Here is a 72089-nt window from a genome sequence, read left to right as displayed (position 1 = left end):
GTGCATAATAAATTTAATCTACACAATATTGTGTATAATATCTGTCCTGAAGTGCTAACCTCTAAACCTCAATAATAAAATGCAAAAGACTGCCAACTGTAATTAATATACTAGTGAAGGGAAATGTTCCACATGCATGCGCTGGTATAGCAGCAATTTACATAATACTAAAATGAAGGATCAATGAATCATGAGTAAACATCAATAAGGAGCTTAAATGTGTATGTATAGTTTGCTTTTTGAAGCAAGATTATAACATAGCTCACAGTTTAATCTTTCCTTGATGAGAAATGCACAGCCATTATTCCTGGATTATATTTTCCAAGAATGTGAATATAATAATTAATACTTTATTGATGGCCAGAGTGTTAATGCACAGAATGCATCGTTTATTCATCATAACTATACCTAGAAAACGATGGACCACAGAATCTGCAAATGGGATTCCTCAGTTAAAAATAATAATATATTATATACAAACTTGCTAGCTAAAAGGGAGAATGGAATTATTGAGGGTTAGTATTTATGACTTTGAGCATGAAAGCATAGCTCCATTTTAGCAGTCCAGGTTAAAAAAGACCTCATAATAAAAGAAATGATTGTTTTTTCGTCAAGTACATGGTTAAAATTGTTAAAAACCTTAAATATGCTTATTTGCATATATTTTTGTAGATACTGCAGATAGTGAACATGAAAATGTAAACACAAGGTGATATTACCCGATACTCTGATATTAAAGGGATATTGGTTTGATTAGACGGTTATCACATTGGTTTTGTGGTATAAGCCACATGGACCCACATGGAGTTTGGAAGCCTGCAGGCTTTACAGAGAAGTCTACTGTAACATAGTAACATAGTAACATAGTTTGTAAGGTTGAAAAACGACCTAAGTCCATCAAGTTCAACCCTTCTACCTAACCTTCCTATTCTTGATCCAAAAGAAGGCAAAAAAAAAAAACCCTAATTAAGCTACTTCGAATTCTGCCATCAGGGGGAAAAATTCCTTCTTGACTCCAAGAGGCAATCGGATTTCTCCTTGGATCAAGAAGCTCTTAAATATTAATGTTATTCTATTTATATCCCTGTATGTCATGCCTTTCTAAGAAAATATTGAGGCCCCTTTTGAAGGTATCTAATGTATTGGATAACACCACCTCCCTTGGAAGTGAATTCCATACCTTTATTGTCCTCACTGTAAAGAATCCCTTCCTTTGTCGTCTATGAAACCTGCGCTCTTCCAGTCTCAGAGGGTGATCTCTTGTTCTTTGTATATTTCTGTTAATGAACAGGTCACTGAAGAGGTCTTTATATTGGCCCTGCATATATTTATATATTGTTATCATATCCCCTCTGAGACACCGTTTTTCTAGCGTATATAATTTTAACTTTTTTTGTCTCGCTGTGACTTCACTCACTGGAGTGTGATGTCAGCATGCACACAGTATGGGTCATGGATAGGGTTAACTATCTCTGCAGACAACTGAGGCAGCTACCATAGGCCTAAGAGCCAGCAGAGAATATCTGCTACTTCTGACCTGGCCATTTATCACAGGGAGATAGAAACTGAAGGAAAAAAATATGAAGAATGTAATGGGTTAAATGTATAGATGATTGCAAACTCCAAGCGATTGTAGCTTTGAGGACTTAAAATGAAGCTTGCTGTATGCTCTGTGGACCTGTAGTTAAGGATTGCCCAGGTTCACAGTGACGTTGTTGTCCTGACAGTGGCAAGTGTGTCAACATTGTAATTCATGTTAGTAATTACATTTTGTGTTGGCAGTCAGAGGACTACAGTGAACAGTGAAGAATAAATATAGTGGAGCTGATCAATCATCTCACTCTTTAGTAAATGTTTATTTTAACAGCTGTTGCAATAGAACCGTGGAATAGTCATCTAAATGAGCATTCACCTTCCATGTCCAGGTTCACAAGTAAGAGACAAGAATCATGCTACATTTTACTTTTATAAATGCTGTTATTAAAGTAAGAGATAATTATATAGTACATGTTGGTTTTGTTGGGCAGCACAATGTAGAATTCATTAATGAAAGGTATATAGGGAGCTTATTACAGTTTCTTCGTTTGTTATCGTCCAAGTAAGTCATTATTTGAGCCAGGATGCTGTGTTGCCTCTAGGTGGCTTCCTTTCCATATGTGAAAGTGAGTTAGCTTTTATAGTTCTTTAAACTATGGAGGGTATAATACAGCGAAGAGGCCTGTGAAAGGCTAACACATACAGGGTTGCATTGGGAATAGAGAGGGGTATGGTAACAAGGATGTAACAGAGATGTAACTAAACTAACAAGAACGTTACAAACTATAGAGGGAGACACAAAACTCTTATAGGGATAATGACATCACACATTTACAAAGACATGATTTTGTGTAATGTTTTACAAGACTGTAATCGTATTTAAAAAGGCTCCACAGTCTTTCCTGGTGACATTTTAAATATTGTACAGATGCAACTGGCCAAATATGAGGTCAGTTCACTTTAACCCTTTCTATACCTACAGTGGGGCAAAAAAGTATTTAGTCAGCCACCATAGAAAACCTTTGGAGGGAGTTGAAAGTCCGTGTTGCCCAGCGACAGCCCCAAAACATCACTGCTCTAGAGGAGATCTGCATGGAGCAATGGTCTAAAATACCAGCAACAGTGTGTGAAAACCTTGTGAAGACTTACAGAAAACGTTTGACCTCTGTCATTGCCAAAAAGGGTATATAACAAAGTATTGATATGAACTTTTGTTATTGACCAAATACTTATTTTCCACCATAATTTGCAAATACATTCTTTAAAAATCCTACAATGTGATTTCCTGTATTCTTTCCCCCATTCTGTCTCTCATAGGTGAAGTGTACCTATGGTGAAAATTACAGGCCTCTCTCATCTTTTTAAGTGGGAGAACTTGCACAATTGGTGGCTGACTAAATACTTTTTTGCCCCACTGTATAATGACTGTAATATTATATCTTTTTAATATTCCCAAGGTACAAGACTACATCCACAACCTGGACTGACTTTGTTATACACTATGAAGCATCAAACCCAGTGAGCTTCTCCTGCAAGATGAGCATAGTTGGCCCTGTATGGTGTATATTTATATTTCTTGATTGTTAGCTCACAAATGTATTTGTGTATTATTCCGAACCAACACACTCCTTCCTGCAGGAGAAATTTGCAAGAGTTGGCCATTCGTAATGTACAATGAAGTCAGTGAGATAAAACCACAACTCACCTGCTTTGGTGAATAAACATCTTCAGCCCGCCACACTACAATAGGTTTAAGTCACAAAAGCCACAGTTTTCCATTAAAACATAATAACAAAAGTCGTGCTTAAAAGGGAGAAAACTGCATTTTCTTTGCTTATCTGTTACTGTGCGGACTTATGCAGATGGGCACTGTAATCTGAGAACACAGACAGGGAAACTGCTGTTTGCTAAGACAGGGATAATTTGAGCAGCTGGATGCTGGGACTGATCCTTATAAAGATAATGGCCAACAGAGGAAAAGAAACATATAGTACTGTTCTAATGGTAGATCAAAGGAAGTAGCAGTAGCAATGTTTTAATCAAATCAGAGACAGTGTATGTTGGCTCTTAGTTTACAAGTGTTTTGGAAAGCACTAGAAGATACAGTGAGTGGTTTTCCAACAGAGCACAAAGTGTCTCTTCAGAGCCACCATACCACTAATAAGTGAATGCTTCTTAATTGCTGAAGACTGGAAATGTCAGCTGTACCACAGAAAATGAACAATTGAAATCTAGAATAATATTGTCTGGCAATCTTTCATGACAATTGGGTCAGGTGGGATGAAGTAAAAAAAGACACACACACAGATATAGTTCCAAGTAACACCATCATTCTATGGTACAGCCTTATAGGGCCCAAAATGTCCCATAGTCACCTGACAGGAGCCATAGAAAAAACTGTGCTAAGCCACTATCTTTTCACAAAGCCATAATGGTGGGTCATTATGGGATTTTATATATATAGACATGCAATAAAGGATCTGTTTTCTGTAGGGCTTATGTTTATTTGATACGATTAAAAAATACTTTCTTAGATGTTACATTTCATTTAAAGAGAACACGCAGACTGTGTAGCAATATTACAATGTGGAGAAATAACAAATTAAAAATAAAATTTAAAATTGCAAGTCTACACATTATACCCACTGGCACATCTATTCGGTAAGGTGGATTAAGACAGAAGGTACAGACTGCTGGGTATGGATAATTATATATATTCTACAGAAGCTAATAAAAAACCTAGTAAATAGATTCTATTTGTCCTGAGTTTAGAATTGCCCGATGGTTTTATGTTTTTTTTTTTCAAGTTATAGGGCAGTAAGTACAAGTAGCACACTACTATTTCAAAATCATCTTTTTTAAAATTTAGTCATACTGCACCCATGTCCTATTTGGGACATCAAACCATATATTTTTGAAATCTAGATACCACAGAGTATTTCATATGGTAGCATTTTAACTCTTTTCATGCACTAATTCTACCACCAGCCTTTATCAATATTTGTGGTAGTATTTTTTTCACAGACATTGTACTCCAGGAGGAAATTCACAGCTCCTGGTATATATGTCACTGCCAGACAACTTTCCAATACGTGTTCAGCATCATCACAGTGATACCACCCATGCATATGTTTATAGGGTTGTTTAGGAAAATAAGCAATTCAGGTTTACAAACTAGAATTTTGACATTTGGTTATCCGGCCCTCTGTGTCCACATTTGAAACATGAGCAATTCAGGTTTACAAATTTTGACATTTATTATCCTGCCCCGATGTCCTATTTGGAGCATTTTGTAAACCTGGCAAATTCAATTTCCCCCGTCAAACCATATAGTTTTTAAAAGTAGGCACCTTGGGGTATTTCAAATGGTTGCCTTTGCCACAGTTTGTGGTAGTATTTTTTGTCTCCGGAGCGACCAGACTGTGTTGTGGGATAGGTTTTTGGTGTCGCTCAATGCCTTGATATTGAAGCATTTCAGCAACACCATTTGAACTTTCTTAAAGCAGGTGGACGCTGACATATTGGATATGATGAACATTGACAATCCGGGGAGTAATCACAATGGCCCCTGCAGCAGTTTTCTGTGTTACCGAAAGCCTCATTAATTTCAAGAAGAAACGTGAAGGGGTTAACAATAAGTGATTTTGAGCTACGATAGTCATTTACAACATTAACAATGTCTGCAGTATATTTCTGATTCATTTGATGGTATTTTAATGGGCAAAATGTCCTCTTTAAAAAACAATGATATTTCTATGTGTGTGTGTCTATCTATCTATCTATGGAAAGATACACACATAGAAAGGTTATATATATGAGTCCACTGTTAAGGGTGCTGTAAGTTAGGGTTAGAGGTTTACATTTTATTTTAGAGGATATTGGGAGCCAGTGGAGGGATTGGCACAGCCACGCAACAGGTGAAGAATTTGTCTGGCATTCAGAATGGATTGGGATGGTGAAAGACTGTGCCTCGGGTGAGGAAAGGATGAATCAGAGAGATATTTTGTTGGTGAAGACAGCAGGATTTGGTAAGCAATGTGAGGGTTTATCAGGGTTTGTATATCAGTGAGAGGTTTAATTCTGGTCAAATACATTTTTGCTGCACAGTAGAGGTTATGTATGAAAGGTGATTATATTGCACAGTTCCTAACAGTCATTTTACAAGGCTATTATTTCAGGTGCTGTATGGGTATTGTATTGGTCTTGATTTGCATTCTAGGCACCCTTAGCACAATAACAACCCCACCTGTATAGAATATGTATTCTAGAGGAGACCAGCATTTCTCAGTACTCTAGTATCTCTTAATTCATCAGAATCCAAAAGAAGCGAGTTATACTGTGAAGCTAGAGCATCCGTGGGTGTTCTTTCTGCCCCGTCGCCTTCTATATTGATTGCGGGGAAACCACAATTTTGTTTTACTAATTGTACTGGACAAAACTATTGGAAAATGAGCACAGCAGAATCGTAAAGGCTACTGATGTCCTAATATGATCCCTATAACAATTACTTTTAACATAGCCTATTAGTTGCCAGCCTTCCTCTTTGTTACTGAATCCAAGATAGTGATAACTATCCTATCATTATAAGTGTGTGACATTAGGTATTAACCTTTTTGTTTTCAATAAAAGCCATTTTTGCAGTATGTATTATGATTGTTCATTACATGCGCTCTGCAGGAAACAATGGCTGGGCTAGGAATATGAAGGACGCTTTTCAACAAGCTTTTTACTAAATTGCCCCTGCAGCTGGAACGTGGAATACAAGATACTTTCCATTCAAGGCTCTGTTTGTATAAGTGGTATAGATTGCTGTACTGTGGCTGACCTGCGCTAAACCCGTCAGTGTTGACAGTTGCCCATTGTATTGAAACCAGCTAGCAAACAGACATGGTTTATTCGCTAGTTTTTTTCCCTATTGTATGACATGTCTGATTTTAGGACAGATAGGAATCAGTTGAAAGGTATCATCTTTTACGTATGAAAATTAAATACAATTCTTACGTAATTTATTTCTAAAGCATTAGGATTCAAAACATACTAATCTTTACTGCTTGGCATTGTTATGTTTACATGAAATTGTGTCTGATGTAAGTTAATTTATGATACTGTTTCTTAATAAAGTAATTTAGTACCAACATCTTTGTTCTCAACATACCTGGGAGTTGTTGGCATTGGAAATAACTACGCCAGCCTATCCCGAAAATAATTTTGTCTAGAATCACTTTGTGGTAGATGATGATGTTCCATGTTCAGCTTTAAATGTTTGTTCTCTGTTGAAATATTAAATTAATTGTATTCTTATGAAAATAAGGCTAAATCTGTATACTTGATTTGGAGAAATTGGTATAAAAAAAAGAATTGTGCTTAGACTCCATAGCATTGCATTCACTCTATAGCATTGATTCTAGAGGACTTGGCAACAGCAACCCTCTTTCCAAAAATGAGGTTTAGCCAAACTATGCAAAAGGATGTTTTACATTCCGTTCTCAATATTCAAAAATTGCTATGTAAGTTACAGATGCCAAACAGAGTTATGATGAATCCGACATTGTACTAGCTGCTTATCTTATAATTTGCCAGAACCACCCAAGGATTAGACACTTTCCAGTTATCATCTCTTCAGTTTATTTTGTTTGGCACTTCATATAAGTATGTGTTATTGGAGATTATTACACACCAAAAAATAAGAAATACTACTAGCATGCCAATAATATGTATATATTGTGTTTATCTCCTTCATTAAAAAAAAGTGGGTGAAAGTGCTGTGGAGCATTCTATATGGTTACATTATTAATACATCTCTAAAACATGTTTGTTAAGGTCAGTTAAGTTAGGAGAATCCTATGGAGCTGTGTTTATAAATATGAAACACAGATGGTAGATATCTGCTAATTAAATTGAGATTTTCAGAGAGACTAGGAAAATATTTTGATTTTAGAGACTTTTTTTTGGCTCGGAGCAGCACCAGCTGTATGAAGTAAAACACAGAAGCAGGTATCAAGCTTGCTTCTCTGTGGTGAGGGAGGTGCATTTTGGTTGTATTGTGGAAACTGCATAGAAAAACTTTAATGCGTATTATAGCTGCAAGGTCTCGTTAAATATTTGTGTTGCAGAATCCCTACATGCATTTGCCCCTTTTCCAACCGTTAGCTAAACACTCTGCAGGAGATGTACTCAGCCTAACGCACTCCTTGCACATAATATACGGTACTCCCCTCCAGCGATGGCTGTGTGAATGCCACGGGTGGAAGTCTGTTCAAACCCCTCTGCTCATGTCTGGAAAGTGTGCCTATGGATTTCAATGGGCCAATCACTGACAAGAATAATCTGACCATGAAGGAGGAGGGCAGCTGCTGCAGCAGGCAGCCATCTTGTGTGTCTGGTAAGCAATTTTTTTATGTATGCTTTGGAAGAATGCATATTAAAAGTATTCACATAGTACTTTAATATGCATGCCTCTATAGTTGGGGACATTAAACTGTCCCTTTAAAAGAACATTAGATAAAATGAAGAAATTAGAAACTATCACCTTCATAGCTTATGAAAATTGCCTATAGTTTGTCTTTTGTTTTGTGTATAAATGTTTCATAGATATTTTGTTTTAAATTAATTACCTTAGGGATGCTGAGGTTTTTTTTGGCAAAAAGTAGTAGATTCCTGTTCTGATGTTATCTCCCCCTTTCGCTCCCCAATTGTTATAAGGTGACAGACTCAAACAGCTCTCGTCGCCCGGATTCCCCCCCCCCCCGAGCTATCCATCGGCACCCCTGGATCTCCGCCGCTCATTCGGAATTACCCCGAGAATGGCGGCTTAAGTCATCCTGCAACTAATGTATCGGTTTGTCTTAGTCTGTCAATTCTCGTCTTGTCATACCCCTTGAATATATGTATTGTGTTAAGCGTTGCATAAATTGTTGGCACTATATAAATAAAAGATAATAATAATAATAATAATACGGGCATTACGAGGCTTGGAATTTCCATGTGCCAGAGAGCCAATTGACTAATGTTAGGTTTCCAGATCAGCTATTTCAGGGCAGAACTGTCTAGTTCAACCAAAAATGAACCTACTGAAGGGTTTATGAAGAGGCATCAGGGGCATTTACCAAGTAACTTAAGTATGTAACCCCTCAGATGTGTCTGAGGTCTAATTTTTGAGTTTTCATTTAAAAGTAACTGTAGTATAATCCTTGCCTTCTCTGTTGTTTTTGTCTGCCTCTTCTTGCATTTCTCATTAAAAAATCACTCTTTAAAATACACGTGGAATGCCAATTTTAAATGTTTAGAATTAGTTACCTAACTCATATACCGGCTAAATAAGCTGTGTAGAAGCAATTGAATCAATAAGTGAGGTGCAAATAGACAATGAACGACCTGTAAATCCTCAAAATAACAACAAAGCAAAATGCATAAAGTTTATTAATCAAAGCACATGATGCCAAATTTTCCCCCACAAAGGTTGTTCATCAAGGCAAAAAAAAAACCAGACCTGCTACTTTCTTGTTTGCTCTGATATAAGACCCTGGCACCAGAAATTTGTCAAGAATTCCTGCTTGTATATATCCCCATGGCTGTTTCTTGTCTTGCGCGCATGCTCGGGCAAAGGAGCATGCCATCATGTATTTTGTCCTAGTAACTGTGTTCCAAATCTGTCTGTCGGAGGCCACAGGGACTTCATGTTTTAAAAATATGGTACAGATATGATAAAAATAAATAAATACCACTGTTCAATGTCAGTTACGTCTGTCAATGCCCATTTGGGATGAGGATTTTGGAATGTTAAATAAACAGAACACGCATTTCATTTTTAAAGAAGTACACTTTATTAGAAAGCATAATTTCATTCATTTTCATATGGACCCTGTAAGCGGGCCCCGATTTCTCCCCTATTTTTGACTCTGAGCTCTCGTGAGCGCTGTGGATGACATTTGTTTGGGCTGTTAGTAAGGCACAGCAGGAAACGGGTTACCGTCAGCCGTTAAACAACAGGTCTTGGATGGAAGCCAAGTGGTAACCTCACTCCTGAAGCAAACAATGTCCCAGAAGTCAGAGAAGGTAGGGATTACAATAGAGTGGAGGCTTAGTGGCATATTTAACCCTTTGCCTGCTAGGCCAGTGAGAAATGCAATACTCCCCACTCAAGCACATCAAATGGTTAAACCACACAAAGTCTTCTATTTTCAATAATATATTTCAAGTTTGGGTTAACAATTATTTTACCCACTAAAAACAATCAATCATGCTACGCTGTATAATGAGACCAAGCATCTTTTCATGTGAACACACTTTCAGTTCCTGTATCCAGAACATTCTTCCTTACAGTCAACTGCATTGGTATAACAGATTTAGGGCATTGCTGAGTAGATGCATTTAAGGCAGAGGCTGATGTTGGACCAAAACTGCCAAGATCCTCATACCGTCAGATGGGTGAGGGTAATGGGAATTGTTGCCCAACAACAGTCTGAAACCATGGTTTAAAAAGGGGGTAACCAGAAAAAGTCATTTAGCAACCGCACAGACATCAGGGTTCAGCAAGGCAGAACAGAAAGACTGTAGAAGTACTCCATGTACTTAACATAATGTCTCAGAGTTGCTCAACTATCTCCTTAGGAGAAATCAACTCTATGTGATTTTAAGATAGACTGAATTACCAAGCACACTATAGTAAGATGTCACATGTTTCTGTATTACTAGTAATAATAAGTTGGCTAGGGTCTAGCCACCAACACTTCTATAATCAAAAACGTATACATGGAATCGTTTGCACATATTGTACGGATCATTATCATCTGGAGATATCCCAAATGGAGAACTCAATTTTATAAAATAGATCTTAAGTGTTTTTGAAGACTATCCAGCTTGTAAAACGTTTTAGTCTATTTGAATGCCCTACGCACTGATGTCCCTTCTGGAATTTAAATAGTGAAACGTGTGAGGAGTATGTTATACAGGTGGCAAGTAACAAAAAAGCAGCATATTTAATATCTTATCTGTCAGAGGGTCCTTGATCTCATTGAACAGGTCCGTTCTACAAATAAGAGGGCTAAAATAAAATTGACATTGAGCTTGGAGAACAATGTCATTACATAGCAGCAGCATCACGTTTAACCCTTGGGAGTGTATTCACTAACCTCACAAAGAGTTCAATGTTTCAAATCCCAGTCCTAGCATAGATTTGAAAAGTTGAACTCTCCTGCAAGCTCCTGGGTTAGTGAGTGCACCCTTTGGGGGCCACAGGGGTATGAGCAGAGTATTGCACAATGCCTTGTACACCCCAAGGGTTAAAAGAGATCCAACTGTCTCTACAAAGATAAATAAACAATTTATCAAATATATACATTAAAAGAGGAAAAATTATTTTAAAGTGTATATAAAGTAAAAACCATTCATTAAAAACGTGACAAGTCTTTCATTGAAGAATGAAGAACATCTTGAAAATCTTACTCTCAAGTGTGCACTTTGAACATATAATGGGATCATAGAAATTTGGTTCTTTTTTTGTCAAATAACATCAAGAGGATTGGTGGATTGTATTTTCCTGTCTATGGTCCTGAAAACTTGTTCTACCTGTTGACAGGTAGCTTTGTTTTAGTGGCCACTAATTTCTCTATGAAACCCCTACATGTATTGTTAGAACATTTACTTCCTTTAGCGCTCATTGGTTTGTCTTACACCCTGTAACCTAATCATGGTGAATACGACGGTGAAAGCCACTTTTATATTCTGCTGGCTCTATTTACACAGAACAAAGTTGATTAAATGATCATACCTCTGACCAGTTGTTCTGAGCCAAGAAATGCCACATTGCCCTATAGCATTTGATATCAGTGTCAATGAAGGGATACTGTAGCATCAATCCCCACAAGTCTGAAGGAGCCCCCTGTACTCATTTTTGGTGTTCTAACAGACAGAAGACATTTGTGCCTTGGAGAGTTTAGATCTTTGTTTTTCTGCTTCCTTGTACGTTTACAGCAAGAGCACCAAGTATCTTATCCTGTAATATTCCAGTGCTCATGGAACTGCTACAGAGGAGCAAGTTAAGGGAGCAAGCAAAAAAAGAGACTGCTAACTACTATAAGAACCCTCCTAAGATTGTGTACACCACCGTATTCCTGCCAGAGCAGGAGTTGAATAGTGGAAGGGAGAACAACAATAAGCAACAATCTGATGACAATGTGGTGCATCAACACAATACTCTTAACTTTTCTTTCATGTGCCTATTAAAACGGGAAAAGGACCTCAGAGATGTTTGAAACAATTTAGGCCCATGTAATATATCATTGTTATTGGAAAATAAACAGCTGGGTAGAAATTAAGAATCCTCTTGTGTGCATACGGACAAACACTTCTAATACTGGATGGAACATCAGACAGATTTTTCCCACTATCAGTAGCTCTGGTTATCTTCTGTGGCACAACATCCAGATAGACAGAAATCAATATATTAAAAATTAAATAATGCTCGAGTCCACCACAAAGGAGTTATTGTTCCATGTAAACAATATCTGTTGATTTGCATTATTTCCTTTTCCTTTCAATGTTCTCCGCTGAGGCTTATTGGAAGTGGAACAAGTCACTGGTATTGTAAATAGTTCTTCAACGATTGAGGCAAAGGTAAAGACTCAATTTGGTGCAAACGTTCTCTTCCGATAGCAAAGCGAACCGATCTTCGACATAGGTCCATTAAAGGCAATGGCTCAGCTAGAAAGGAAAACAGAAAAGAAAATGTTATTTTTCAGGCTAAGCATTCATCAAAACAGTTTGGGTTTTCAGTACAGCCATTAAAAAGATCTAGATTGTATTAATCCAGAAAAGCTATTGGAATCCATATTGGTTGCTGTAGCTGGGCTTTTATTGCTAAACCATGTTGGAGGTAAACTTGGGGAAAGAGAACAGCCATATCTTCCCAATATACACAACCTCCTTTTTGTTCTATGAGACTTTAAGCACACACAAATCAATGCTAGATTGGGAACTGCGCAAGTCTCAATTTCGGCTTTTTTGGGCTGTTTCTGTTTCTGTATCTGTATTTGTTCTAATATGCTGGAGTGTAATACACAAAGAACAGGTGATGATAAACAAGGATATTTTGGTGGTAGGCATAATTGAAAAAATAAAGCCCTGAGAGATAAGGAAGTCATACATACACAGTACTCATTATGCCGTGATGTTTGTAAGAAGACATAATATAGAAGAGGCAAATATACAAACATTCCCAGAGCCCCCTTATCAATACAAATCTCCCAGATGGGAAAGGGTGGGGTAGAGGAACAAGGAAGGATGAGGAAATATGAACCCCTGATTTCCCTGGCCTCTCCTCCCCGTTTCTCTAGCAGAGCTTTCATTGTCAGTGATGACAAAAGAATATGGAGTCATATGCCAATGCTGCCAGCAGGTAAAAGATCTACAAGAGGCACAAATGTTTAGCTGAATCCTGCTATACCCCAGAGACAGGCAGAACCACCAGGATCTCTTGAGACGATAGACATGGCTGTCCTCTGTAACCTACAGATAGGTTACTAAAAGCAGAAAGCTCAATCAGTGTTTACCATTTGTCTGCCCACAATCTTTGTCTCAACTAAGAGCCGAAGTACTATGAAGCATAGAAGAGCGGTGAACCAGCTGAAAAACGTCCCCTACTATGCAATAAGCTTAATGGGCAAATTTATGTTTTTTCTTATTTATGGATATATTACAGATGATTATAAAGATGGATAACATATTTATAACGTGAGTCGCTTTATCAGTCAATTGAAGTCCTTGAAAATGTTACACAGTGCTTATTAGTGTTTTCCTTTGGAAAATTTGTATCAAACCTGCATTCCTATATCCATCTCCTACCCTTGGCATTTTTGCTAGATTTCTGCATATTTGCGTGGGAGACATGCCAGAATAAAATCCTGCTTTAAGGTCAACTCTCCAATCTCACATAACGGCTTGAGAGGCTCTGCCAAGTAAGTGTGGCAGAAAGCATTAAAGGATTTGGAAAGAGCTCCATTAGGCTCTTATGTTCTGGGCTGAACATGCCGCAGACGTTGCAGTGCGGGGTGGATTTTTTTTCTCTCTCTCCACAGGAAACCATAGGTTTCCTTATAGGCTATGAAAATACTAGTCATGCTGATTTTTACAGTAACATACTGTATGGCGCACAACTGTTTTTATAGTGTCTGCTCTTACTTGTTTCTACTACCAAAAAAGGAGACGCTGTGTACAAGCTACACATGTACTTAGGTCCCATCATCATAGGGACATAAAGGGTTAAATCACACCATTTAAAGAGGTCTATGGAGGATCCGCACAAAGCGTACCTGGTGCTGTCACAGATACACTAGCTGACAATGTACACACACAAACTAAAACATTTGCAACTCAAGTCTTAGGTTTCACTCATACAGCCAAACAATTTGGCATGCAAACATATTTTTAATGCCATTTTCAGCTTATCATTTTTACAGTATGATACACGATGTTTCTGGAGACCATTTACTAGCTTCCTTGAAAGTCAATTTAATATAATTATTTTGCAATTTCTTAAGAGATTATTCTCTATCTTATGGAAAATGAATATTTAATGGGATGCACATAGTTTATTTTGCCACAGTAGAACAAAATTCTTACAATTCCCTTGATCTATACATATACACACACACACACATATATATATATATATATATATATATATATATATATATATATATATATATATTAGAATAAGAATAAGCAGGTCCTAATTTACCAGGGGAACTAGCTGACTACTACAGTTGTATGGGTAGAAACTTCTTATAAAGCAATCACCGCAGTGAGGTTTGTAAGCAGTACCATAATACACATGAAAATCTATAAAAGGTGAGATCTAGCTCTCTGAAAACCCCAAGAAACAACAGTCTCCTCTTCCATGCTGCACTTATGATGTGTCTCGCTCTTTCCTCATGGGATCTACAGATTTTGAGCAGTGGAGCTACACTCCCTCTTGGATGTCTTAAGGTTAAACTCTAGAAGATAAGATTTCGGGGACACTGGTTTACTGTGACGCCGATGGTACAGCTTGAGTTTATAGCCAATACTTTGAAAATTAAAATAACATCCCATCAACCCAGCTAGCTGTGTTATTCATTCATCTTTACATTTCCTGAGGAATAGCTCAGAACCTTTGCAGACTAAACAATCCTTCGGTCACAACAGAAGTGGAAAATGCAGTCTCTGCAGCTAATGTACCAGCAGATAACTGTTAGGGAAAACGGAAAACCACATAAGTGGGTTTACTAAACGTCCAAAAAACTGTGTAAGAAAAATTAAGAGAATTCATGGACGCTGACCTTGTGACTAGTTCTTTGCCTTTTACCCGGTGTAACAGGTTCTCTTCGCTCTTTAGATACACCTTCTACCTCTGTTTAAAATTGAAATTGTCTGTACATATCATTGCAAAGCTCCACAGAATCTATCAGAGCTACATTAATAAAATATAAAGTAGTATTTACAGAACATTATAATTAGTTCAAATTGTACACTTTTGGTGTTGCTTCATTAATCCTTTAAATATACTTTGATGAACTCATTTTTCAGGTCATTTCTCAAGACGACTTTTGCAAATTAATGATTTTGCACATTTCTTTAGCGAAGACGAGAAATACGGCCTTGAATTTAAAACCAATTCAAATAATACTCGGTGTTAATGGGCCAAGGAAATGCATTCATGAAATGTTCTCAGAGTTAAAGGTGTGTGACCTCATGGGTACATAGAATATTATTGATGTTTAATGTTGCCAAGCTATGTTATGATGGTAAGCGGAGCAAAAACATTTGGCTGTCAAGACCAAAGAGGTGGACTTGCTTTCCGTTTACGGCAATGCCAAGGTTGGGGGTAAAGAACGAATAATAATTAAAGTACTTACAAAAGCTATGGGCAATGGATGTGGATAAAATGTAGCTATGCAGTTGTTTTACATAGCGCCGTCATATTCCACAGTGTTGTACATAACTATATATTTGAAAGAGAGAATGCTTCTAAATGGAATTTCTTATGCTACAGAACGGACCGTTTTGGTCTTTTCATGGGAAACCGTTGTATGTTTTTCCAGCACTAAAATAAGGGCTATGTCATGAATTTAAATCTTTTGATTAAGGACTGTTTAGCTTTCACTCTGCAGTGCAGTTCATCAAATTTTTTCCATGGGCCGAGTCAGTAGTTAAAATGTTGGCATTTTCATGCTTCACCTCTTCAGCAGACTAAACAATTCATGGGTCGCTGAGCACAAGGGGAAACCTTATTTCAAAATGCCGATTTCCTTCTGTAAAAGTGCACACTCTTTGACCTTCCATTTCCTGTACCTGACCTTGAGGATACAAACGCCTCTTTCCGTCAGCTTTAGATTAAGTATATAGCAACACCCTGTATGACTGAACGGAAAGGTGGGATGCCATATTTATAGTATTATTTATTGATTTATATGGGACCATCATTTTTCACAGAGCTGCACATAACAATTTGGACTGATAGACATAAAAGGTGAGGGGGCCCTGCTCAAACAAGCTTATAATCTATAAGAGACTGTTTTGTCCCACCACTTCAATCTTTTTACCTCCATTTGAACCAGGTCTATCCTATCACTAACAGAGTTCCAAGTCTTCGCCTTCCTTAAACCTTTCCTTCCATCCCTGGCTAAAAGACCAACAGGAGGGCCAGATCCCCCCAAAAAACGGGAAACCACTGAAGTAATACATTAAAAGTGCAATTAAGACAACTCTTCAGTAGCCATGGCTCGTATTTTTTAGATCTTGTTTCTAGATTTGTCTGTCTGGCTCCTAACGTCTACATAAAATCGTTAAACCCTCGACTGAAGGATCCAGGTGCATAATGGGGCATTTCATCAATGTATCCATCACGAAGCCTACCTATGCAAATCTCTTCTTAATTTTCTGACTTGATCATCATATCTATTGATTAATAGGGTGAGGGGTTTTAATAATACAGATTTAAATAAATACATTTAGATGTCTATAAAGTGTCCAAGTATGCTGACTTAGAAAGTGTTTAAAATATTAGCATATTACATAGGGGCAAACAACATGTGGTGGCCAAATGGTTTTCATCATGGAAATCTTAACTCAGGCTTTAAAGCGATGGCAAATCCTCATGAGAAGTAAGATTACATTTCAAAGAATTGTCTGGCAGATCAAAAGTTAGTTGTCCGATTAGTAGCCACTATGAACAAAATAAGAGACAGTAAGTTTTCTTTCCAACAATAAATAACACCGGTAGAGATCCCACAGTTTACAGTTTACCTACAGACTTTGTTATCACATCCCATCATTTGAAATGCTCAGAGGGAAACATATTTCATGTTGTTTCTATATACACTATTGCAACATTTAGTGATATATAGTACTGAATAACAGAGTCCCCAGTCTGTGATACCCAGCAGTCTGAGCTCCTCAAAAAGAGGGATATCACGGGAGAAAAGCAATTTGGGACAGAGGGGTTTGGCCCCAAAGAGGGACTGTCCCTGTTAAAGAGGGACACTTGGATGGTATACTATAATAAAGAGGTCCTTAAGGTAACCTGTATTCAAAACAGGAATTTCAACTATGATATACTAGCATAAAAGCAAATTGTGAAGGTCAAATACCAAACATACCCTGAAACAAGGCCAAAGAATTGGGTTCCCGGACATGATGATGCTCAAAGCCACACAGGGGGAAAGACTCACTTTAGACATAAATAGCATTACATGAACCTATATACTGATGCCGCCCCTTGGTTTATTATTTATCGCAATATGAAACATTTATTTATAGTGCATTTAGTAAGAATACATGCCTTTTTGGTCCTCTTACTGGTAAGCGCACATGATCTCCTGTCACTTACAGTTTACACACGCACATAAAAGGAAATGAAGATATAATTGCTTATTGATCTGAACATGTTGTTGAAAACAAAAGCATCTATTTTTAAAGGACCTTTACTGGCGGAGGAATATCGCTTTGCTGAGCACATTGGCGTTCTGTGATGTTATTGGATATAAATGGGGTAACCATCATTCTACTGAAATTCTAAAATACTTCAAAAAGGAAACTTACGAAATGATATAGTTTACTGATGATTAGACACAGATATAGTTGCCGTTTAAAAATTCTTTTGAAAACCTTAGGTACAAAAAACAATACACTTTATAGATGACAAGGTCACCATGTCCTGTGAGCCCCACCAAATGTAATTTTCAGAAGCACTATAAATTAAATGGGGTCAGCAGCACAAGACTAAAACACGGTCATGCACCCTTACCTTTGCACACACATGTCAGACTGAACTTTCAATCATTGTGCAAACAGTAACAAGGGAAACGTGATTTATATAAAAGCGGGTTAATGGTGCGCCAGAAGTATTTTGTGAGAGAGAGGAATGGAAGGGGTGAAGAGGGCTGATCAGAAAAGAAAGGGAACAGGAAGAATGGAGGCAGACAAGAAACAAAGTGAAAGACCTATAACATAACTCAAGCCAAGAAAGTGAAATAATTTACATTATTATTATATTATTATTATTAAATACCTTCTTGAAAGCTATTATTTAACTAAAGACCAGTAAGGGGTCTATGGGAGTTATGTTGATTTTCCACTGTTTCATTAAGACATTCATGCTTTTAATTAGGCGACGGTATCTGTTTACATGAGCCTGACAGGCTGCTAGCGATAATAGATAAATATTTCAAATGTTTTGCTTGATCTCAAGTATAGAAAATGTTAAGTTATCTGAACACAAGATCTGTTTAATATCTTAATAATTACTCTACCTGGGAACTTTATCAGTTGACCCTGAGATTCTCAAAATATTAACCTTTTAATAGCCAGTCGTGAAGATTCTATGTAGTAACTTATGTGTTCACTAAATGGCTCCAATACTAGCCTTGGACTTGTCATTATTTAAAGATACATTTAATTAGGCCATCTGCATTCAAACAGGGATATCAGCCACAACATACAAGGAGCCACAGCACCGTCTTAGATACGAGCCTGACAGTGTAAAATGGGAAGGAATTAGCGCCAAACTGCGCGACCCTGAGATTTTTTGCCTTCACCCTAAGACCCTGAGATTGGGGCAAAAACCCAGAGACTCATGGTTAAACCCGGAGAGTTCCCTTTTTTTCCCTCTAATTACTGGCCAATTATCCAACATTAACATGATTAGGATTAAACTATCAATGAGCCCTGATACTTTTCCTCTGCAGCATTTTGGCAGGCTCCTAACACCAGCATAGAATTAATACAACATTTTTCAAACAATGGGTTTTACAATTGCAGACTCTCGAATGGTTAAATTATTAATAACTTGTACCCACGGCAACCTCAGCGGCTGCAAAAAGGTCAGCGGTTTTCATAAACGCCAAAGCAGAGACATATATTATTAAGTGTTCCCCTTGAGTTATTTGAGAGGAGAGCAATTAAGCCCACATTTGTCTTTGCCTTCCAAAATCCAGTTCATAAAAGAACCACGTTGGATCGTATTGCCCAAAGTGAATGTGCATATGAAAAAGAAGTCATTTACATCCTTATTGTTTAATCATGAGATGCATTATCATTTATACCATAGCATTGAGGAACAGCATAATCTTTGATGCAGCTGAACCACAGGACAGACAAGCTTAACATTGATTTGACCTTGGCAATTTGTCTCAATGTCCTAATACCGGGGTCGACAAATTTGGTTTGGATCTAGGAGCCGGCCAAACAATTTCGGTGACACCCCCCCAATCATGTTTTTATTTTGATATATTTCCCCGGCAATACAACACCTTTCTTCAGTGCTGCACCACTTTGTATGGTACTAAAGTCAACCCTTTTATGACAAGGGGTATTTAACACCATCAAGCTTGTATGTTTTACCATTATTTTTACACTTTTACACACTAACAGACACACACACGCTAAAGTCTTTTGCTCACAAACACCTTGCAGTAACACAGACGCTAACATTCTACACTCATGTACACATGCTAACACCATAAACTAATACACGCACTATATGCAGACATACACACATGCTTATAACATACTGTAAGTTATATCCTTAACTTCCCATATCACAAGGGAGAAAGGGTTTCATAAAGTTAAAAAAAAAATATATATATATATCTACTTCTCCTGCTGTGGTCTAAGCATACTGTTTGAGGCATTTGTTTTATATTTAATTTATACTTTTATACAAAGCTTTGTTGGAGATATTTGGTTCAAAATCAGTGGGCCGTTTTTACCTGGGATACTAACAAAATTACTGCATTACTGTTTATTGCCTGTTCTGAAATAATCTCCTCTTTCCTCCCCCCCCATCTTTCTCAGGATGCCAAAGGGGAGGAATAACTTAATGAGGAGAAATAATAATGCAAATTGTGAGAAGACCACATTGGTTTATTAAGCATACTGAACTGTAAATGTTGATTTTGGGAATATTGGCAGATCACACGCAGCCTCCTTTTATGTGGAATTGTTTGTGCGGATGATTGGCAAATAGGCATTATGTATATATTGTTACACCAAAAGCTTTATCATACTGTTATGTATTCGTTATAGGGCCAACAATCTGAAGCATGGTAAGTATGAGGTCTTGCTTGTTTGATATTTCAAGTTAGGATTAGTGCCTAGCTTTATGTACTGGGATAACTAATACCTGTGGTCAGGTCACCAAGCGGATTTAAGAATCCCCCTGAATGGAAGAGATATACAAATAACGGCCAGCTACATTTTGGTATTTCTGAATCATATCCCTTGGACCTGGAATGTCTGGAATGTAATACTCTCGTTTTCAGCTGGTACTTCTCATAGAATAAACCCATACTTGACACACTTGATAACCGATATGATAAAGCATACTCTATATACAAAAACACATATCTTCCAACAGTAGAAGCCAATACCAAAGGCTGTTTTGTATTCCACCTATGACTTTTACCAATATCATCGTTTTGGATTGAGTTAGAACTCCAATTTTGATACCTATGAATTCTCCAGGCTTCCTGGAATCTCAAGGGATCACAGCTGATTACCGGGCTACCATTTGATCTCCAATTGGGGCGAAATGAGGTTTTTTCCACCTACTGCTCCATTAACAATTAATTGGAGGCTAATTCCAGCCCTGTGTATGGCTAATCCTTCCCTCACACCTCCTCTGAAGAGAAGAACTCCAAGGAACCAGGTCTGGGGTGTTCCCGGGAGTGACAATATTATATGTCATGATTATGTATGTGTGTTTGTCCTCAAGGAACCCTCATCGCTCCCTAAGCCAACTCTGGAGGGTGAAACATTTCAGCGGTTCTGGATATTTGTATTTACTTTAAATTTACAGTAATATGATCTGCATGTTTTTAACAGTACTGTGTGGCAACAAATAGGTGTCCTTATTCATTAAACTGTCAGCTGTAGATGACTTGAAGCGAGATATGGAATATGTTATCTGTCTTTCTTTACTAAACGTGAAGGGACAACCCCAGTGAGTCTCTCCTGCGTGGACCAAGTTAGCACTGAATAATAAATAAAGTGAGGATTATTTTATTAATAGTTAACCATTTGTCCTCTTCATTTCTAATATAAATCATAATTTCCTAATAATTTTCGATGAAATCATCGGTGACCCCGTCCATTACACACCATTTGTAATGTGATAGCCTGGTTATAACTAGCTTACTGCATCACAGGGTTAATGGTATTTACGCAAATTGTATACACAGGGTATATTTGATGGAAATACCCATTATATGTAAAGACAATTTGATATCCTATACGTGTCATGCACCATATGTAACAGAGCTGCCACAGCTTGAAGCCATTACAGATTACAGTACTCAGGCTCTTTTTTTACACAAAGATGTTAATGGCTGCTCATTATACCCTGTTGAGTTATGATTTTATGCAAACAGTGAGGAAACATGAGGTGCCAAATGATGCTTAAAGTCACTGTGCTCAACATAATAACACTAATTTAGGGTACAGCAAGAATCCATGGCACACAAGATTTTTAACAACTTTACTACCAAAAGGGCCGATGTAGCAGAGTCTCCAGTTATTTACGCCCAATAAATCCATGTTTGATGAATCTTAATATGGCAAAGGCACACAAGCATAATTTGTCAATGCACAACTGGTTAATTTGGTAATCAGTATAAGTGTTTTGGACAAATATGCCGGAATGATGTTTGAATTAATATTTTTAAAGAAATGTCATATCTAGTCGTTCATTTTAGAATTAAACATTATATACAGTTTTATGGTCATAGATTTGACCATTTTTTGATTTATATGGCACCATTCTACAATCACCATAAAAGTAACTGTATGATATTAGGCAGCCACGTTCTGTTTGCAAATGCAACCTGTTGATTCTTTTATGAAGATGTACTATAAGTCCGCTTTAAACATATTTCAATGCCTCCCAACATCTAAAAGACTTTTGTTTTAGGGCTGTGGATAGAAGCATGGCTCGGGGGCTTAATTAGTACAATTTATATGTTTTTCGATACACATTTATGTAACAGAGCAAGGTACTTTATTCATGCAATTTCTTTTATAAACTGATTTTCTGTTTCAATATCGATTATGATTTTTCGGGCTGTGGAACACAGTTATATACTCATACTCTCCAAGCATTTTGAGCTCCTGGAAAGTAAAAGAAAGAGGGACAGGGGGACTTGGATCCAAATGTTGTTTTTCTTAATCTTGGAAGATATGGCTATCATTAATCTTACTTTCCTATGAGGAATGAAGAGTTATGGGTTCTAATACAAATAAATCACATACATGATATATTGGTACCAATAAAAAGATTTGAATATCCTTCCAAGGATCTTCTAACAACACCAACCAACTTGTATCTGTGCAAGCGGTGACAGGCAAACAGAAAATGTCTAGAGATAACGGTTTATCTCTAACATACATACTGAGGCCATTCATGAATCATGAATGCTGAGCAAATACTTAGGGGTGTTGGAGATGGCATGACTTTACCCCAGAGATAGAAGGAAAGGTTGTGTTTAGTGTTTGGGTGAAGCCTTGTAATTAAGCGGTGCTTACCCAGCTGCTTGTTTTTTTAGCGAGATAAATCCTACCTCCAGGAAAAGGTCTGCCTTTGTTTCAGTGTAGGAGACACATATTAGAGACATCATTTTTAGCTAGTTGCGGAATCATAAAGCATATACATCTTCAGAAACCAACCATTCGTCATCTGCTGCTTGCGGGGAAGCTAAAGCAGCAGAGTCTATATTTAGTTACATTTTTTAACACCAAAATTAAGGTAGATTCTGTGCAAGATATTAAAAAAAAACATGATATTGAAGCAGGAGGAGGACTCACAGATAAAGCAATAGACTTCCGAGGTTTGAGTACTGGCTAGATTAATTTGGGACAATAATTTCCATAGGCCGTATCAAGAATGAATGTTTTGACAGGCTGCCCTTGGGCATCAGGCTAGCTTGTTTTATTAAAAAAAAAAATTATAATAATAACGCTGTGTGATCTTTCATTCTTCTGCAGACCCATTTCCAGCCTCAGACTTTTCCTGTGAAGAACAGGCTGATGTGTTAAGACAGAAAAGGGAACTGTGATGATGGTTTCCCACTCGTGCCTGTGAAATATCACAAGTCTGATGGAAACATGAGTGTATGACAGGCGGCTTAACCTTTGCAAAGCAAGGGCACTATGTGACTGCATAGCTCTCCAATAGCTTTCTGGCGCTTAAATAGTTAAAGGATCAGATAAGTGGTTTTATGGTTTAATATAAAAATTTACAGTAGAAAGTTTTTTCTCTGAATGCCGCGTTAAAAATGAGCTAGAGAGGCTTATTTCTTATACCAAACGGGGATGGGGACATTTCCCAGCTTTGCGAAGGGATATGACCACAAAGTCTAGCAAGTTAAATATAATTATCAACACATTTCTATTTGTTCTTTTTAAAAAGGGGAGATGACAAAAAAGAAAGGAATAACCTGATAGCAGGCATCAGAGGGGGGGGGGGGTGCGCTAAAACATTTGCAGTTTAGATCATATATGTATTTGTATTAATACATATGCACATTTTGTTACAATTCAAAACACATTGATATGAAACAGTTTCTTTACATTCCTTGTGTTTGTATTCTGAGACACTTGTTTTCAATGTGTGCTGTAACTATGTAATTCTAGGCATTCATTCATTTCTCATGGTTTGCAGAGCATGACAGAGAATGAAATACGATTTCAAATTTACAATTTCCCAAACCTCCTAGTTCTCCCCAAAATATTACTCATCATACTTTAAAGTTTAAACAATACAGAGCTGGCCAATCACTGTTGCTCTATAAACACTATGATTGTAATGGTGCCTTTGGCTGTAGCCAATTAGAACAACCAGGATATTTGTAGTCTATTAGCACCAAGCGGCATGTTACACAATCTCTGAAATAGCGTTTAGGGTTTACGGCCCAAAAATAAGCCACGGAGTCCCGGCAGACATGCTGTAACACACATCCGCTTGACTTGTATACGTATTTGTATAGATTGGCGATATTTTTTAAAACCTGGCACTCCAGCAATGTGTACAGCTCAATGGAGAATCTGCCACTTAATGGCCCAGTATCATGTAGGGGTATATACTTGCCACGGCCATTTGGCTAAGCTCCATCCATTTCTGCGCATAAAGCATGCCTAGGTGTTAGTGGAAAGGGCACCCATTCTTGATTATTATAAGGAGAAGTCGAGGATCAGAGTTAATGTGTCAGGATCCTCCAGCCATCAACCTGCGGCTACAGGAAGAGACATACTATGTAGGTAGGAGCTGGACTCTGTTTAAGACAGTCAGCAAGTATATACATGTGTATATGCATTTGTGGTGATTCAGCTACATGAATGAATGGGGTTATGCTTAAGCATATCTGTGTTTGTATGCATGTGCATTATGGCTTTGTGTGTTTATGTATGTCAGTGCAATACAGAAGCAGCTTCCAGGATATAAGAATGTATTCTTGTATTGCTTTATCTGATGGGCAATTGGTTATGTGCGGACATTCAGTTAACTTTCAAGCAGTTTTGTGAGAACAAAAATTTGTTCTGCGTGACCCCCCCCCCAGCTTTGTTTGTAGTTTCATTCCTGCCCTCTTAATCATAATTCCTGTCTACGGGTTAATAAAAGAAAAAAAAGTTTGCAGAAGGGAAAGGCAGTCAATGGCTTGCTAATGCATTGTGTGTTTATATAGATATGTATGCATAATATTCAAGGCCTAAAAACTGTTGTGGTGGCAAAAAGTGTATCATAACGCCTCTTACATGTTTCGTTAATGACTGTTAAAGCACCTTCTGCACCAGCAAAAGACTTATTACAGCTCTTTCATTTGTGTAAACAGCAAGATGTCTTGATGGCGCCAGAACCTGTCTTACGAAACTGCACCCCTTAGCGAGTCCAGGCCAATACACTGCTCTAATTACAAAGGTTTCCAGTTCGACTTTGGAGACGCGCTGATGCCCCTTTCTTCTGCTGCCAGTGTGGCTTAGTTAGTAATCACAGTTTGGGCGCAGGAAGCTACAGTCATTTTTCAGAAATGTAATGCTGCCAATGTATATTTAGGCCCCTGCACAAGCAAACCACAAAGCACTGATTGGGCCTGCAGAGCAAAGTAGGCACCATACAGTAAACCCGTACATCATGAATTCATTCATGTGTTATATTTGCCTTTTTCAAGGTTTTTAAAATCTGGTCAGTGGTGGCCCTTCATAATGCACAGCCAACTGATTGTGTTGAAAATGCAACTCTCCTGCCAACTCCCTCCTTAGTGAATAAGCCATTCTAACCACATCTAGCGATCGTCCATACATTACCAGGCTCCGCTTTGAAGGCTGGTACAAAATTAATACCATACACAATGAGGAGGACACATTACAAAAAACTCATCCCCCTCAAGCTAACATAATACACCGAGACACAATCTGACACTACATGTTAATGCTAACAAATGCATACAACACTATCACACACATTCATGCGAACACCATACACAACACAATATGGTGACACAAACGCTAACCTCATAACACATGCACACTCTAATCCCATGGTGTAACATACATCAACGCTAACACCGTACTCTCTCTCACACGCACACACACACTCACAATAGCACCATGCACTCACACATACGTACATACACGCATTTTCACTCTCATCATCAGTACAGCTTGTCAGCTTTTCTTGCCTCCTAAATTGCCTTCACTGGTGCTGGCGCTCTCCAAACTGCTGCCGCCCTACTACCGCGGGGTCACATAACGCACATCATGTGACCTGCTCAATGCTTCATTTACAGGAGTCTTGGTTGAAAGGTGCCTGGGTGCCATCAACCTGCGGCTCCTGCGATAGCATGGTCCTGCCTGTGTCCCAGGGAGGACAATTCACAGTGTCATATTACGGTACAATAGCTATAACTTCCATCAGAAGAATATACAAATCCAAAGTTTTAAGTAAAATATAGCCGCACATTTTAAGTACTTGCAACTTAACGTGAAATAAAGTGGAGCAATGCTATGGTTCCACATATTTACATGAGGTCTCACCAGCCTCAGTGTTTCAGTCAAAAAAGGTTGAATGATTCTTTCTCCCCATAACGCCTCTTTCATCAAAATGCCTTGACCTTGGCACAACAGCATTTCTATAGCGCCCCTTGCAGTTTGGAGCCCTATCCTCTTAATCCGTTACTAATGCAGTAATGTACACTCCGTACACCGAGGAAAACACTGAATCACAAACCTAACATTTCTTTGAAAGTAATGCACGCGTGGACGAACATCTGGTTTGTTAGGAAACTACTTCCAAAACTCTGCATCCTCTCCTGAGGCTGGCAGTTATTTCACACAGATTATTGGAATAGAGTCTCCAGACAGGATATCTGCGCAGCCATCCTTCCAGAGACTACAGAGATGATTCATCCTGTCGCCTTCAAGTCCTTGCAGAAAAAAAGGTCTGAATCAAAAGCCGGTTCAAGGAAGATTCTTGCTAACAAACAAAAATTTTGGCCTTCAGTATTGTTCTTTCCAATAAGAATACTGTGAATTTATTTTACCCTCTGGACCGCATTAGAAATGCCCCAATCTGTATGCATGCAACTGGAGGAGAAACATTTTAATTATGGGTTTATTACGTGAGACGGGAGTTTGAGGGAAAGCTGCAACTCACCAGCTTTCATATGGATTAGTAAGGACCTAACCCAGTTAGTTCCTCCTTCAAGAAGAGCTTCCATGGCCTTCTATAATGGTAATAAACTCACCTCCCTGATCTAACCATACACTCTGCTGGCATCTTGCCATTTAACTTGTCATTGGTGCTGAGCTTTTAAGTACCTTACTGTCAACGGTTACAAATGAAGCAGTTGGACGGATCCTAATGATGGAAGAAAACCAGAAGACCATGGCCTCTATAAAGCCCAGAGATAACCACAGTGGGTGGTTTCAGAGCTCAGTTTCCATATAGTCGTGATTATAGGGAGTGACCCGAGGCACCCAAGGTTAAAAGTCTGCATGGTTGCCGAGATAAAAGATAAAATTAAACACATATTTGGAAAATTGTGTGTTTTCGTTTCTGAGAAGATCCTCGCTGAAAAATGAAGTTTGGCTCTTAGTTGCCCAAAAGGAAGAAATGAACCTTATGTTTTCCAGGGCTTTAATTTATTTACCTCCAATCTATCTTTAATTTCACATAATATAACCAGCGACAGTACAGGAACATAATACCGCATGTAAATCATGGCATCTGTATTAATAAATTAATAATTGATATTAAGCAATATAATTACTTATTATGTAAGACGCTGTTGTGGATATTTTACAAATCATTTGTCTAGGATTTGAATAGTTGATACCACTGTCTTGATAGAGAAACAGATAGACATACTGATGAAAATCATGTAAATGTTTTCCTGGACATAAAAAAAAAATCTGTTCTGGAAACTCTCACTAAATAAATGATCTGTTAGCTAGATACTGCTAGAAATAAAAATGCCCTTATTTTATTCTGCATTGTATCAAAAATAACCAACTCTGTCTGCAGGTCCTGCCAGAACTCTAGGATTTCTCATTGTATCATGTTATTAGCCAAATATCACTCATATATCATCCAATCCACAGTGTCAGGAGGACTGATTTCCGACAGCCCTGTATCAAAGCCCTGTTAAAGACTGCAACACATGAAGCTCACAATCAATAATAATGTGGATGGTCTACTGACTAAGGACTAAGGACCGACTAACAGGGAGCACAGGTTGCGAGCCATTGCCTGCAGTAGCCATCCATTGCTGTAAGGCATATTAAAGGTTTCTTCGCAGACAGGATGAAACCATCCATTAACACGCAGCAAAATGCTTAAAACGTTTCCAGTTCTTAAAATTTCAAGGTTACAAGAAGTATTAAAAATAACAAAATATACTCCGTCTCTGGAGGCAAAGAGCACATATAGTCAGTCGTGCTGGTTTCCTCCCACGGACGCACAAAAAAAGAAAATCAATGGCTGAGAGGCTCACTTTGAATTATTGATGTGGATATGGCGCAGAATATCTATAATGCCATTAGGTGACCTCTAAGAGGAATCTTAGTGAGTAGGGCCACCCTTAACCCCTTGTCTTCCAGATGGAGCAGTCCTATACACAGCCAGGGGCAGAATAGATTACATATACATAGAAACCTAAAGCACAGAATTCCTAAGCAGAAAACTTGCCTTGCGCATATTTCTGACAAAAATACACTATAAAAAAAACCAGCTGTGAGTCAGCCGGTCATGTATTATTCAGAGCGTCTTAGACCTAAACTTCCACTGGCACCTTTTGTATTCCGACTGCATCCGCAGGTTACTTTGTAACATATGGTACAGAAAAGTCTCAGTGACCATATGGTGTTACTCGGATTGGAAGGATTCTAGACGGATGTCAATTAACACATTAATGATGTCTTTTTACAGGACAGGAAGAGGATATCCTGTCTTCATACAAGGTTAACTTGTTCAAGGCCAGATGGGTGAGCAAAGCACTCAAAGAGTTAAAGCGGCTTATGTCGATCAACCTGTTTAATAATACATTGCTTGCCTACGGACGTATTTCTTACAACAAAATTATAAAAGCATTTACATGCTGGGATCTATAAGAGTCTGTGGGGACAACAGTCAAAGATGTAGTATTATATGGAAGAGCATGAAGCAGCAGCATCCGCTATGAAATTATTTTCTCTCCAAATTAACTTCTCGGTAATCTAAAATAGTTCCTTGTCAAATAAATCCTCAATGGCTCCACCTCGCTTCCATACATTCTTTACTGTATTCAAGCTGAGAAAGTATTTAGAGGAAATATGGCTAATCGGTTGTCAGGAAAATAAAATTACCTATAATAATGTAATAAGACGCTTAGGTAATGGGCACTACAGGATGCATGAATGAGTATTGTCAGATAGAAACTTAAAATAAAATAAAAATAGAATTTGATTGCACATAAAAAACATGCATGTTTAAATTCCCTCACAATTTTATCCTCTACAACTTCTAATAGGAGGCTGTGTCATTTATCTACTCCCTTCTTGGATAAGTAAAACTTCCTTATTTTACATCCATCCCCACTCTGTGAAATCCTGCACTGGCTCCCAGTTACTTTTAGAATTAAGTTTGAATCCTGGTACTAACCTATACGGCCCTCCGTAATACTGCTCCTCCATACATTTCTGCCCTCAAACAAATACTCTCCTACTCGATCCTTACGTTCTTCCCATGGGCTAAGGCTCTCCTCCTCACTTATCACCTCTTCCTTTTTCCCATCTACAAGATTTCACTCGGGCTGCCCCATTATCTCTGGAATCTACTTCCACCGAACCTTCAGCTTTCACCCTCCCTCCCGACATTCAATAAACATCTCAAAACCCACTTCTTCAGAGAAGCCGCACCATCTTAGCTGCTAGAACTTCCCTGTCATTGATACAACCTCCACACTACCTCTCACCCTTTCCCTATGCCTTATGTTTGTCACCCCATTCCCTCATGATTGTAAGCTTGCGAGCTGGGCTCTCTCCACCGAATGTATCGGTTTGTCTTAGTCTGCCAATTCTTGTCTCGTCATACCCCTTGAATGTATTTATTGTATTAAGCGCTGCGTAAACTGTTGGCGCTATATAAATAAAAGATAATAATCCATCCATTTACGTACACACACATTGTGAGTATTGCAGTATATAACAATAGCGTTACTAAGCATAAAACATATTAAATTCTAACATTAGAAAAGGGTTTGCGCAGGTATAATAAATAAATATAGGAAACATTGTGTAATGTTTTGGTGATGTGTCAGTATGTAACCCAGTACTTTGGGCTAAACTATTAAGCATCCTGTTTTCAAATTAACAAAATACATGCAATACAAATGATAAAGTACTCAGTTTTATAACCGTCTACGCGCTCTTGTTAATAATATAATAATAGAATTTACATGTAATAGCTATTGGTTTAGGATCATTGGTATAATGAAATGCCTCAATGTAGCTACTTTTAGAAACAATTTGAAGACTGTAACAATGAATGAGTTTCCAAAAATATTTGTAAAATGTATCAGTCTAATGCATGGTTTACAGTACAGGATATATTTTAATAAATGTGTAATGGAGTATCCTAGAAAAGACAAAATTATTGCAAACTAACTATACTAGGTGATCCAAGGAAAGTAAGAATATAGTTTTGTTGAGTTTCTTCAATCCTGCAGGTACATTCACAATATTCAAATTCAGCAGTATATATTATTTTGTATTAACGGCTTTGCTCTTTAGCTCTTTTGACATCAAAGTATAGGCAAGTTTGAAAACTGGATATTAGGGGTACTATTAAGTACCCATTGGCATTAATGCATGTTCCCGACAGTCTCATTATGTGAATACTTTAATATAAATTATTTAAAAACGTAAATGTTAGAGTATCACGTGCACAGCCAAACACATCTTTTACATGGAAAGTAGCTGTAGATGAGGATGGTCAAACAAAGGGGCAAATTAGATAGAGAGACTGCATTTTTAGATACATATACTGTATTTGCCTGAATATAGGCCACACTTAAAGTGGGGGTGCGGCCTATATTCGAGGTTTAGCCCAGGGATGTGCAATTGGTATCTCCCGACGCCCGGGACAAAATTATATGCTCTTCTGTAGATCTCAACAGCTGCTCATGGGAGAATGGCACAAAAGAGCGCAGGATATGAGGAAGCAAAAAGAATTGTTAATTCACACGAGCAAAAGCTTAACTTGACATTTAAGACGTATGCCTCTGCCGAAGTAAATAACGAACAGCAAGTTCCTGCCGTTTCATCTGTCATAAAAAAGGACGTTAAATACATTGAAGATGAAAATTGTAAAGTGAAACCAACAGCCCTTTTGATAAGGATATGTGGAATTACAAAAAACAGCATCTGGCTTTTACTTTGAATTTTTTAATGCATTTTAAAAACAAACAGTCTTATTAGAGCAGCCATCATATTTATATGATCATTTTTGGCAATTCCAGAATATATTACAAACTCTGAAAACAGATAGTAGAAGCATTGCAAAACACCCATCTACAGACACCAGACAAGCCAGAAGGCTTGTTTTTTCCTCAAAAATCTCATGGTGCTGCCACAACCACAAGGGATTCTGGGTAGGCGCATGCAAAGAAGGTCAACAATGATCACCTTTTGCCTCTCTATCCACTGAAAACAGATACTAAGAAAAATGTCTAAAACAGCTTCTTTAAGAGAAAAGGTGGCGATAAACTAAATACTGAGTTTTAGAGAGCTGAAATCTTTCAGCTGTGTTCTATAGCACCGTTTTCACAGTGAAAACTGAGAAGGGTTCCTAGTTTCAGTTAAGGAGTACAGTGCCTAGATATACTTCAGTAATTATATGCATAATATTAATATATATTATACACCGGAAATACATCATTGACAGGTAACAAATGTAAGCAAACCATTTGTTTCTTTGTAGAGAATGGCTTTTTGTTCTGTGAATTAATCAGGAAGGGAATTTCTGCTGCAAAGAACATAAGTCTGTAGTGTGGTGATATATGTTAATTTTATGATATACCATGCAGGCCCAGTTTTATCTATGGTCATGTGACTGTACATACGTGTGCCATCATTTGCCAATCCACCCGCACCATAGCCCACAGTGCATTAGCCTTATGAGTTCTATAGTCACGTTGGGCTTGATAAGGCTGGCTTGGAGTATAAGAAAGGCATGTATTGTATTTGCATTACAATTAATACACTCGCTGGAACGATTCTGTAGATCATGAACATATGTCTTGCTATCTATTTTGTCTACGCCAAACTCCAGCTGTCATCTTCACCAAGACCTAATCCCTTTTGTCTACACTTTCCAAGATGGTTGCTATGCTCTGGACACAATTCTTAATCAGTATACAGTGACCAGCTGCAATATTCATCGCAAGCATATTTTACAAACCACAATTAGACATCTGCAGGTTCTCACCATGCTTTCAAAACGTGAGCTATGCTTTCCCAAGACATCTATAACATTTTTTAAATAAAAAAAAAAGCTTATTGCAATGAAAACTTGGATGTAAAGTAGAGTATAGTCTGAAGTTATACATTTTATTGCAGTAACTGAGAATGTTTTCACTTGCTTTAATAAAGTCTCCAGAGACTTGTGTCATACCAGATGCTGCCTGGAGCCTAAGGAGCTGTGGCATGAGCTTGCAAATGAGGTTTCAGCTTAATAGGCTGTGGACGCCCAAGTAACAGATCTTTTAGAGAATATACATTTTGATTCTGTTTTAAGGCGCGCTTTTGACGAACATATTGTAAGACCTACCCCCAATACAAATCCATGATATTTAAGTCATTTATATTCACAAAGTATTTTGAATAAAATAAAACGGTATTGTGTAAATATGTTAAATAAAAAATCAGCATGATCACGTCGCCATACAGTTGTTATGGTGGGCATACTTGGAAGCTTACATTATTATTATACTTAATTATAAAGCGCCGACAGATTCCAAAGCGATGTACAAGATGAAAATTTTTACAGATAACGACAAGTACAATACAGCAATTGACATACAGATATGAGGGGAATGAAGGGCCCTGTTCCCGCAGAAACCTACAATCTAGTTGTATAAGGGGTGAGAAACAGGAGGTGAATATTATCATATTTATAAAGCCCCATAATATGCTACAGAGCTGTACAATGGGCAAACACGCTATAAAAAGTAGTACATCACATAACCATTTGGATTTACAGAAAAAAAACAGGATGACGAGGGCCCTGCTACAAGTAGAGAACACTACCTAACATGTCACAAACCAATCAAGTAGGCTCCAAAGGCCCCGAAGACCAGGTATGACCAAACAGGGGACTGGTGTGTGAATAGTCATCACGGTGAAACTTGAATCCGATTTGATGGCATGATATTGTTTGCACAATGTGGGCAGGCCTGGAACATTAAATTATGATGTCATCACATATGTGTGGCATGATGTGACATCACTCCCACGCCTAGTATGGAAAGCACAGGAAAGAACGTCCCCTACTCGAAAATGGGACATAGGTTAAGGAGCAGTGACAAGCAATGTGTTTATTGTTTTGTAGCAGAAAATGTTCTACAGGACTTAACCCAATGAATGATACTTAATCATAAAAATATGTATAAATTTAAATGGCACATTGAGGTTACTGATTTAACATACTTCATCAAAATGCATCAGTCATAGTTAAAGGTTAATCCTCAGCTTTAGGGTATAGCCTGCCCTCTATTGTGTCAATGCAGCTCTCTACAGTAGTCATCCCCCAGCTAGTGTTAATTATTAGCAATGTTAACATTCAGCCTTCAGTGAATGAAACTCCTGTGAAGACACTCATTGATGAGCAAATATGCAACAAAGCCAGGCACCAGTCACCAGATGTTAACAGAACAAGGTAGGGGAGAGACGTCTTTGTGACTGGTTTTATGTTCTCTCCCTTGACATCTTGTGAACTTTCTGTCTCAATGTGTTTAATAAGGCAACAGGCAAAGGTCGCAATGTAATATTCACTATTACCAATGGCAACCAGTAGACCAGCTGGGTGAATGTCCACAGGAAGTGTAGGGACCCTAAATCAAAAGGTCAATGTGACCCAGAGTGTACATTCTATGTTAAGATGAAAAGGGAGAGAGGGAGGAGATGGGGAAAGGGCAAGGTTCGGAATATGTAGGTAGGGAGAAAATCTAATAGTTACATTTACCATATAATTTCATAGATTACATCAAAACTCTCTGTATCCGTTTACGTTTTATGCAATTGTTGTTTATCTGTGAGTATGTATTAGTTATATATATATATTTTTTTTTTTTTTTGCTTTTAGGTAGACCGTCCGGGATAAATCCTAGTGCATCTTTTGGAAATGTTGGGGTTTACTACCTCTCTACCTTCTAATGCCATAGTTAGGAAGTTAGGCTACCTTTTACATCTGCATGCATGCATTAATATATATTGATATGCAAAATAAAGCTGATAAAACATGGTGCACCATTCAAAAATGTACATGATTGTGCAAAATGGTGATACAGATGTTTAGTGACCATTTTTTTCAAACCCAAAGGTAGACATTTTGCTTATCTTGTTGGTAATTCTAATTCTAAACTCCTTTGAGCAGGGTCCTCCTAATCTGTTGTCTCTGTTGTCAAATTGTTATGTTACATACTACTTATGTCCTGTCTACCCATTGTACAGCGCTACGGAATTTGATGGCGCTATATAAAACAATAAATAATAATAATAACGTACCACACTGAACTCTATGTACTCACGGAAAGCTGTATGGGCAATATCTTGCTGTAATGCTTAATTTACCGTTTAATTCTGCAAACACCCATGATTGAAAAGGGATCTGTTCATTTAACTAATGCACTGGTCAAAATGTCTATTGATACAACATGACTCAATGGTGCACAAGCCATTGGGAATACTAGCTTGGGGGGACAATCTGGACTAAATCTGGCCTTGCTCGCATCAAAAGCTATTTGGTTTATTTATTTTGTTAAAGAAAAAAAAAAACCCCACATACTTTCCAACTCTGGAGAACAGCCAGGAAACAGCAGCACCAGAAACCAAAGACCGTTTGTGGAACCGTATCCGGTCACCTACATGAAGTCTTATGAACATATAGAATAGACTAGAACAACAGCGGCTCTATTTGCATTTAACCTCCTAACTTAACCCCACCACCAACCACACTTTAATCACTGCATCTGCTAAGCTAAAACTTTTCAGCTCCTTCAGACACGCTCTCTTGGAGAGAGAAAGGAGGATAATAACCTTTGAAACCAACTGATCCTTACGTGATTAGCAGAGCCATGAAGCATGGAATACGATTAACTTTCCTGGTGTGCACATACAAAGCTCTGCCACCCACATTTACAGTTTCAATGGCCCTTTGAGGAACCAGTAAAACAACTCAATTGGATGCTTTGGCACTGTTTGCCAACAAAAAGATGCACTTATTTTCCCTCGTCTTTTTTGTACCTTAATTTAAGGATGTCTCAAAAACACTTTATCAACAACATATAAATGGATCTAACTAGACCTGCATATTCACACACTTATAGATCAATAAATAACTTGGAAAGGATACTTACAGATGTAGCATAAAACCAAAACGAGGGTTACCTATTTTGAAATTTGCATACTTTTGCCTAAATCGGTTATTTTAATCACAAAATAGTTTAAAATATTTAATAAAATTACTACACACATATTATATATATATATATATATATATATATACACACACACATATATATATATATATATATATATATATATATATATATACACACACACACACACACACATTGGATTGGGCAAGGCAGTGCCTGGGTCCACTATCCTTATACTACCTTTCCAGATACAGGGGTTTAAACAATTATCAGCAGGAACCACTGGCTCCCTTGCTGAAAGGAGCTTGCATGGAGTGAATGTGATGGGAATACTCCTGTAGTCTGTGTGCATTGAGTAGATACCCAACACTGCCTCGATACTGATGTAATGCTCAAAACACCATATCCAGTACTCTGGAATGGGTGAGAGAGCTAATGACCCTCCACTAGCGAGCGATTCACCACCAGAAGGGCTGATTTTCTAAAACAAAAAAAACATCAGGTCACCTGATTTTGTGCTTAGCTTATCTAGCTAGGTTGTAGGGGCTACCACTAAGAGAAACCACTGTGTCAACCTGGTGAGACCTATTGAAGACCAGCCCTGGCTACCAGCATTTCATAACGCTACACAATTTCCACAATACAGTTTCCAACCTCCCAGCTTTGTCATTGCATGGATTTTGGTATCACACCGAGAGTATTTATGATAATACTTAAGTGTCCAAACTACATAAAGCCAAAACAGTCATCACTGAGTTTATTAAAAGTGAATGTTCTTCTGCTTAAACAACTTTAGGCCATTTTAAAAGGGACCAGTAGGGTAATATCCATCTTAGCCTTTGATAACATAACCACTATGATAAATGTTAGTTGTAGTCAGATCCAATTGTTAATTGTAATACATGACTTGTTGAGCGCCTTGAAACACAATTTAGTAGTAGATATGGCACTGAATTGTGATGCATTTGTAACTTTCATAGCCAGATAAATATTATCACTTGTGATAATCGTGGATCAATTTAGTGTCATAGTACTACGTGTCAATAATATATAACATTCTCTGGGGGAAGTGAAAGAGCCAGAAAGCTTTGCCAGAGGCAGATGGCTGTTAGTTTGATGTGCAAATGAACCAGCATCTGCCACACAAAGAGAATTCCTCCAAGTAATTTTCTAAAATACTCCAGCGTCCTTCCTTCATAAGACCCGTAACCGTGCGCACGGCTAATATGATCACATATTTTATTTATAGCAGGTTTGGCCCATCCAGGCAATTTACGGCTATTAACTGCGCCAACGAATAACATTAGCTGCCCTTTGTACATTTGCAAATTCACCGATTACAAACCCATGAGAAATCTGTCTTACTCTCTACAATCACAACACAAGCAATAAAAGTGTACAAATTGTTACAATGATTCAAAGCAATTCATGTTTATTTAATGCAGATATTAAAATGTTAAAATAAACTAGAAATCACTTCTAGGCAAACAACTATTAGTCCCTAATCACTAATAATTTCCAACTGTATTAAGATTTTTATTTGGAAAACTATAACTAATGGTTTCTTACATAGCCATATTGACTTTCATAAACAAAATACATATTAAAAAGAAAAAACGTAAAAGGGCTTCTTTAAGTAATCCCAAGCAACCGCCAAACATCTTCTTTAGAGATAAGCTTTGCTGCTTGAGTAAAATACTTTGTCAATGACATTGAATGTGAACATATAGCTAGTTAATTCACCTATGACATAGGCACAGAATAAATCTTACACGAAATAGGAAATGCAAAATTCTACCAATGTACGCCTAGTACAGGAGTTTTAAAAATGGACCTGGTGATTTAAGGCCAGCAGCTGATAAATTACAGGCTTGCGGCCAGACGCTGTACTACTGTAGTGTAGACGTCAATCTCGCGATTTACCACCCGCCAGCCTTAAAATACGAGCAGAAATTTATAGTGGGGTGTTGTCGGGGTTGCAAATGCTTTTGAGAAGACTACAAGCTGATAAACTCTTTGTGGATACAAATGAACTCTTTCTTGATACAAAATTCATCAATAAATTTAATATATAAATAATTTGGTAAGTAAGCAAGCCAGTTTCTAAAAAGTTAGCCACAACTGCTTAGGTCCATATGATATTCCCTATTTGGTAGGCCGCCAGTTCAGACATCACCAAGTTTCCATCAAAGTTGGAAAGGTGGTCAGCAACTGTACACCTACTGAATTTAACAGTTTCATACCTAACTAAAGGATTAGAAACACCATTCTTAGTACCTTTGGGAAGATGAAAAAAAAAGCATATTAAAATGTTTCTGTGCTGTATTTGTAGGATTACACCTGCTGGGGAAAGAATAGATGACAAAAGTGGAAAGAAGAGGTATTACAGAGTACCATTAATGTTTTAAGGAACAGCTTTGAAAACTAACCTAAAAAGGGTTAATCAAGACCTTTTTAAGGAAGTTACTCAGCCACTTCATTTTTTTTGTATGATTCAGATATAGAAGAGGAGAAACTAAAATGTGAATCACACAGCAACAACTTTGACTGTTGGCTGCAGCGCAAGAACCGATGACCTTATTAAACATACAAGCCCAGACCCTCTTCCTCTGTAGAACACACGGAATGTCACACATTTCTTAACCGTTCAGTTGCCAAATAGGTAAAAATATACAAAGCCTCTGTGTTCTAAAATGATTCACTACAATTTTAAAAGGCATGGCTATGTTGTGGCAAATTCAACTGATTTTTTAGGTTTATTGATTTATTGTATAGGGTTTTGGTGAATTTTCTAGTGACCATGGTATTAGCTCTTACAATGTTAGCTCTGACTTAAACTTTACCGAGGTTTAGATGTAACATAAGGAAGTTTTACTTTACTGAGAGTGTGACAGATAAATGGAACAGCCTTCCTTCAGAAGGGGTAGAGGCTAATATAGTAAGGGAATTTAAACAGGCATTGGACAGATTCAGGCTAGCTTTATGCATAAAAACTAGATCAATAACTGATTAAGGATTGAGTCTTTACATCAGGAAAAATGGGCAGACTAGATTTGCAGAAAAGTTATTACCTTCCATCAAACGCTATGTCTCTCCATCAAACACTATGTCTCACAATCATATTTGTATCACAATCAGCGTTGTCACAAAAAATCTCCATCAAACATTTTGTTGGACTGTTACATAGTTATATAGGCTGAAAAAAGACATGCGTCCATCAGGTTCAGCCTTTCCTATAATCTGTTAATTTGTTGCTGTTGATTCCAATTTTGCACTAACCAGGGAAAAAATTCCTTCTTGACCCCAAAATGGCAGTCAGATTTCTCCTTGGATCAATAAGCTGTTTCCCCATAATTAAAGATTATATCCCCAAATATTATGTTTTTCCAGGTATCCATCCAGTTGCAGTTTAAACGTCTGTACAGACTGTTAAGTAACATACGTAGCATTTGAGAACAATTACCGTATTTTTCGCTCCATAAGACGCAGTTTTTTTCCTCCCAAAGTAGGATGAAAAATCAGCCGCGTCTTATGGAGCGAAGATGCAGGCAGGGAGGGGGGGGCATATACTCACCAAAAGCGCACCGGGTGCCGCTCATCAGGGGGGTGCCAACTTGCCGGCACCCGGCACCCCTCCAGAGACGGACAGTAATGTCCGCCGCTGGAGGAGCAGGCTTGCAAGAGAGCGGTATCGGAGGTCTTTAACAGACCTCCGGCTCCCTTGAGTGATTTTAAGCCGGTTCCCTTGAACCGGCTTAATATCACTCAAGGGAGCCGGAGGTCTGTTAAAGACCTCCGATACTGCTGCCTTGCGATCCGCGCGGCAACTGCTGCTGTGGGCGTGGCTTCAGTGCCGCCGGGATCTGACAACAAACCCCGGCGGCACTGAAGCCGCGCCCATAGTGCCCTCTGACCCGGAAGAAGACAGAAGAAGAGGAGCGAAGAGGAGGATTGCTGTAAGAAGAAGACTGCTGTAAGAAGAAAAGAGGTAGAAAAGAAGGTAGGAAATCATTCAGTAAGACTGAGTGACAGTGAGAGTGGATTGGTATGTGTGGAATCTGTGGATTGGTATATGTGTGGATTGGTATGTGTGGAATCTGTGGATTGGTAATGATGGTTCTTAATGCTGCTGTTGGCTATTGTTCATGTTAAGTTATTCAGTTATTGTAATAAATATTTTAGCCCATTTTTTAGCTCAAAATATTTTTTCCTTTTTTTTCTCCTCTAAAATCTAGGTGCGTCTTATCAGCAGGTGCGTCTTATAGAGCGAAAAATACGGTACATATTTAAGCAATTGTTGCTGATTGTCCTTATGTGGCCAGAGCATGGACTACATCACATGACAGGAACAGTCATGTTTCACACCAGGTAGATATGACAGGAGTGATAATAGCAAGAATCCAAATGGGATGCCCAAGAACCATCAACTGAGTGCTAAATACAAAGGGGTCAGCTGGGCAGAAGATCTCATTAAGGGATTAAGGCTGTCTGTAGCCCTATATAGCTGGTTTTTGTTCATGTTCCAACCATTGCTTTCAGACTAGATATAAAAAGGAAACATGTACTTTACATAACCATAAACAAGACATAGCAGAATCGTGGTTAAGGGTCTACCGTAGAAAAATCAATAGTTCTGTTTATCTAAAATTATACCGGCAATTATCGGCTACTCTGCAAAAATGTGATCCCGGTGCAAGAAGTAAATCTTAAACGTTCTTCTTAAGCTTCCTAAATGCTGAAGATGGCAAATCATGAAAACAAAATGTGTTGGCAGCTCCTATGAGAGAACATTGCTGAAGATGGCTTTCCTGATTACACAAATTTACACTTCTTTAGCAATCACCATCCTGCAGAAATGCAGAGCAAACAGCACCCAAATAGTCCACTTGTTCGATCAATCAATCAACCTTTCTGCTGGTCGAGGGATATTCAAGTACCAGACCGGTTATTTTATCCTAACATAAATAAAATAAAGAGAACAGCTGAACAGGGTTTTACTTTTTGTTTTTCATTTACAATGACAACTCAAAAGTAACTGGTCTATTAAGCTGCCAGTAATCTGCTGTCAGTTTAAAGCTACTGTACACAGCAAATTGCTACCTGGAAAAATCACAGCAATTTAGAGTGAATGGTGCTGTTCCATCTGCCCTCCTAATGGATGTATTATTGTATGAATAAAAATAATAATGCATCCTTCATATATGGACTTATTCACTAAACAGTGAGCTCTATGTGAGACACGGTGAGTAAAATTATTTTATTAACTGTGCATCACGCAGTTGACCTTTGACAATCTACAATTAATACGGTGCAATAAGGTCCTCTGCAACTTGCACTTATTTATACTTTGATATAGCATAAGTACCTATATATGAATTGTGACCCTAAAAGTAGATCTTTTTCCCTTGGAAAACAATTTAAGCAAAACACTGAACGGCGTATATTTGATCTTGACATACAAGATCCTTGTTCTTACACTGTTAATATTAATATTTGTATATCAATATACAAAGGTGCAGTAGACTATGAGCCAGTTCTAAAAATGTAGGAGCCATAGCTACTGCATTATTCTATAAACAATATTTTTTAAATTGTAATTTATCATTAAAATATATTTACGATTAAAAAAAAAAGAAATTTTGCGAAGCTGCACTGACCTCATGTTCATGATTACTTTACAGGCCAACCATGACTTAACCAGTTTTAATGTCTGAACTTTGTGTACCGTCTGCATTTAGCATACAGGAAGCATGTTACAACTTCCTGTTTGCTATTAGAATTTATTGATGATTTTCACTGCTGCTTTCAAATTTTCTCGATCTCCGGTCTCATTTCAATTTTCCTGATTTCAGGTGTGACAGTCCCTCATTTACATGATTCAATTAAGTGGGATTGTATTGGTTCAATAAATGGAAATGATTATTAAATTGTCTCGTTACCCAGCCTGCGGCTAACTTACTTCCTCTCCTGACTTTTTTCTCATACTATATTGTTTTAAACATATTTGCCATGTTTTATAACAGGTAATGAAATCAAGAAGATAGAAGGTAGATGGATGCCTAAAATGACCGCGGTATTGCAAGTGGGTTGTATTAGCTCCAGGGCAGGTGACGTACAGAAATATATTAAATATTTCTGTGGAAGATGCCAAGAAAGTGAATGCACCGCGCAGGAATTATAGATGCTTATTTAGCCACCCTAAGTTGAACACAGAATGAGAGCAACAGCGCTGTTCTGTAGCACAAGAAGCACAAGCAGAAAAATAATATGAGAACTTGGCTTTTAGCACAATCCACATGTCTGCAGTCATCAGTGAAATCATGAAGTTTCCATACAGAAGAGTTCAAGAATGTTGTTTATGGGCACAAGAAACAAAAGCTGAAAACCAAGACAAGACCTGGAAAAGCAAGCATTTATTGGTTGCTCTATCACCAGTGTTTTGTAAAAGCGCTCAGTTTGTAAAAGCCATTGCGCGGCATATACTACCGTGATTTATTTAACATTATAAAGTATCCTTCTGCACGGATGGACTGGGCAAGCCAAGAGGAGAAAAATGTATAAAATCTGAAACCTAAACAAAAACTAGGGTGAAACCCAAATCTTAAAATTACAATGAAAGTGGTCTAGTTTTAGAGATGCTTAGAATAATCTTGGCACATGCCAACTAAATGCTCAAATAGGTAGTTAAATGTACAACTGCTTGTAGAAACAGCCAAATTTCACCACGTAGGATGTCCACCCTAAGTAATACACTTACAAAGGGAAAGTGTCACTTAGTGGCATGCCACCAGAAAACTTTGTGTGGCCTCCATGCAAGGGAATAAACTTGGGTTACACTAATGCACAGAATGAATGAGTTCTTGTAGCATATACCTTTTTTGAGTGATACTAATATGACTTTTTAGTACGCTATATTAAAATATATATATATAAAACAAGCAATGAGAGGTATGACTTATAATACTTACGATCAAGTCCATTGATGTAGCGCATTGTGATTTCACAGTGACCCCATACAGCACTGACAATAGGATACAGTTTCTTCCCTTTAAGTCCTCTGAAGGCAACTCCTAAGTATTGTCCATCCACTATAAAGCTGAGTGTTCCCTCATCCATGTCTAAAACTACAAGCAAAGAGTCTGGGAGTACAAACGATTCATCAGGTTCTAAAAAGGCTGGATATGTAACACCAGGTTGATTCTTACAGTTGTAATAAAGTTTGTTCCGTCCTAGGTCCCAGCCCCAAGACTCACTATTGCTTCCAACCAGTGATGTATATCCCACTGAGTGTAACGGAGCATCTGCAGTTGATACTCCAACAACAGCATGTGTTCCTCTTTGCCTCGTAGGCCAATGGATCTGCCAAACATGAAGGCCTCTTGTGTAGCCAACTTTGCCACGGATGCAGTCTGTGCTTTGTGCAACTGGGTGTCGATGGAACGTTAATCGGTCGTCCTCTTTCACAAAGATATTCAGAGATCGGTCCTCATTGTTCCATGCGTGTTTGTGCTGAACTTCCAAAGAGACAGGAGGCATATCCAAAAGCATATCAAGCCGAGCAGGCTTGCAAAAGTCAGGTCCTCTAAGTTCACGCTTGACTGGTCTGTAAGGGGGATCCCGTACATCCACAGACTTTATACTCCCTGAGATCTTTTGACCCATTTTTCAGCAGTGGGTTCACAAGGTTTAAAGGGGCTAGGGGACAGGGGAGAAGGAATGTGGTCCTTTGTTTCCTGCTGTTACCTAATTAACATAATTCCTCTTGAAGTCAAATACTTGTGCAAGAATTGCACCATTGGAAGACGTTTAGCGCAGAAATCCTTCAATAATGATGCGCCTGGGGAAAAAAGATGATATTTATTAATACAAATGATTGTTTGGGGGCACTAATACATGTTTATTACAAGCTTTCAAAGTTTTTCTTAAATACACGTTATGCATTGTTACTATTACCAGTCTAATTACCCAGTGATTGGGCATGCAACTATTTCCAATGGCACAAACAAGGGAAAACTCAAATGTTCATATGGTCTGTTTAAAACAAAGGCCTTTAAATATATAAATGTGGGAAGATGAAATGATGTTAGTTACATTAAAAATACCTTCTTTAGCCAATGTAACTATCACCTGGAGGGATAGGTACATAAAGATGACAGATTATAAGCATTTGAAGGTTAGGGTCAAGCAGTATATTCTCACACAAGTGATCACAATTCTACCTGGACAGCATATTAGGACAATCAAAACATTTCTGTATACAGGACAGATTCTAATATCTGTTTTTAACTTTGTCACACACTATGGTAAGTGTCCTCAATGCACGCCTGGGCTAACATTCCTACCAATTTAATATCAAAGCAATAAAACCAAATAAAATGTTTATAAATGATTAAAATTACTTTGATATAAAGCAAATCCCATCATCGTATAGTCAACCATCTGGTGGAAGGAACAATTTCAAATTAATTTGTCACTGGTCTGGCTTTCCTACAGGTGTACTAGGAGGTTCTAACACAACCATAGCCAATACAGAGCACCTAGTTGATGTCTCCAAAGTCAGAGAACTTGACTATAATAACACAAACCCTATCTTGGGAATAAGTGCAATCCAATTAAATGAATGTATATGGTGTATATTCTGTACATAGATGCACATATACATACACACATGTTCTTCGCGTCAATGACATGGTTAGTATTCTGCAACTCTACAAAATTAATTTAGAAATATCACCCCCCGTAGTGCTACTGTAAAAGCAAAACCCACAAGATTTTTTTCATTATACATATACAAATTGTTTTAGTTTCACTCACAAGCAGGATCAGACTTGGCAGGCTCAGTTTACCAGTCAAGGTTGCAAGTACACTGCAGACTACTGAGTGCTCTTCTTCAGACCCACATGCAGTAATCTTTATACCTCCGCGTCATCGGCTTCAGCATTTTATGCACCCTGCGCAGACTCGGGATAAACTGAAGCAACCGGCACAAAATGTACAGAGCTCACAGTGTGCGGCACAGACAATAACTTCCTCTGATTCATAATGGGATACAGACAGCATTTTCCTCCATCAGTCCAGCCAAAGCCCCGCCTGGGCTATAAGAACATTACGTGCATTCTTTTAGGTAATGCTTCTCCTTAGTGGATTACAGGGTGCATTTTTTTACTCCTTGTAATACTTACTGTCTTGTGTGTGTGTGTGTGTGTGTATAATATATATATATATATATAACAAATATCTAAGCGCTGCGTAAATATTATATATATATATATATATATATACACATACATACATACATACATACATACATACACACACACTAACTTTAATCAGTAGATTAGTCTTGCAAAATTTGGTATTTATATAATGGAAATACAGTTAAGGTTACCAAATTCTCCCTAGTTAATTTTTAAAGCTTTGTCTGTCTAATGAATGCGTGGTATTTTGGACTACATGAGTAGACTAATACTTTCACATATACATCACCAACATGGCGCGGCTGGTACCCTACCAAAGTGCTTCACATACATTATTTTGTATGTCAGATACACTATGCCATCACTGAAAGCAGATCTATTATACCAGAAATGTTTTGCAAATGGAATTACAGGCAGACCATCATTAATCCTTTACAAATTAGTATGAGGTTTTAGGCAGACTGGGTAACAAGCATGTTAGATTATCCATTTAGTTGTTATCCTCTGTAATTATCAGCGTTTCCATGTTTCTAAGATTGTACGAAGGTAAAACAAGGACAAGAGGATGTCTGTCGCATACATAGTCCTTTAAATCTAACCCTTAAACTGGTCGGGCACAGCAGGTAACAAGTACAGCAATTATAAGAAAACATGCTCTTTCGTTTTCCACGGCTGTAGGTATGCGGATAAATCACGGCATGCCATATTTCTCCCCACGGATGCATACCGGGATACAGTACATGGGAAGAGTATGAGTCATTCCGCAAGCACTCGACTGAATGTTATTTGAAATGAAACAGTAAAAGAAAAACATAAGTAATAGTAACTATTACACATTGAAGAACATTCACAGATACCACGCGGTTTCAACATCGCCAATATTAAAGCAAGAGATAAAACTACTCTATGTCTAAAATGAATTAAACCTTAATTGGTGTTTTTTCCCTTTTTCTTTAACTCCGTTCCCATACAAGTATAATATATATATATATATGTATATATGTATATATATATATATATATGTATATATATATATATATATATATATATATATATATATATATATATATATATACACATATACATATATACACACACACACACACACATATACATACATGCATACATATACACACCGTATACACAAATCTTAAAATAATTGGCAAAACTCACCACAACCTAAAATAAGGTATATCTTAATAATTTCACAAAATTGATTATTCCATAATTCTTTGGAAGCTGGTTTGAGAACATTGAGAACTCAGAAGAGGGATATATATATATATATATATATATATATATATATATATATATATATATATATATATATACACACATATACATATATACACACACACACATATACATACATGCATATATACACATATACATACATGCATACATATACACACCGTATCTATCTAGGTCCTTTTAGGTTAGCTTACTGGCAGTCATATCCCATAGTTTGCACAACAAGGCAGAATGGGTACCTGACACATGAGAATAATGATGAAGGCTACACGAGAATAATGATGGATCCAAAGTCTCAACAGAAACACTAAACAAAGTGCTGCTGGTAATAAATAGTCCCCACTACTGTCTGCTAGCCACTGATCATTCCACACGCTCAGGCATTCTTGCCTATCTTTAAGGAGAATCATATATGTAATTTATGGTTTTAGTGAGACACCTAGGGTATTAAAAAAATGTAACTTTTTGCATAATGACTCCATCAAAAACTATGACCTGTTAAATTACAGTAATAGGCAGCACACTAGAGATGTATGCGACTTACAGAGTCACCAATTTAGCAGTACAAGTAGCTCCATAGTGTATTTAATCGGGTCTGATACAAGAGGAGTATAAAACACACACAAAAAGGGAAACTTATTATATCTGTGCATCCCAAGATCCAGTGATGCCGCACAGGGGATCTTCAGCGCTGGGAGAAGTATTATTATACAGAACGCCTACGTATAACTAATCTTTGAAAAGTATTGATTTGGCTGCAGCAAAAGACTTTGAAGCTTGAGATTCTGGCTCATTACCAGCGAGTAAATGTCCCCAGTGCCTTTCCGTATAAAAATGGTTTTACCGTCTCTTGGGTACCATGGCAGCTCAATGGGTTTATGGAACGATCAAAGCCACAAATTTCAATTTTCAAGTGAAAAGCATTATACATTACAATAACTAAAGTTTAATGGGTTGTTTTTCCACCAAGAATGTGGCAAAATTATGTTAGGCTCCCTAATAATATAATTTAAAATGCACTTTATTTTAAAAAGATTAAAACACCTTAGAATAGGTGTAGTAAGAAACTAATTTGCCTAACATCTACATACATTTAGTAACCAATTAAATGTGTTTGTTGAGTGGATCATTCTTTGGTAACCATTGTTATCATAGATAGAACACAATCTACACCAGAAACTCTGGTATCCTTTTAGACACTCTTTACACCCCCCCCCATCAGATCTGCTTGCTTCTTGGACATTCCCAACCTAAATACTGTCTCATACTTTCCCCCTGATGTTTTGCGATACAAACACAAGGACACAAAGCACAATGAGCTCGCTGAACATAGCGTCCTCGACATGTATTTCATATCAAAAATGTTAGCGCAACCTTCCATTCCAAAACAAAAAGAAAAAGAAATGTTATATTACCACAAAGAATGCATATCTCCAGCACTGAAAGTGCATTCGAGATACAGAATAGTCAGTATTAAATGGAAAAGCAAAAAAATGGCATCTAATGTGAAAACTTCACTAGCAGTTAAGGGCTAATTTCAATATTTTTTTGGTCTTCGGTAAAGACTAACATGACTTCAAGCAATGAAACATCTGCATACACCATTACAGCTGAAAATAGAATGGAAGTCAGCCAATTTCTCCTAGGGGGGCTGAAAACAGGACATATTTTAAGGTCATGTCCAATGTTCTCCTAGGAACGAATGTCCTACCATACATTACGTTGTTGACCTACAGGATCCAGGTAGGAAACTGCTCATAATGCATACAGATAGCAAGAATCCCATGATAAATTAATTTTTTTTATGGGTGGGCCATTGGTCTCGACTAGAAGCAGTAAAGTGTTAAATAATCACGTGACCCATGTCCACTGCCTCTCAGCTAAAAACGACACCAGATCTAATTATCTGGCTTAGTCAAATTTGCTTCTATCAGACTAGACAGTATTTATCAAGCATGAGTCTAGAATATTTTAAGCTTGGGCTATAACAACCAAAGCATTCATAGCTGCTTCTTGGCAAATAAGAAAACATTAGTGGAATACTGGAAGAAATCCAGAGGGCAAACGGAGTGTTTTTTAGACATAATAGACATCAGAAGTATGTGAACTGGTTAAAGACAAAACTACTTTTCTTTACGATCAAACCCGGCTCAAGTTCTCTAGTTAAAAATAAATGAATAGGTTTGAAATGTTTCAGTCTAGAACATTTTGGGGGTTTATTCAGAGAGATAAAAGGTAGCAGGAGAGTTTGCTATGCATTTTAAAAGTGGCATATTTGGTTAATTGTTCTTCATGAGTGGCTGGCCCCTAATAATGTATAATCAGTCAGAAGATTCAATGAATGAAATATATATTAAACAGTGTCGCTTAACATGGACTCCAGTGTACAGTTGGAATATGAGACTTCTGTCTCAGCTTCTTTCTCTCCTGTCTGTTAATATTGAAGTAGACCATGTACTTAACTATGCATCCCACACATGCGATGTCAACTGAACTCCGAGGTGACCACATTTAACAACATGCCCCGCTTTATTTATTTATATATATATATATATATATATATATATATATATATATATATATATATATATATATATATATATATATATATATATATATATATATATTTTTTTTTTATTTTTTTTTTTGCATGAAGCTACAAGTCAGCTCAGCACTGAAACTGTTGCGAAGAGAGCTTGGAGCCTCCAAGCACTTAGAAGACGAGGTCTGTTTCCCTTTCATGCATACAGTGAAATCATGGTAGGATTTACGGATATCCGTGTCAGTTACCCAGCCTGCCCTTCCATTTGCTGGTTACAGGGCCAGAGGGGGATATTATTTTTGTTACAGGGGCACAGTGTTTCTTTACTCAGGTTCCTTTTTTATCTAATATAAGGTGATTGTTGAAGATCTAATAAAAAGTGCCAAAAATATCCAATAATGCAGCAAGTCAGGCAAAGAGAAAATATATTTTCCCATAACTGTAGACATATTAATGCCAGGCTAGGAATACCTAGTTGAAGCCCTGGGAACTGACCCTTTGTCCCACTGTTAACCCTCTTCTGAGTTCTCAATGTTCTCAAACCAGCTTCCAAAGAATTATGGAATAATCAATTTTGTGAAATTATTAAGATATACTTTATTTTAGGTTGTGGTGAGTTTTGCCAATTATTTTAAGATTTTTAATGAGGATCCCCCCCCAGAAAGTGTAAATCATAAAATAAAAATGATAAAATGATCAGACAGACTCCTGCTTCTATGGTGGTTGATAATTATAAGTTTTGTCCTCTGCAGCCAGACTGCAGTGTTTTGACCAGACAAGGCAGATCAGCGAAGCCTGCGGGATATTCCATCTATCTCTGGATATCAGATTCCTGCGTTTCCTGTCAATTGCACCAGACTAATTTTAGCTACAAGATGACATAAGTATGCCAGAAAAAAATAAACGCCTCAGCGTCTGACCAGCACTCTGCTTGCATTTAAGCTACTCAATGACTAAAAAGGAGCATGTTAACTGCTTACCTCCGGATTTAGAATACACCGCTACTAATAATACATACTGATAGTACAGTAGCTACGTAACTATTATTTTTACTAGCCAACATGCATTCAGGGTAAAATCATTAACACTAAAAAAAGTTTTTTTTGTCCTAAACTTAGACTCCGTTGAGTCTGCCGATTTAAGGAACTTGCCATCAACAAACAATTATTTATACCCCAGTTTGGTATGTGTATAAAATACATGATGACGGTATCCTCACCACCAACATATGCTTATGCATAGCTACCGGCAGTAAGATAGCCCTGCTATCAGCATGTCTATGCCAACTTTCATCGCAATTGCCGTGTGTAACCAAGTAGAACCCTGTGCGGAACTGTTTTCTTAATCCTGCTCTGGCCCGCTCCCGCTGAATCTCTGACCATTACCACCCGCTCCCGCAACATTTGTGTCCAATCCTGCCCGCAAACATCATTCACAAACATTCATTCACTCATTCACAGAGACTAATCATTCACAGATACTTATTCATTCCCTCAATCACACATACTCATTCATACAAACTCCCCCACCCCCTTACCTGAACTTCAGATTTCCCGCGCACTCCCGCAAGACTTCCTTCACGTTGCTCGCACACAGCGCCTCTTCTCTTGTCCTGCCAGGATGGAGAAGAGGCATGCAACGTGACGTAAATTCACGTGACTCTACTGGGTTCCTGGGCGGAACAAGAGAAGAGACGCTGTCTGTGAGCAACGCGAAGACAGCCTTGTGGGAGTGCGCGGGATTACTGGGACCCGCAGATACATTGTCTGACCACCTTCTCCCACCCGCAACTCCAGAAAAAACGCCCGCACCCGCAAGTTTTTTATTTTTTTTACTGCTTATATTAGGAAAACATAAGAACATAGCCTGATAGCAAAATATGGATTTCCACCACTGATCCAAGATGCATGTCATAACCCTCAACATGAATATTTAAAAAACATGTATACTGTATATGTACACACAGATTGAATGAGCTAGTAGTATAAAAAAGGTAAATTGCAGCATAAACCAGTATTTCTGAGGGCTTCCGGCCATCAGGGGACATGCACTGAACACAATGTGTACTTTGTAAGAACATTATTTACTTAAGTGGAAAGTAAATGTTTTGTCTTCTGTAGGTTGAACAATCTCTTCTAAGAAAGTGACATTGACCATGGAAATTGACGTGTGTTTAAGTTAAGATACAGCAAGTGATGCATGTGTTAAGCAAAGTAACTGGAACACATAAATGGCAAACTGTTAAGCGTTCCGCTAAAATTCCTAGAAATTAGTCTATAACGAGGAGTTTCCCGTTACATTACATACAACTGGAACACGGTCAGGAAATGTGATGTACAAACAAGTACTGATGTAACCACATGCTTTTGTCTGGCTGCCGATCTGACAAATGGAAACTATTATATGCCTTGCTCTAGCAGCTCTGTGAGAGTATGGAAGGAAATCCTTGGATGGAAGGTGTTAATTGTGGAAAAGAATTGACTTTCAAGTTCATCTGAGGCCATCTTTTTAAAATGGTTAGTAAAGATCACATATGAAATGGTCCATTTGCTTCCCGGAATTTGAAACATTTGTAGTGATATGAAACAGGAATTTTAGTATTGAGACACTGCCCAAATTATATTATATATATTGCACATAGATGTTAAATTGTATCTATACGTTATATTGTATCTATAGATTGTATCTATAAGTTTACAAGCAAACATTTTATTAAATTGTATACATTTTTTTTGTAATTAGTATTTTTTCAATTATATTAACACATTAAAAATTGGAGATGTCTCTTCTAGATAGAACCAAATTAACATAAAAGGCAGCCGGTGATTGTATCTAAAATAAGACTAATGCGTGACACGCCTATATCTTAACACTGTCCAACAACCCTACTTTCTAGGGAGAACCTACAATTAATACGCTCATCGGCATTATAAAACCAGCACCTGGGTTGCATCCCCTGCTCTTCACCAGATGGCTTCAGCCTGTGCATACCTCTTGCTTTATTGCTTGTATGATGTGATGGGGACCAATATTGCTAGCTTAGCCACATTTCATTGACAGCTGGAAAACCATAGGAGATTATATTAATTGAAATAGAGGTGATGGCGGGGAGCAGTGTTTGTCAAGTTCCCACTGTACTTCTATGTGCAGTTTTACGTTTTTTTTAGAAGAGTATAATTGTATTCTAGTGAAAAGCTGCTAAAGGAGAAGCATCTCTTTCCAATAAAACGCATGGCTTGTTATGGAAAGACACAACAACGTTTCTACATATCTTGAAGTAAAGGCATAAATTAAATCATCACTCATCAAATCTTGTCATCTTCAACTGCAAAAGCAGTCTCCTTGCTGGGGGGGGGACACTCCCCTGTATCCTGCTGCTCAATGGGCCGATTACAAAGGAGATCTTTGATCTTGCCCAACTGGCCCATTTACACTATGGAGGCAGTGCCAACCAAGCACAGTCTACATAGACCACATAACCGGCGCTTTATGTCTACAAGGCACAAGGAGAGAGCAGCTGGGGTCCTGACTTCGGTTGGCCCCCCCAATACGGACCCTGATTTGGACACCTTAAATGTTGGAGGTACACAACACAAGACTATCAGTAGGAGGCTTCTCCCCTGATCAAATGAAACTTTGATTTACTTGACTTCCACCTCTGTTTGGAGTTTGTTCTTAGTTCAGATCCTAAGTAATCTCAGTATGACAATCTCTGTTGATGGTATGTGTTAATTTCTTTCACAAGCCAAACAAACAGAGCAAGTTCTGCTAGACACATAACAAAGAAGATGGACACTAGGCATAACTATGTACAATACAACCCATATAGCTCAAAAGAGCTCATATTTAATATATTTAATGATAAACCTTCCAAAATGACAGCTGTGTTGCTTGCTAAAACAATTAACCTATAAAACGGGTATTGGAAGTATAGCTACTTTTTCTTCAACATTGCTGCGAATATAAGAAATAAGTTCAGGGCTGATCTGAAGCAAGCCTGTCTGGTCTATGTTTGCAGAGGACATTCCAAAGATAGTCTAGATGTTAATGACAGTCAGATCATGTTTTGTTTGGTGCTCTGTTGATCACATGTATGTGTAGGACTAGGACTGTAGTACCACTTGGGGAGAGGATGCCGACAGGTGCCATCATTTGCACCCTAACACTGGGGAAACCCGGGATATGTCATACCCGGTTGCCACACTGAATGGATTCTAGAACCTGAGAGAGATGGATATCTATGCAGGCAAAAGGCAGAGATTTCAGAAAATGTACCACTGGGCCATCACTTTAGTGCCCCCTCACCTAAGGGTTGAGAAGTCCTTGGACACTAAACTTGTTAAGTCAGTGCTAATAATTGCAACAATTCTGTATTCAAATCCACATCAACAAACAGTGCTTCGCTTGCGGCAAACACAGAATTGACAGACAGTTCTATATTTTGCCATAAGCATAGTCATCCTCTGTGCCGCAGTGAATAAATATGATGGTCCATTATGTAAATATCCTTATTCAAAATCGTTACCCAAAAACCTGCAGTATTAGCCTAAAATGCTTCTTGTAAAGCACGATAAAGGCTGTCATGTCTTCAAAATGAATTTTTTTTTATTTTTATAATTTTCCATTCCTCCAGCAGAGTGCTTGATCATATAATTAACATTTTGCACTGTACTGATTGATATATATTGTCTGCCCTATAGAAAAAGTTTCCCCAATGATATTTTTTGCGAAATGGTTTAATGCACATTAATCCTGTTTTTGGCAAACAGGCAGAAATGTGCTCTCAGTGTGATATCCTTTAATGCATATGACCAACTTCATTTTCCTTTTATCTTAGCTTTTGAATTTAAACTACAAAATATATCATATATCATCCCCAATAGGGACGCACTGCAAATTACTATTTCAAGGGATCAGATGCTAATATTTCTTTGTAGTTGCTTTTACAACACAAGTAGATTTTAAACATTTAAGTGATTCGTAAATTGTTGGCGCTATATAAATAAAAGATATTAAACATTTAACTATTAAAGCTGCATATCTCTGCAAATAATAATTACTTAATAATCAATTATAATCCCACCCGATAGGTATACACAGAAGCAGCCATCTTAACTTTCGGTGAGAGCTACATTAAATTAAAATGTGTCTTCTTCGTTATCATTCTCCTACATTAGTCCAGGCAGATTCCGTAGCGTTATTACAACTGTTCCAGATCCAGCATTGTGGTCAGGGTCTAATAGCCAATACATACAGAGGAGGCATTCCCCCGCGGCCATGGAGCTGCAGCTTCTCCATAAGCTTAGTTATTTTTTTCTAGACATTTAAAACAATGCAAAATTAAAAGTACATGGTTAAGTGATGAACCTCTGCAGGAATAACTAGCATTGGATGCTTCACCGGCATTCAAACCTTTCTAAATAGTACAGTCACAAAACAGTATTCTACACATTAGACAACCCCTTCTTTCTCTCCCTCTTGCTGCAATACGACACTCACATTTTGTTCACGTAAATCCAAATTGTTATGTGATGCACTAATTCATTTCCGTGTTTACCGATTGCACAGTGCTGCAGAATATGATAGCGCTTTATAAATCAATAAACGACACACTTCTTTTTCCTGTACATGGCATAATTATATTGTCAGCATGGCAACGAACAACGTATGCCAACTAGGGTTTTATTATTTGAAGCAGAAGAGCAGGTAAACTCAAAGTTTTTATTATCTCTTATTTATATAGTGCCAACAATTTTCTTACAAGAAATATTTACGAGTGGTCTGACAAGACGAGAATTGACAGACTAAGACAAATCGATACAGTAGGTGGAGAGAGCCCTGCTTGCAAGCTCACAATCTTGAGGGAATGGGGTGAGGAAAACATAAGGCCCAGAGAAAGGTGAGAGGTAGTGTGGGGTTCTATCAGTGACAGGAAAGTTCCAGCAGCTAAGATGGTGCAGCTTCTCTGAAGAAGTGAGTTTTCAGATATTTCATGAATGTTAGGAGGGAAGGTTCAGTAGAAGTAGGTATGAGGCAGCACAAGAGAAGTCTTGTAGATGGGAAAAGAGAAGATTTGATAAGCGAGGAGGAAAGTTTTGCATTCCTGGACCTGGAAGCCGCTGGGAGTCCATCAGTGTGATTTATATGCATTACATCTATTGTTTGCCTTCTTAGACAGACACTAAGGGGGAGCCTGAGCTCACACCAAAACATAGAATTTGATGGCAGATGAGAGCTATTTGGCCCATCTACTCTGCCCATTTTTCCTAAAGTAGAGACTCAGACCTTAATCAGTCCTTGGTCTTGTCTTAGAGTCAGGATCGTTGTATGCCTTTCCTTGCATTGTGGAATTCCCTCACTGTTTTGGCCTCTACCACATCTGCTAGGAGGCTCTTACATGTATCAACCACCCTCTTGGTAAAGTAAAGTAAACCAGAAGTGCTGTACGGGAAGCCAGAGTCGCAAATCCAGATGCATTTTGCCATTTTGCCATCAGGCTTCCAGGTCACAAGAACTAGCTTCTCACATAGCAGTGGATCATAAGTAAGTGAGAACTTAATTGCTAAAGTTACCATTTATGCAGCATTTTGGAACAAATATTACATAATTTTTACATGCAACCATATGACAATAACAAAAGGATCTAAGAGTATGGTGGGGGTTACTCTTCAATTCCATCCTGGATAAGCATGGGACCAACCTGGAAACCCCTCAAACAAGGCATGGTGCACACAGCCTTCTTGGGAAGGTTTCAGGGGCTAAGCCAGCACTAGACTGCATTAACATGTACTGTCTGTTATATACTAAATGTGTATGTATATTTTTTATCCATATATTATATATACACACACACACATATATATATATATATATATATATATATATATATATATATTAATATATATATTACATACACACACACAGGAACATACCATTATTCCAACATGCTACAGTACGGTGTTCCGTATTCATGTGTAGTTCTATAGCAAGCACAATGGAAACGCTATACAAGTGTCTTAATGCACAATGTTGCAGACATCCATATAAAATATTTACATCGGCATATCCATGACTAATGCTTCTGTACAGTTACAATTTAACAAGAAGCAAAAGCATGCATAAGATAGCACTGCTGTCCTATTTCTTTGCAGTAGAAGTCAACAAAGCAACATTTTAAACACTACAATGGGAAAGTCAAAGTTTTTTGTGGTAGGTGAAGCATACAAGAAAAATAGGTAACTATTTCTGCTTGCAATACCCAGTTTTGTTTTATTACTGCACGCTTGACAGTTTTCACCAAATATTTTATATTCAGGTGGAGCATGATATTGTATTATTATAATAACCATTTAGTTGTGTAGCAGCAAATTGCATACAGAAGTACAAATTCAAGGCGACACAAACTCTTCCATTGGCTACAGATGTTTGCAGGTGAAATACAAGAAGAAAAAAAAAAAGTCAGCTTGATACTCAATACCAAAGTGTTTCTTTGCTGGTCAGAAATGCTTTTGACTTGATAATGGGAAGACTACTGAAAGCTTGTCATTACAGAATACTGTCAGCCCAATAAAAAAGTATTACAAGATTCTGCAACAGTTTGTTACCTTCCATCTACATTACAGGACTAATGCGGAAACTCTTAACTACATCTCCAAGCTTCTTGATAGAATTGAGTTCAGAAATGCTTTTTCAGAGTAGATGAGAGAGAGACACACATTTAACCTAGGTACATGTATTTTTTTAAGTCCCTTTTGCATAGTCTCCAGTCCATTTTGCAACATGCAATCTGTAACATGCAATGTATCTGCTATTCTTACAGTTATTTGTGCTTGATGTTATTTCATCTTCCAACCTTGAGGGGCATGTAGAATTGAGACATGTTCCAAGTATGCATGACCGGTCACTGATGGTTGAGGAGCACCAGTGATCACTATCGCTGGCTCCAGCTGGTAATCTTTGATATAGAGTTCTATTATAGCTCGATTTTAGGGAGACGCATACACCAAATCCATCCAGTAGGACCCCACCACATCAGAATTAAAAACTGATTAATACAGTAAAAGTACTAACATACAGTTCCGGAATCGACTACTCCAAAAGAAGAATGATACAGAGTTCAGAAAAGCATTACCAAAATGGTGGATGTTTGCAAACACAAATGGCAGCACTAAAGGATCTCAACCTATATATTATTTTTTTATAATAGAAACGTTAGGGCAAGGTCATGATCTAAAAATAGAGGGTCGGGGGCCAGATGTAACATGAGTATGTTTTACTTTACTGAGAGGGTTGTAGATAAATTGAACAACCTTCCAGTAAGAGTTATAGAGCTTCATACAGCACCAAGGACCAAATACATTTTGAGGCCCTTATAGCTGAGAAACAAGATTTTTGTTATCTGTCATCAAATTTCATGTTTCCATAATTTTTGTAACATTAAATATAGCAATTTGAGTAATTGTGGGAACTTGCATCTCATGTTCCTCTAGATAATGGATTTTCCAAGCCTTAACATAGTTGCCAATAATTAAATAAAGCATAAATTCATTGAGATGACCAAAGAGGAGCACAGAGAAGCTTTGTCATGGCGGGGGCACATTCTCTTTTGTGTTTTATTCACTAAGCCCCAGGTTTTAGCAATCACATTAAATACTGCGACTAAACGTTTAATTCCCTACTATTTGTGTTCTACCCAACAGGCTGCCCATTGACTCAAGTAAGTTTCAGCTGATCTCAGCAGGAACATGCATCAAGGTACATTTAGCACCGTAGGCTCTCACAGAGAATTACCTGTATTTAGCTTTATTTGATCTATGGATCTATGGTTTTCTCTACCATACAAAAAATATCTACAGATACTTATTTCAAAATAAATGTAAAAAAAATGTATATTCGCCTAAGTGAAAAGTATATTCACCTCTGCTGTAAGGCACTGTCAATATACTAAACATGTGAATATTTGAACATTTCTCTATAAGCTTTTCTGCACCACTGAGATCCATCTGTTTGTCCACATGGAAGATAAAAGCTCCTTACCGAGACATAAAACTCATCTAGATTTGTCTCTAAGGGACTATTTTTTGTCTTCCAAATAGTAGCTGTACTAAACATGCCAAGACATTTGGTCAGCTTTCACAGCAATCTACAGGACATGATGCAACCAGCCTCTACAATTCTACAACAACACAGTACCTGTATGAAGTACTCTATAAATAAAAAGAAGAATAAAAGAAGGCACGATATGTAAAGAAATATACATTTATATGCATTTAATTTCAGATTTCAGGTGTGACATCTATAAATAATGAGACCGCTTACTTGTCTTAATGCGGTACTTGTGAGAAAATAAACAATTTTGTTTACTTAAAGCAGCATAAAACGACGAAGTCCCGTGGAAAGATGTATTTCTCCTTGAGCATTAAGGAGAGAGAGTGATATATATATATATATATATATATATATATATATATATATATATATATATATATATATATATTGGATGGCTTTTCCTACACAATCAGATCACTGAGCTGATTCTTTATGGCAATGCTAACAAAGTCATGCTTGTACAAGGAATTCCTTTCCTCCATGGACTTTCATTAATCAGAGTGTCAGACCGGATGATTAGGAATGAGTAATTCTATTTTTTACCACAAGGAGTGGTGTTTGTCTATTAGATCAGGCCACATACAAAATGACTAATATGCAGCTGCCTGAAAGCATTAATGTATGGAAAAAAGGAAAATGGCAAAATACTTCTAAAAATGTATTTTTAAATCAGATACCAGTAATAAAACATGGGTTAAATCACAGTTAAAAATCTTACACCAATATTAGATTTATAAAATACAAGTTTCTAGTATGTTTTCAGTTCTGTTTCCATTTGCTTACCTCTCTCTCTCCCTGTGGTTTTAAAAGTTAACCAACTGTGCTGCATAAATAACAGCATTCTAGCATCTAATTGTCCTTATTTATGTGTGCCTCCCAACACAATGTCTAAAACATCTACAACAGCACAGCCATAACATTTTATCCTATACTGGAGTCGGTTATGGCAAGAGCAATGGTATTGGCTAATAATGTACAATTTTACCAAAAACTAGAGCTGGGGGTAAAGTTTTACCAAGATTTGAAACCTACTGGGAATCCCGTTTATCATTACCAAACACCACCACCTTCAAAAACATGAAGGGCTATAAAAGATGGTGATCTTCATGGTGAGGATTTTTTTGGTTATACCTTTTAACAAACATATTAATTAAAGTTATGTTTTAGGGTAATAATAAGGGTATTTTTGATCCCGGGAACGGGATTGGTTTGTTTTAGTTGTAACTTACCCTTGTCCCCGCTGGGGCATTATTTTGGAATTACATGGTGAGGATTAGACTCTCACAAAATATGTTGTTCACCCATCCAGTATACTGGTGGTAGTACATTAGGGGTACAAAGTTCTAACTGAAATTCCTTCGCAGCTGTTGGAAGTTCCAGTTCCAGGATGCAGCTTTATGGTGCACAATGTATGAAATACCTCTTTGGATCTGTCCAGCCACCTGAACCAAAACAAACTGGAGAGAGGCAGGTAGGGGGAAGACAGAAGGACTGGCTACCTGCTTAGGATCTGTGTCAAAACAAAGGCATGTTAAGCTCACGCATAACAGACAATATTCATTCAAACCATATACTGTGAGACAAGTGAACAAAAAGCAGAGGAAACCTTAGAAACGTGACAGCATTAAAGATGTAAAAAGCACAAAAGAAAGGAGAAAATAAGAGCGCTGCAAGGAGATTAAATAGGTAAAATATACTTTTGTCAAACACCTATTATTTGATTATCCTCAAATGAATGGTTGTATGATAATGCTTATTACTATAACTACAGTCTTCTTTATTTTTCCCTCAAGTACTCAATGTACTGAAAAGAAAGTTTACATTTTATAAAGACGGTAAAATACAACTAGCTATAACTCAAAAAAACATAAAATGCTACTGATGCATAAGATTTAGAAGTCCCTGCTTTTGGGAGTGTACAATCAAGTACAAGTAATTTCTTAAACTCATAAAGCCGAACGATCACAGATTGTCAACACAGATGATATTTAGCTTTCCTTCCTGGTGACGCAATGTGTCTGGCGGAAGGACGGTTCATATTCCCTATGCACAGGGATCACACATAGGATGCATGAGCAGTAAAGGTAACAATGGCAATGACCAAGTGAAGCAGAAGAACCTCAAAAGGCTGAAGTGTTGAAATGGTACTTTGGCCAGACACAGAGCTTCATCTTGAAGGAAAAGTAAGCATGTATCTTTGCTAATAATTCACAATAGATCCTCCTTTAAAATCTAAATCATTTGGGTATTCAAAAGTGAAAAAAATCCTAATCTTTATTGAGATCCTATCCTGGCCTTTAGACAACCACTCAACCTGAAACAGAAAAGGGTCCTTTTTGTGAAGTGAACAAAACATTATTGAGACTGGTACCAAAAAATGCAATATATCTTGCTGTAAACTATGCAAACACATCTGTAATGACAACACTGCCCATCACAAAAACAAAACATATGTCAAGGGCAATAAATGTGAAACAGGATGCGTTACATTGGAGAAACCTGATCATAAACTGAACCCAAGGATGAACCTACATAGACACTGCTTTAACAGACAACGAAAATAATAACTGCACCCCGGTCGGCCACCACTTCTGGGCATTTATATGCCAAATACTGTCCAGAAGGCATTATTTACCTGACAAGGTATGCTAGCAATGCAATCCAAAAGGAAGTCAGATAAACCAGATTAAAGATCCCAAATAGTGTACAACATAAATAGTCTAGATCAGGGGTAGGCAACCTTCGGCTCTCCAGATGTTGTGAACTACATTTCCCTTGACGCTTTGCCCGCAGTATGACTAAGAGCATTGTGGGAGATGTAGTCCACAACATCAGGAGAGCCGAAGATTGCCTACCCCTGGTCTAGATCATAAAAGGTCCACCAAAGATAATGATGTAAGCGATGTATTTTTTTGCGCGTTTATGGTTTAATAAAGCTTTGAATTTGGTTTTAGCCTTGGGCACACAGTTCTATTTTAAGAAAATCGGTGTTGGTGTATTTCAATGCTGTAATACAACAGTAAAAAATGTTTCCCCATCATTCAGTGGTCGTTTCACGAAGCACAGAAATATAACCCATACCACTTAAAGCCGGCATTATGCATTCTCCTAACCCCCGCTAAACACATGATGAAATTCTAAAGAAACATTCATTGTCCCTCGTTTCTTTTTTCTTCTTCTTTTATGTCAAGCCCATCTAAAAAGGCACATATCATCTGCCCTCTGTTTTAACTAGAATACATTTACATTGTCCCTTGACACAGTCATGCAGTTTGCATTTGGTTGGCCCCCCTTCCTTTCCAATAACATAGCTTAGTGGCCCCAGGACAATGGAAATAAATTAGCTCTGCAAATAAATCAGAAGTGTCCTTTGCAGAGATTGAGTTCTTCGCGCCTCAGTGGGCACACGTCAAGGTTCATTTCTTGGCTTACATAATGCAAATGGAGCCTAGTGCCCCAGCCCTGCAACTATTCAAGCTCCTCTCCGCATCTGTCTTGAGTTGGCATGAGAAACTGGCATGCAATTTGTGTCAAAGCTGTATCGGCCAGGGTAGTTGATTCTGATTCAGAACTCATTAACTCATTTCTAAGAAATAACAGAAAAAATGATATCCAAGTGGGATGTGTTAAAGCCGCATCTTAATTAATTGCTGATCTTTATCATCAAATCATAGATTTTAGTTTTTTTTTTTTTTTTTTTACATAAAAGCTTGTTTTCAAGCAGGCTTTTGTTATTTGCTGGTGGAAAATCAACAATAAAGGGGACACCGCTAAATTAATAAAATACTGTGACACTACATAAATATATATTTTATTACATTAATTTATATAATTTCATCATATAAAAAAAAAAATCACAAGTGGGTATAACAATTAAGATATTGAATATATATATATACATATATATATATATATATATATACACACACATATATACATACATACATACACACACAGATTACAGTAAAAGTACCAATAATACTAAATATATTTTAAATCCCCCACAGATGTAATATGCGATAGTAGCAACACAATGCCTTCCTTACGCTTTCCTCTATGGGGGGAGGTTGAGATATTTTTTATCTCCTGTCCACTTTATTGTTGATTTTTGTTCTACCAGAAACTCTTACACAATAATTACTCAAATCTCTAACCTATATCTACAAAATGTTGTATTTATTGTTATTTACATGTGGTGATATTTAGTAGCGCTGTACATTTTGTTTTGCTAGGGAGCCAATTAGGCAATCAATAGTAAATGTTAAAAATGAAGACAATTGCATGACACATTACATTTACATTTCTCTAATAATGTACAAGATAATAAAAAATGACCTCTGAGCAGCTGTGACTCAGAGCTGAAGGAAGTAGGACTTAAAATATTACTAATACATAAAAGGAAGGTATCACACCAACATTCCCTACGGCTACATTGTTTGATGACTATAATGTAGATCTTATTCTGGATTCCAGGAAAAAAAAAATATACCATAACATTTTAAAGTTGCCACAATTACTTTACCTCCATTAAATGCACACTCCAAAGCAACCATAAGTACTTTAATACATACAATAGCTGCTGCTATTTTATTTTACCTTTTTTTTTTTTTTTTAACCAAATATTCTTTGTGCGTTTGCTCTGGTTTGCTTTGCAGTGGATGTGTTTAATGGAACCCATCACCTGCACTGCAAAATGCATGCATGGATACTCAGTTTTCCTGCTTTCAGAAACCAAAGCCGTCGAGAAACACAGAGAGCAGATGGGGTGGTACACCGCAGCTGCAACTTTGAGCAAGGTAAGTCTTTTTCCAAGTTAGAAAGTGCATATTAACATACTTGCCAAGTACACTAAAATGCACTCATCACTGGTGAAGCCGTTTGTGTGAGACTGTTCCTCTAAAGAGGAAAGATTTGATAAAATCCAAAATATGCTATGTATGAACCCCTTAAGGACAATGGGCGGTTCCTAAACCCATTGAAAACAATGTATTTTGAGCCCGTACATGTACGGGCTTTGTCATTAAGGGGTTAAATATCACAGGATGTCTTTAAACCAAGCCAAAAGGAGGCCGCCCGGGGCCTATTTATTCTCATCAAGCCCACAGAAGGTCTATGTGTTCAAAAGCCACTGGAGTTTTGCTTTACTCTCCTAGACAGGAAGAACCTGACGGTGAAATGGAAGGAGGAGAAGGGACAAGAGATGGTGCCTGGAGAACCTGTGAAGAGGCCTCTGCGATGGTCCCATTAAAAATAAAGACAGTACTGTGAAGATAATAATAGTTATCAAATTATGCAGTACATGTATTTATAAACCGTCCCCTGGATTGAGATTGTAAATCTATTTTCTATTTTATTTGTAAATATGGAAAAACAAAATCAAGAAGTTGCTTTTGGTTGGTTTAAAACATTCACCTTAGCTGCTGAGTTACCACAGAAGACAAACTAGTCCTACAATACTTTTTAAGGTTAAACGCCAGTATCCACAATCATCTTTCAGGCAGATCCAAGCTGAAATAACCCGGGCTGGTGAGCAGGTTCATGTGACATCATGCTTTTTCCTATAAATCAGACTGTCTTACGAGAAGGACATGACATTTATGGTTAAGTAAGAGTCTACAGTGCCCTGTCAAACGCATGTCCTGGTTTTGCCCTCTTCCAGAAAAGAAAAAAAAATATATAGTGAAACTAAGTTCAAAATAGCATCGTCTAAAGCTGGAACACTAGTCCCTTTATATGGAACAGACAAGCACCCTCCTTCTGGGAAAATAAAATAAATATAGCATTCATGAAGCCAGAAAAGGTATATCAATACTATACTTGAATATACGAACTACTTGCCCACCAATCTATCCATATTTACACATCATTTTCTAGTACTTATTTTTTTTTTTTACTCTGGCATTAACCCTTTGAGTTCACAACTGGGACATTCCTTATATACACACACCAACGGACTGTCCAAAGGATTTTGTATACTGACAATTTTAATACTGCTAGTATAATACTGCTACAGAAGCTGTCTCACGCACTCTGCTGAATTTGATTAAACTTTTGAGGAAATACATGGCAGATCTGCTAAGATTATTACTATTACAGTATTACTATTTGCTTAATGTGCTAAAGAATACAATGAATGTTTTGTCTAAGTGGAACAGAACCTTTAACGTGGTTGGCAACAATGACTGTGTAAGGCAGCATGGTACTAGCATCTGCTTTTCTTCATGCCTTTCTGCCTTGCTTTGTTTACAAGACCAAAATAAAGACGCTATTGTAAGGAGGTTGCACAGTCACTGTTCTGGTATATTTTTCAGGCAAAAAAACCCACATTGTAAGTTTTATTGGGAGTATAAACCTACATTGGTATGAGTGGCTATGTTTGCTTTTAGAGTGTAATTTATGTGTCATTCTGTACATGCATTGCAAGCCTTCAAGTCCTTCTCACTGACTTCTGGTAAGTTAATGCCAGGGCCTGACCAGTGATGACGGGGAGGTCCTGGCACGTCAGTGGCCGCAGCTAACAGCTCGATATGCGGACGTAGGGTGCAGGCGGACATATCAATCCTCTTGTGCTGCAGCATCCAGCCACTTTAGTGGCAACCGTGTGAGTGTGTGGCTCAGCCAGGGCCTGGTACTGATGTTTCAGTGTGTGTTTATTTTTCTGAACAGTAACACAAGATAATACAATCATAACTTCTCTAGAAACACAGGCGACTTCTGTCACGTCAGCTGCCGAGAACTATGACTCCTGTATGTGTTACCTGGCCAACAATAAGGGTATTCACTGTTCTCAGCAGAGGCTATGGTGGAGGCAGATGATTGCTAACGGGAAATCGTGATGTTGCAGGCCCTTTGGCAGAGTGCTTATTGCACATTGCATCATTTATATTTGTCGAAATATATGACCACAACTCCCAAGGACAGCCGTTTACACTATCCAATTACGTAAGGCATGACTGGAAGCGCCTAGCCTGCTACTTTGTTAACATTATGTGTGTAGTGTTTTGCCGGTTGGAACACCACCCGATAAAAACAACACTACCCTTGACCAATTTCTGTCCCTGATCTCATCGACCCTTAAGGGAACTTTGAAGGTCTATGACATGATTTAAAATAAATAACCGTGGATAGGTGACGGTCTCTTTTTACTCTCCCTCTGTAACTCAGCACATTTGTCAGTAGACCAATTACCACACTGAATGCAGGTCTGCTACTCTTCCCAAATTCAACATGTTACAGTTCTGTAATGGTGTTTACATTTTAAAACAAGCACTGTGGATTAAAAAAAACTGAGCTCAGCCTCCGTTAGGTGAACATTTAAACTAAATAACTGCCAAAACAAGAACTCTGGAAAACAAAAAAGTACATGCTTCTGACAACAGTACGGCACTGAGCAATATGACGACGCTCTATAAATCAATAACTAATAAAAACAGGTGAGATGGCTTTCCATGCTCTGTTCAGTTGTGACTTATTGTCACATAATTGGTACTCCTCTTCTGAAGAAGGGCGATCTAATTACTGGGCCCAAGCACATCCTTTTCCCAGTTGTATTAAATGGATTTCATTCATTCCGTATGATAGTACAGCATGATCACTTGGTTTTTTATTTAGTCTCACCTGATTCCTACTAGTGCTTATCTAAGCTTCTCATCTTTCCTAAAGCTCAGAGTCCTAAACCTGGCCACAGACCAAATTCTTAAGAAGCTGAATGACTACTCCTCTCACGTGTTAATAATTCACCTGTGTTTGCAAAGACTACTCTGGAACCCTTGAGTGACAGCTGGCTACTACAGCAAAAACATATACACGGTATTATAAAGGGTCATCACAGCACTTATCAGAGCAGATACTTCAAGAAAAGAACCAAATCTAATGGGTACTATATATTGGCCAAGTGCTCACTGATGCGCTGGTTGCAAAACAATAAACCATATTTCCCTGTCTTTGCCTTTAAGGCTGAGTAAATCTCAAAAAGTGAACATTTCCTTTTATCGTTAGAAGATTAACCATTTACAAGTGAACACATATGAACCTGTTATATGTACTGATATTCTGCCCTTGCGAAGGTGGTCAATGCCGTGCTCAGTTCATATGAGGTCAGTTGGAAGACAGCTGATCTACAGTTCTCAATCCAAAGTATATCAATGCAGACACAATTTAGCTCAATAGGGATCACTAAGGCTCTACCATATCTAGCCACAACAGTAGTGCCAAAGATGACTGTCACAGGGACATGTCATAGTGGGAGCTTCCAATGTATTCATATGAGAGGATGGTAGGGGTGGCCTACCTGTCTGGTGTCTGAACTTGTATGTAAACCTGCTGGTAAGTTTCTCACCAGCACACAATGATTTCTGGTAAAGAGTTAAAATTACCAAAAAACACACAAAGATTTAAATGGATGACTGTGGATAACAACGATGCAATAAATCCAAAGGTGGCACCACCAAATAGGCCAAAATGTGTAATGTTTAATATATTGTTCAAAAGAAACATTACAATTGTATCAAACTGTCCAATGTGTTTAATTTGGTGATTTTCATAGAAATAGGTTCTCTTGGATCTTTGATTATTTACATGTAGCCCTAAAATGTTAGAGGCTCCCCTTAATCTGAGTGTTTCCTGATGATTCATTTTCCGAATCTTACCGAGCATTGCACTGGATGAGACCTATTGTACGATGCTAAGGCCCTGGCTGGCAGCAAAGCCATTAATAATGCTGCCAACTGTAACGGACCTGAAATTTAGAAGAGTCGCCGCTTTGTCAACAAGAACACAGCACTGTATTATTAACACGGCATGAAAACTTGTGCAAGTGTCCTATAAGAACAGGGCATAAAAGTGCAGGCTATCACAAAATAAATCTCCACAGGTAAAATACGGTACATTTGTCAAATCCATTTAGCACGCTACATATCCAGACCTGGTGTTCATCCTAATTATGCGTGTGCGGTACATTTACAATTTAACTAGCACTTGCTAATGGGACTTTCCATTTGCCAATACTACATGGCCTTTCTATAAAACTGTCAGCTAGACAAGGATCAGTAATAATTTATACCCTTTGTTTGTCCCCCAGGAAAACTTGTGTTCTCTGTCTATGCTATATTAAAGTGGAGATTTGGGAGCTTGTGTGTAATGTTTACAAAATGTAAAGCTTGTAATTTATCAACATGCCATTAAGACTCATGGGGTATGGATCAAAGTCAAGTTGCAGAGTTAAAGCTCACTTATATTTGTACCATATGTATGCAAGAACAAACTCTCTGATAATGCCGCCGTATCTCCTTGTTTTCATTTAAATTTGTTTTAGGTAGAGCTGTCCTTAAAAAGCATCATCATAAAAACAATCCAGAAAAGTGGGGTGATGATGACTTTGGACAGTATACATGTAAATTGCTACCATTATACAATATTAGCGCAGTTTGAGGAGGAAATATATAATTTTCATAATGCATCAGTTTGTCGCGGTCTGTTAACTCTAGTTTTGTCGTACCCTTTTAATGTATGTGCTGTAAGAAGTGCTACATAAACTGTTGGCACCCTATAAATCAATATAATAATGTTGGGAAATTGCATAATCCAGATTACATATATTTTATTGACAGCAGTGCTTGCTCACCAATACTCTGCTGTCATAGCCCCTATGTAGAAGACTAAAGTACCGTGTTGTACCATAGAAAGACAAATTAAGATGATACCTTTATAGGCTATCTAGGGCTCTTCTTCAGGCAAGGTATAATATGACTGAAAAGAGTCCTAGGTAGTCTTAAAAGCTTGCAATCCATTATACGTCAGTTAACCAATAAAGGTATTAATCTTTACCAAATGTGTTTCCTATGTAGAAGGCTAGTTGCATGTTAGTTCCAGGGATATGAATGAAAGGCTCAGCTTGTACCCTTTAGGCATCACTCACACACACACACACACACACACACACACACACACACACACACACACACACAGATCAAAGGGTTAATGGCCTACCACATGGGCAGGCTCCAAACTTCCAGACAGTTAGAACATACCTTTTAGGGCTGATTAGGCACTTGTGTCTGCAGAAGACAGCCAGCCAGCCTTCTAATCTCCTAACACAAAGGATATGATTGGCATGATATGAAATCCAGGCAAACTTTAGCTTTTCATTTTCAGAGAAGATTGTGGTTTCAGGATAAAGCCCATGTGTGTGTGTTTGAAGATAGCCAAGTGGCTCTGCATACAACTAGGGGTGGTTGTCATTGTTAGTTGAGAATACATAGATAAAGATGTGCTGCAGTGAAACTCATCGAATAATTATATTATATATATATATATATATATATATATACCCATAAACACACACACACAGTGTATATTAACTTAACCTGAATCACATTAAACATGCAGATATTGGTTAGCAATGATCTCTTCCTATCTCGATGCTACTGCACACATTCTATGTGTGTACATCTTTTTGTAACACATTAGTTTGTACAGCTGTGTGGGTGTGTATATGTGTGTGTGTGTGTGTGTTTGTAATCTGCATGGTTTAACACAAGCCACAAAATATCCGAATCGATCTTAACTAAACCAAGCTTTCTGTGCCTCTAACGAGCCTGTTTACCAACACTCATGTAGCAATCTAAAAACACATCGTTCCAATAGAAGGCATCACTGGCTGCAACACGGCTGGAAAAACACTTCCCGGGGACAAAAAGGTGGAGCTGCTTCCAACAAACAGCAGACATTTCAAACGATCCCTCCTAGACCAGATTTACCCCCTCCGATGAGAAAAGAGAGCTCTTACCTTATAGTGTGCGGGGTACCCAGTATCCGTCCTAGTAACAAGACGTAATGTAAACCAGCTTGGGTGGGGGGGCTTTATGAAAATGTTTCCCGGGGGGGGTCTCAGGATTCCAGATGTGTAGATGCGCTATTGAAAGATTGTACTTATTCCCCAAGAAAATCGTCAGCTCAGCCTCCTGAAGTTACTGATGGACACTCCAATCATTAAGGCAGCAGAACCCAGCCTTACACCCCCTCTGATGCACACTTGTAGTTAAAGGCACAGCAATGAGCCACCTCCAAATATATCGCTCTCACCAGCACAGAACGCATGGGAAGTAACGCCAGCCATCCAGCAAAAGCCAGCTACATCTCCGGCTTCTTGGCCCTTTCTCCGGGAGGTTTTTGGGGAGCCCCAGCGTTTCGCTTTCCCCCTTTTTTTTTTTTTTTTGCTTTGTGTTTAAAGATTACCTTTCGCACCCCCACCGCATTCATAAGGGAGAGACAGCCCAGATGGGAAGAGCTTGCTGCTAAAACAATCCCCCATCCTGAAAGCTGATCCCTGCTGATCTCATCAGTTAGGACTAAGTAATCCAATGGCCGGGGTATTAGGAGCAGATGGAGACGCCCCCTTCTCTGCCTCCTCTTCCAGGCAGCTCACACAATGAAAGGAGACCCCCAGCTGGCTGCGAGTGGAAATAGACTCATCCTGGCTGCCGGTGCTTGGAATTCAATGGATGGGCTCCATCGTCAGGGATTCTAGTGGTCATCAGGACTTATTGTCTGCAGAAAGACCAAAAATCCCCAAATTCCAAGAGCCTTTTGTTACAAATAGAGCAATAGAAAGTAAAATGCCACTGAAACAATGGAGATTTAATTTAGGGCAGGATCATACTGTGGGTGGGGGTGCCATTTGCAGACATTTAAAGGGTTATTGTGTTCTCTATAATTTGCCTGAAGAAGAGATCTAGATTGCAATCTATTATGCTACAGTTAGTCAATAAAATGTATCATCTTTACCAAATTTGCTGTTTGTGTTCCCATAACAACTTTTAATTTACGCTAATTATCATATTATATATTTGTTACATTTGTTAGGCTGTGGCATGTGGTTTTGGTTTTCTGTTTGCGCTTCTCATATTATTATTATTATTGTTTTATATAGCGCCATCAAATTCTGTAGCGCTGTACAATGGGTAGACAGGACATAACAAGTAGTATGTAACATAACAATTTGACTTACAGAAACAATGGATGAGGAGGGCCCTGCTCAAAGGAGCTTACAATCTAGAGTATAGAAAGCTATTTTTTTAATAAAGAGGATTTGTTGGGCAAAGTTCTAAATGTGGAGCAATCACTATGGAAACTAGTGCGATGTTCTTGGTGATCGATCCACATTTTGGTTTATTGGACCTTGGATTTTTTAAACATGGGAATTGTGTTATTAGAGGCACTTTTATATAACAAATTAGCTGTTGCCTATGTTAAGATTCTTACGCTGGTTTTAAAATGGTGTAGGAGATTACGGTAGGTACATGTTGAGGCGCAATAAATCCTTATTGCAATTAACACATTTTTCTAGGCCATATTTACAAAGAGCACTTCTAGTGATTAGTTCTAAATGTGGCACAACCGCAAAGAACATTCTATTAGTCACGCTTTGTTTGGCTACCGATCTTATATTCAATGTCATTGTGGAGCTGCAGAAAATGTTGGCAGCTTGTAACTAAATAATCATATGAAATTATATTTTAAGATGCAGTCACATAATGAGCACGTCTTTATGTGCGGAGCATTATTTGTACAATAGGGTTTAATTAGTACTGTGGGGAAAGTACCTAAAATGTACATGTGTTCTCAATGACCATTCAAACACCTGTTTCACTTTATTTTGCTAATGTCGGCCAAGTTGGGAAAATTGTTGGAGACATTTGCCATGTTTTGGTTTGACAGACCAAACAGCAGCTCTTCAACATATATTGAAGCCCACGGGGGGCAAGAATAGTCTAGAGTGGACCCTGAATCCCGAGCAGGGCTAGGCTAAGGCGGGAATTGTGATATTTAAGGTTGGTGGTCACAGGAGTAAGGAGCCACTTTGTTTAAGGTTACCTGGTATTGTTTGTCCCACTCCTAGTTTTTGGGGTGGTGTTGCTGTATTAGTCACAGTCGTGGGCGGTAGCTTGCCAGCCCTTACGAAAAATTACTGCAGTTTTTGAAAAAACTGCAATACTGCACTTTTACTGCAGTATTACTGCACATTTACTGCAGTTTTACTGCATTTGTACTTCACTGTACTGCAGTATTACTGCACATTTACCACACATTTTTTTTACATTGCAAACCTACAGTTGTACTTCAATGTATTGCAGCTTTATTGCATTTGTACTTCCGTACAAAAATAACTGCAGTACAACTGCAGTACAGTGAAGTACAAATGCAGTAATTATGCAGTAAAAGTGCAGTATTGCAGTTTTTTCATGTCCAAAAAACTGCAGTATTACTTCAGAAAAACTGCAGTACTTTTTTCATAAGTGAGGTATCCAAGGGGTTAATGTGGTGGTATAATCATTGGTGGTCATAACTGGTGAGATGTTCCTTACAGGGAGCTGTGCTTTGAACCTCAGGTCTGGGTTGGGGCATCTGGGTATGTCCCTTCCCAAAATTGGTGTGTGGTATGGTACCGGGATAACTTGGCAAGCTTAAGCTGGTTTTGGTCAATACCTCTGTGAACGCATCTATGTTAATGAAGAAACTAACATTGTGTATGCATTTTCACCTTTCCCCACTCAGATATTATACTTCCAGTAAGCTCCACTGCTAGCTCTGGGAGGTTGCTGGTGTCTATAGAGACCCCTGTGCGCATGTGTGGAAAGCGCTTTCTTTGGAGCAGCCAAATAGTAGGAAAAGAAATGCCAGACTACGGAGAAGAAGAAGAGCTTCAGCTCTCTAGCTACAGCTTCTATATCACATAAGTAATATATATATATATAACTCACTGACCAGCTTTGCCTCTGAACTGTGATGTACCACAGAGTTTTCTTCAGCCTTCCACACAACCTAACACTCTAGCTCTGCTGCTGAAGCAATACACACCACACATCCTATTCCTACTACCTTATGTACTTGCTGAATTGCTGGACTCTATGCATCCAAACTGACACAAAAAGGCTAGCTGTGCTTCCAAACCATGATACACCACAGGGGCAAACAGTGCAGCTGGTTTATAACCCTTAGCAATCAAACATGTATTCTCATGCAAAATGGTAAGAGAGAAGCAGTCATAGGGAACATTGTGTTGGTTGCTCCGGTGATTGCCCCAGGGTTGCTCTTCACACATCTTGCTGAATTGCATTTAAAGTTTTCAATAGGTCACAAAATCTCAATAACGTCCAGGAAAAGGCCCACTGATGGCCATGCCTTAAACCATACCCCTTTAAACAATAGTATTCTATATATGGGAGATGTAGTCCTGCAGCAGTTGGAGGGCCACAGGTTGGACGCCCCTGTTATATAGGATAGTGTTGCTAAGTGCAGGCAGAATATAGGTGAGTTTATCTGTTTTGCAAGTGCTGTGTGTTTTGTGCTTCTTAGAGTCCCTTTACTGACACCATAAATATTGGATTTGAAAACGCAAAGTAGATAAAAAAAAACTGACATGTGAAATTCTCCTCATGCCTTAATGGGGCTCCCATGGGACAGCAGCCCCTTATCAGGATGTAAATGCTGATCTGCCACAAATATGCATATATCATCCTACACTAAGGTCTACTTGATTTGAGATCTTGTGACAGTTCAACAACACTAATAGCACGTAAGATTGATGAATATGCATTCTGTGCATACAAATCAAAATGCTTGATAAGTACGCACAGCATGGACCACCCAATATACTATTTAAGTTGTTAAGAAATTGTACTTTAGTAAAGGAGATACATTGTAGAACGTTCAGTATTTTTTATACCCTAGCCCAGGCCTGAACTGCTATGAGAAACACCAGACAAACGCATATCTCCCAAGTGTACTAGTTTTTGCAGG

The 72089-nt window shown here is 38.0% G+C and overlaps 1 protein-coding gene across 1 annotated transcript; it reads right to left on the bottom strand.

Annotated features, from left to right (window-relative positions):
- Positions 1-12054: 12054 nt before the first annotated feature.
- SPSB4 (splA/ryanodine receptor domain and SOCS box containing 4) lies at positions 12055-68163 on the bottom strand. Its single transcript, XM_053460991.1, has 3 exons — positions 68077-68163; positions 42161-43029; positions 12055-12237 (listed from the first exon to the last, which is right to left on the bottom strand). The coding sequence occupies exons 2-3, from the start codon at positions 42852-42854 to the stop codon at positions 12110-12112; spliced, it is 822 nt and encodes a 273-aa protein (XP_053316966.1). The 5' UTR covers positions 42855-43029; positions 68077-68163; the 3' UTR covers positions 12055-12109.
- Positions 68164-72089: the final 3926 nt, after the last annotated feature.

Source organism: Spea bombifrons, chromosome 3, assembly GCF_027358695.1.
Source record: "Spea bombifrons isolate aSpeBom1 chromosome 3, aSpeBom1.2.pri, whole genome shotgun sequence".
NCBI lineage: Eukaryota > Metazoa > Chordata > Amphibia > Anura > Pelobatidae > Spea > Spea bombifrons.
The sequence above is the reverse complement of the archived record's forward strand: the minus strand, read 5'-3'. Positions and strand labels throughout refer to the sequence as shown.

Excerpts from the sequence above, each read along its gene's own strand:
- SPSB4 (XM_053460991.1), bottom strand. The coding sequence starts at position 42,854 with ATGGGTCAAAAGATCTCAGGGAGTATAAAGTCTGTGGATGTACGGGAT. Across the intron at positions 12,238-42,160 it reads CTACATCAATGGACTTGATC|CTGAGCCATTGCCTTTAATG; the intron begins GTAAGTATTATA and ends TTTCCTTTCTAG.